Source organism: Notolabrus celidotus, chromosome 23 (assembly GCF_009762535.1).
Source record: "Notolabrus celidotus isolate fNotCel1 chromosome 23, fNotCel1.pri, whole genome shotgun sequence".
NCBI lineage: Eukaryota > Metazoa > Chordata > Actinopteri > Labriformes > Labridae > Notolabrus > Notolabrus celidotus.
Window position 1 is genome coordinate 23583154 of NC_048294.1, and position 70137 is coordinate 23653290.

The 70137-nt window shown below is 40.8% G+C and overlaps 6 protein-coding genes across 9 annotated transcripts; 4 read left to right on the plus strand and 2 right to left on the minus strand.

The window, feature by feature from the left end:
- Positions 1–485: 485 nt before the first annotated feature.
- On the plus strand, positions 486–15193 carry alpk1 (alpha-kinase 1). The gene is made up of 14 exons (XM_034676760.1): positions 486–541; positions 1811–2047; positions 3921–4075; positions 4335–4533; positions 5189–5248; positions 6434–6520; positions 6611–6687; positions 6800–6895; positions 6975–7079; positions 8470–10240; positions 12818–12965; positions 13852–14014; positions 14567–14753; positions 14833–15193. The coding sequence occupies exons 2-14, from the start codon at positions 1933–1935 to the stop codon at positions 15015–15017; spliced, it is 3348 nt and encodes a 1115-aa protein (XP_034532651.1). The 5' UTR covers positions 486–541; positions 1811–1932; the 3' UTR covers positions 15018–15193.
- Positions 15194–20148: 4955 nt separating this feature from the next.
- On the plus strand, positions 20149–40166 carry LOC117807304 (ependymin-like). Of its 4 annotated transcripts, none has more exons than XM_034676540.1 (6): positions 20149–20279; positions 20416–20450; positions 20565–20699; positions 21795–21981; positions 22070–22157; positions 22796–22993. In XM_034676540.1, exons 1-6 carry the CDS (start codon positions 20213–20215, stop codon positions 22923–22925), a joined length of 642 nt encoding a protein of 213 aa, XP_034532431.1. In that variant the 5' UTR covers positions 20149–20212; the 3' UTR covers positions 22926–22993. The 4 variants fall into 4 exon arrangements, with proteins under 4 accessions (XP_034532431.1, XP_034532430.1, XP_034532428.1 ...); XM_034676539.1 differs by lacking the exons at positions 20416–20450; positions 20565–20699; positions 21795–21981; positions 22070–22157; positions 22796–22993 and adding exons at positions 24626–24660; positions 24753–24887; positions 37187–37373; positions 37462–37549; positions 39579–40166 and having other exon boundaries at positions 20198–20279; XM_034676537.1 differs by lacking the exons at positions 20149–20279; positions 20416–20450; positions 20565–20699; ... (1 more) ...; positions 22070–22157; positions 22796–22993 and adding exons at positions 23191–23305; positions 24626–24660; positions 24753–24887; ... (1 more) ...; positions 37462–37549; positions 39579–40166.
- Positions 30847–34678, plus strand: LOC117807305 (ependymin-like). Its single transcript, XM_034676542.1, has 6 exons — positions 30847–30970; positions 31123–31157; positions 31280–31414; positions 32504–32690; positions 32779–32866; positions 34481–34678. The coding sequence occupies exons 1-6, from the start codon at positions 30904–30906 to the stop codon at positions 34608–34610; spliced, it is 642 nt and encodes a 213-aa protein (XP_034532433.1). The 5' UTR covers positions 30847–30903; the 3' UTR covers positions 34611–34678.
- A 1391-nt stretch (positions 40167–41557) lies between the features above and the next one.
- Positions 41558–47154, plus strand: LOC117807306 (ependymin-like). The gene is made up of 7 exons (XM_034676543.1): positions 41558–41656; positions 43300–43492; positions 43679–43713; positions 43870–44004; positions 44085–44277; positions 44442–44529; positions 46663–47154. Exons 2-7 carry the CDS (start codon positions 43426–43428, stop codon positions 46784–46786), a joined length of 642 nt encoding a protein of 213 aa, XP_034532434.1. The 5' UTR covers positions 41558–41656; positions 43300–43425; the 3' UTR covers positions 46787–47154.
- A 5063-nt stretch (positions 47155–52217) lies between these two features.
- Positions 52218–54360, minus strand: cskmt (citrate synthase lysine methyltransferase). Its single transcript, XM_034677270.1, has 2 exons — positions 54199–54360; positions 52218–52952 (listed from the first exon to the last, which is right to left on the minus strand). The coding sequence occupies exons 1-2, from the start codon at positions 54275–54277 to the stop codon at positions 52276–52278; spliced, it is 756 nt and encodes a 251-aa protein (XP_034533161.1). The 5' UTR covers positions 54278–54360; the 3' UTR covers positions 52218–52275.
- Positions 54361–55818: 1458 nt separating this feature from the next.
- On the minus strand, positions 55819–69119 carry otub1b (OTU deubiquitinase, ubiquitin aldehyde binding 1b). The gene is made up of 8 exons (XM_034676794.1): positions 68915–69119; positions 65443–65508; positions 65213–65274; positions 63298–63396; positions 62997–63115; positions 61213–61297; positions 60848–61042; positions 55819–56404 (listed from the first exon to the last, which is right to left on the minus strand). Exons 1-8 carry the CDS (start codon positions 68997–68999, stop codon positions 56207–56209), a joined length of 909 nt encoding a protein of 302 aa, XP_034532685.1. The 5' UTR covers positions 69000–69119; the 3' UTR covers positions 55819–56206.
- Positions 69120–70137: the final 1018 nt, after the last annotated feature.

Genomic DNA, 70137 nt, shown 5'->3' on the forward strand with positions numbered 1-70137 from the left:
GATTGGTCCATCATAACGGGAACAAGGGGGAATAATAACATTGCTTGATACAAAGACATTGGAAAATGCAGAGATTTCACAATAGTCTCAAATTACTCCACTTACCAATGAGTACCGATGGGTATTATGACCTTTTCTCCAAACCTTGCAGAAAAAAAGTAATGTTTTTTTACACCATTCCTACCAACAGCGGCTTTAAGCTCGAAAATCTGTGTTCCAACAAGAGTTCCAGTTCAAATAACTTTAACACTTTCATTTTTAAAAAAAAAACATGAAATAAAGCTAGATGTATTCATAACTTAACTTAACTTTTATTAATCACAAAAACGTGAAAGTGTTATTTCACAAAAATCATGTTAAGACGAATTTAAGTCACATAGTCTCTCTTCTGATTGGCTAATAACGAAAGTAGGCAATTAATGCTTGGATTCGTACCTCAACCTCTCCTCTCATGTTGGAATTGTACTTTTTCCGATTTTACATGAAGGCAGCACCGCATAGTCCTGCCCCACCAGGAAGACGAAGGGAAGTTAAGGACACGGTAGGTGCTTATTAATTACCGTGTATTCAAATAGTTCCATAAAACGAGCATTATTGACAAATTGACAGTTGTTTCGTGCAAATGTTGAATTATGGGTGAAGAAATATTCTTCATCTGTCGAACCGATTTACTCTCCTGATAATGTATGTCTCTGGTTTGTTTCTTTGTTGCCAAATAAGTTAAATTACACTTTTTGTTTGGTGTAACATCTGGAAATCTGTGGTACACTAACACCTTCTCCTGGTTTACAACATTATCTGACTCTTATGTGTGTTTGAACACCTCTTCACTTTGGTTGCCAGTTGTTCTGAAAGAGAAAGTCAATTCATATATCTTGAAATGGTAATCTATCTTTATCTATTTATATTTTTACTCATTTCATTTTACTAATTGAAACTTTTTCTTGATTGTACTTATGTCTGGGTTGCTGCAACAACTGAATTTCCCCCCGGGGATCAATAAAGTAATATCTTAACTTACTTTTTTACATGAAGGGCATTTAGGTATTGTCTAAATCAGGGGTTCCCAAAGTGTGGGTCAGGACCCCCTAGGGGGTCTCGAGGCACTAATGGGGCGGTCGTGAGATGTCTTCCAGATTTTTTTTTTTAACTAATCTAAATTTGCTTACTTCACGCATTGTTGTAAAAATATAGACAAAAATAGTAGTTACATTTGAAAAAAAAAAACTGCAAATAAGTACATTTCATTAGTCTCCTGCCTTTCTTTGTTGCCAGATGACTCCTTAAGTTAGGGTTAAGGTTAGCAAACAGCTATTAACAGAAGGATCAGTAGCAGCAGGTTAATTCACAGCAGCACAGGAAACAGCCACATGTACATGTAAGTAATCTAATTTTGAAGTATGAAGTATGAAGCAACATGTAACCACTTCGAGGGACAGTGGGGGTCACAAGTCTTTGGCACCAATATTTGGGGGCTGAAAAGTTTGGAAACCCTGGTCTAAATAAATGTCATGAAAAATATACAAATATTGTCTTCAGATTTGTGAAAGGGAAGGGAGCCATTAAATCATTGCCTTAAAGAGACATTATGAGTTTCTTAAAGGGTCATCCTGCTGTTTTAAACTAACTGGGACATTAGCTGTAGTTACAGACACATCAGCAAAGGTGTACTGTTAAGAGTTACAAATATTCACATCAATTCTTTTATTCAAATAACAAAGATTTTATAAATTTTAGTTTGACCATGTAAGAATTGTGTTGTTCTTTTTTTTGCGAAATCACCCCTAATGGTGCAATTCTTTCCCATCAGCAATCTGTGACTGGGATTCCCCATTTTGAACCTCTCCACTTCAAGACCAGGGAGGAAGAAGAGGCCAAAAAGGGAGGGAATCCATTCATCCACAGTGACAGGGACAACATCTGTTCACCAGAATGGACAGCCAGGAGGTGGGGGATTTACTGGAAGAGGGTCTCAGAGCAGCAGCAGGAGCTCAGCGGTCCAACCAGCCCACAGAGGACGAGAGGCTGGACTACTGTAGCTGCAGAGGTCAGACACAGGGGGGTGCTGTTGGGTCACTTTTCAGTCTGATTTGGACTGGAGTGAGGAGATTTCAGGGGGGGTAGAATTACCAGAAACTGAAATAATCTTCAGGGGAATGTATTTCCTGTTTTTAGTCTGTGCTTTTTAGTCACACAGGCTGGGAAAGTTATTTTCATGCAACCTTCTTAAATCACTTAAACACATCCGAATCAAACTGACTCTGCTGTTCTGCCACGATGTTGACTTCATATTAATCAAAATATCAAACCAGCGCAATCCTACAACATAAATCAATCAATCAAGATTTATTTATATATCAACTTTCATACAAATCAAATGCAATTCAAAGTGCTTTACAGCGACTGAAAACAAGAAGCAGAGATAAAATAATGGCCAGACATATTAAAAAACAAAAATGGATTTTAAAATAGAGACTAATGCCGACTGACAACAATAAAATATGTGTAATTAAAATAAGTTAAAACATCAAATTAATATTAAAATAAATAAATTTAAAAAGAGTGAGGATAAGAGATGAAAAGGAAAAATATCCCAGAAGAAAACAGACTCTGTGAGTTGTGTGATTTGAATGAAGGGGAAACAGAGTCCCATTTTATTTTGTACTGTGGAAATTAAGATGACCTCAGAGAGATATTATTTGAACAAATTGCCTGTTAAAAGCTTGAAATATTGTGGTGGACAGATGTGCAAAAACTAAATTGGTTGTTTAATTTTGACGTTTTTAAACTTGCTAAGTTTGTATCAAAAGCCTGGACAATAAGACAAGATAGTCTTTTTAAGTAGTGTGCATTTTAATTTGTATTATTTTCTTTTATTCTGATGTCATTTTCTCCCTCAGTTTCCTTACAATGAAGGATCATGCTGTGCGCTCTGACCCTGGACTGTACGAAAGTAGTGATGGGGAAATGAAGCTTCGCGAACCACCAGTTGTATTTTTTGACTCCTCTAGATGGCGCTCTTGGTTTAAAAATGAAGGCTCAATGAATGTCAATTCAGTGTGCTTTCAACCCTTTGTTGAACAGAGAGCGCCATCTAGAGGAGTCAAAAAATACAACTAGTGGTTCGCAAAGCCTCATTTCCCCATCACTACTTGTAAGCCCATGCAGGCTGGGCATACGATTGTATGCATGACACAATAATAAAATAAAAACTTCAAACTAAATTAAAGGCTAAAAATGTCAATAAAACTGAGTAGATTAATTAAGATAAACAAATAGTTAAAATTAATACAATCATGAAAAAACATTAAAATCAATATAAAAGTAAAAAGTAAAGTCATTGTTAAACCCTACATTAAAACCAGACTGAATAAATGTGTTTTCAGTATAATTTAAAAGTCTGAATATCTCTATCAGCTCCTCTCAGATCCTCTCAGGCTGTTCCATCGTCTCGGAGCGTCGTGGCTGAAAGTAGTGTCACCAAATGTTTCTGTTCTCCTCTGAGGAACAACTAAAAGAGAGGAACCGGAGAGGCCTTCCTGGTTCACACACTAAAAGCATCTCTGAGATGTAGTCTGGTGTGACGTCATGCAGCGCTTTAAAAACTAGTGACAGAATTTTAAAATGAACACGAAAAGAAACAGACGGCCATGTAAAGGTTTTGTAACAGGGGTGATATGTGCTCTCCTTCTGGTCTTCGTTAAAACTCTAGCTGCTGCGTTAAACTGTCGAAAACCTCAGTCATGCAGGGAGTTTGCATGTGGTAGTGTAGCTTTAAGATCAGTTCCCCTTTCCCTCCTGTCAGATAAAGTTTACAAGTTTATCAAACGTTCCCTACTATATTCAGACTCTGAGTATTACTATTACACCTCAACATGTACACCTCTTGTGTTTATGATGTTCCTCTCTGTTGTTTCTAGACTTGCTGTGTGAAGAGCTGGCCTCTCTCCTGCAGGATGCAATCGACATGAAGTGGCCCTTTGTGCCGGAGAAGTGGCAGTATAAGAAGTCTGTCCTTGCAAATGACAAGACAAACCTCAGTGACCTCATCAGCAAACACCTTTCTCAGCTGCTGGTAACAACCTGACGTTCGTTCATTCAACAGAGACAGTGCAATTTAACATTGTATTAGTAAAGAGGCTGAAACTGGGGACACAAGTACAGCATGATTGAATGAACACTACAGATATAAGGTATCACAAAATAGCAGACTGGATGTGTAGTGATGAAAGGTTTCTAAACCTTCTGCCCATGCTCAAGATAAGAGAGGAAGTTGTTGTTGTTTTGTTAAAGAGAAACTATGTGTTGTTTTACTCTGTTCTCTGTGCTGCCAGGCTGTTTTAAAGGCTTCCATCATGGCTCAGGAGGCATGCACCGCACTGGCAGTCATTTTCTTAGTTGACCGCTTCCTTTACTGGACTGACGAATCCAGCCGGCTGCTGAAGATCACCAGGATTCTCCATAAACGGCACCCTGACGCCCCTGTAGCCCCCCAGCTGGTCATACGACAGGCCAGAGTCTACCTGAACTCTGGTACAGTGTGACACAGGGACGGGTGTAGCGTATAGCAGGGGTTCCCAAATGGGGTGTTGTGAGATGTCCTCCAGAATGTTATTTTTTAGTCATCTAAATATAGTACATTTTATCCTTTAAAGTAAAAAATATTGACAAAAATAGTAGCTACACTTGAAATAAAACCTTGAACATAGAAAATGTAATGAGTGTTCTGACTTTTAATTCTTAATTATCAAAAGCATTAGTAGCAGTAGGTTAATTCATAACAGCACAGGAAACACAGACACATGTTCATATAGGTAGGATCATTTTCTGCAGACCAGCTAAATGAAGCCACATTAAATCACTTTGAGGGACAGTGGGGGTCGCGAGTCTTTGGGGGTCGCGGGCTGAAAAGTTTGGGAACCCCTGGCGTATGGAGCATGTGGTGATGATTGCATTTCTTGATTTGTGTGGATCCACAGACTCAGAATGAATGTGAATGAACGAGAAACACTCCAAGCATTACCTTAATCTTTCTTTGGGGAAATAAGTAGTGATGGATGTAGAATCATTAAATGGAAATTATACATAAAAACGCGATCATTACTCTGTCGGTATTACACATTTTAATCAGAGTGATATGAAGTTTTGCTGTATATAGCTGGATTAATGTTAAGCATGTTCTCTACAGGCAAACTGCAGAAGGCAGAATACATACTGAGCAGTCTTATTAACAACAGTGGAGCAACAGGTGGGTTCATTGATAAATCACTTTCACTGACTTTTGCAGACTTTTTTTTAAAGGTGACATATCACGCTTTTTTCATCAATATATATTGGTCTAAGAGGTCCCCAAAACATGTCTTTAAAGTTTATGCTCAAAAAAACACTTTGAAATCAGATTTTGGTCTGCCTGAAAAACCCTCTTCTTCAGTCCTCCTCAGAACACTCTGTTTTCTCTCTGACCACGCCCCCTCAGGAAGTGGATGTGCCTCGGCTGTCCAGCACGTTGATCTAATGTTTACATGTTGGCTGAATATACACAGCTGCTCAGAGATCACGTTACTTCAACCCTCTGAATCTGATCCAGAATCTGATCCTGATGGAGAGGCGCCTGTAGCAGGACCTTTCTGAAGGATTGGTCACAGATTTAGTGTTTCTTGTTGTTTTATTTATCAGTATGTAGACGTGTGTCTTGGTACACAGCTACGAACATGTAGCTATGTGGCTATGCTAACTAGCGCTAGCACTTATCCATGATAAATAAAAATCATCCACTAGATCTTCAAATCTGCAGACGTGGGGAGTAAAATGGACCTCTACCAGAAAGGCAGCAGGACCTTTTATGAAGGATTGGTCACAGATTTAGTGTTTCTTGTTGTTTTATTTGTCAGTATGTCGACGTGTGTCTTGGTACACAGCTACAGCTACAGCTACGAACATGTAGCTATGTGGCTATGCTAATTAGCGTTTGCACTTATCCATGATAAATAAAAATCATCCACTAGATCTTCAAATCTGCAGATGTGGGGAGTAAAACCGACCTTTGTGTTTATTAAGACAGCCTACAACTAGCATGCCTCCCTCCTAAGCTCCTTGTTAGCACACATGTGTGCAGGTAATGAAAAACGGAGGAGGGATTCAGTATTACTTTATACAGTCTATGGGCTGAACAAGCTCCGAGCTCTGACTCCGTGACAGACCGGATATTGTTGTTACGTAACAAAAACACTGAAGTCTGAAACGGCTGGTTTCAGCACACATTTACAGAAAGGTGGAGAAATCAGAACAGGGGCAGAATGGATTTTTTTCATTCTCGGGGGGTTTGTAGACATGCCAGGGAAACATATTTCAGGTAAAAAACCATTAAAAAGTCAATTTTGCATGATATGTCACCTTTAAAGCAAATGATAAACGTGTCTGTTTTGCCACACAGGTTGTTGGGCGTACCACTCTGAAAGCGACCGGGCTCTTGTGCAGGCCGTCAGTGTGCAAGTGCGGGGAATGATTTTGCAAAAGCTCGGTCAGTTTCATCCTGACTGAAAGAAACAGTTTCCCTTCCCTCTTTCCACTCGTTCATTAAAGTTAGGATGGTTTCTGTGCCCTGCTTTAGGCCTGTGGTTGGAGGCTGCAGAGCTCATGTGGGCGTCTCTAGTTGGATACTACGCTCTTCCTCAGCCCGATAAGAAGGTGCAGCAGCAGTATTGTACCCTCTATTGCCTCATGATAGGATTGTAAACATGCTCACCTTTGTTTCATCACAGCTATAAACCTTTGCTCTACATGGTGTTATATTTTCTAGGGCATCGGAACATCTCTTGGAATACTTGCCAACATATTGGTGTCAATGAATGATGAAGACTACAACACCTTCAGGCAAAACCCAGATATTGATTTGGTGGGTTCAGGTGTTACACTGTTATTTTGTATACGAGTGATTTAGTCTTTTTCTAATGTCTTCTTTCTTCTTCCAGCAGTCTTTACTTGGGGATGACAGTCACCGCCTTCTTTCAGCAGCCCAGGCAGCAAAGATGGCGGTCGTGTACAGCCAGTACACGTCACTCTATGTGTTGACAAATGTGGTAGGTTCACAGACGTCTGCGAGGACACTGCATCCCCCCAACGTCTGAGACAACTGGGCACACAAACACTAGCCCTTGGTTTAACAGTTGTGAAAGGAGTGTTTTCATAGTTATATAGTGGAGCTTTGTTTACATCTTGTCAAATAGACTTAATGCAGTCTGTCTAAACACTGTAACAGCACTATAGGATTTATAGGCAGTAGAGTCTATTAGTCATCCAGGTCAAGATACTTCTAAGTTTATTGCAAAGGAAACTGGACTTGTTTCAGGTCTTGCTAACATTTTACCTCAACCTTTGTCCAACATTTAATTTAGTACTAAGGTGAAATGTCTGTATAGTTTTCTTAGATTGATACGTCAGTTGCGTACGTTGGATGCGATAAATGTGCCGACAATTTAAGGTTAAAACTTAACCCCCAATTTACACAGCATGCACCACGTTGCATTACGGCTGCATTCATGACGCGTGTTTGGAGCGTAGCGCCAACTCAGAGCAGCCAGGATCAGCTGGATCCAGCATAGAGAATACTACATACAAACACCAGGTTACAGAGCCTCTCTGTTGTTGAATCATTTGGAGAGTATTCTGTTACTTTTGTGCTTTAGTCATCACTGAGTATGCTGCGTAACTATAAAGTTTAGTTTCTGCAGGTTTAGTTTTATATTGATAATTCTGCTCTACTTTGTTGTCCTGTTACCTTCTGACACAGTGATCATCTTAAAGTCCTGTTACCTTCAGTGATCATCTTAAAGTCCTGTTATCTTCTGACACAGTGATCATCTTAAAGTCCTGTTATCTTCTGACACAGTGATCATCTTAAAGTCCTGTTACCTTCTGACACAGAGATCATCTTAAAGTCCTGTTAGCTTCTGACACAGTGATCATCTTAAAGTCCTGTTACCTTCTGACACAGTGATCATCTTAAAGTCCTGTTACCTTCTGACACAGTGATCATCTTAAAGTCCTGTTACCTTCTGACACAGTGATCATCTTAAAGTCCTGTTACCTTCTGACACAGTGATCATCTTAAAGTCCTGTTACCTTCTGACACAGTGATCATCTTAAAGTCCTGTTACCTTCTGACACTGATCATCTTAAAGTCCTGTTACCTTCTGACACAGTGGTCATCTTAAAGTCCTGTTACCTTCTGACACAGTGATCATCTTAAAGTCCGCATCCTGTGTAAATTGGGGGTTAGAATTATACGTGGAGGATTTTGAGTGACAAGACACGTTTTTATTTGGTGTCTTGTGTATTAACTCATGAGAGTATTTATCATACTTCCACAAGGATAATTATCTAGAATGTGGAAGGAGCTCATGTGTGAAAGGGACTTCACCTGATCCTGATTTGAACTTCAACCTCACTTAGATCTCTTTGTTTCTCCAGACAACTCAAGGCACCTGCTTGTTATCACACAGTTTCTCAGTGCGGTGCCCTTCCCATCAAAGGCAGTCTTACCTCCAACAAGCCAAAGAGGCTTTTGAGATCGGCCTGCTCACCAAAGCAGAAGGCGAGCTTGTCTCAAGTAAGCAGGAACTCCACACTTTCATCAAGGCCGCCTATTCCCTCACTGTCACTCACAAGTGGCTCGGCACTCCTCTGGAGGTGATCGTGCAGGCAACTCAAGCTTGTCAGAAAGCTTTGGCAACCTTCTATGATTACTGCAAGGCTGATACTCAAGACAAAGATGACCTCTGGGAAGAAATCATGCATCTGCTCACCCGAGTCAAGCTTCTATTGAAGGTGGAGCCTTTCCTTAACTCAGACAAAGGCTTTTTTATCCCCGACAGCTACAGAAACATCACGGACACGTCAGTAAATTTTACTTTGGAAGGTTTCAAAAAGGTGATTCAGAGGTTCAGAAAGTATCATGCATCACTGTGTGAGACGACCAACTCCTGCTGTAGTGGGACTGGGGACAAGAGGGATGGGGCGAGGCTCTGTATCACCGCACTGGGGACGACTGTTGGTGCCCCAAAAACTGAAAGTAGCACTGAGTCCCACAGTGTGACAAAAGATGCACCCAATGGAGAAGAACCACAACACCTTCCGCTAAAGTCTAACTTGGGTACCACTCTGGAAAGCACGGACGACCTTGGATCTTCATGGCACAACATCTCCTTGAGTAGTTCAGGGTCTCTGAGGCTAAGCAATGACAACAACACAGGGAATGTTGCTGCTGATTGTGCTGCATATGCTCGTTTTCAAAGCTGTGTGACTACTGAGGTTGATGGGGATGACAACATGTCAGAGTCCGCAGAGAAAAACAGGAAGCAAGAGTTGCAGGATTGTAACTCTGGTTTTGGTTCCCCTACAGTCCCAATGTCTGTTACTTCCTCAAACAGCAGTAATCCAGAGAAGTCTGAAATGGCTCAAGCTGAGACTCTTGGGACTAAGGATTTGATGACTGGTGTTGTTGGTTTGCCGCTGAAACCATCAGTAGGTGAAGGAGCTGTAGAATCCCTATCTCAGCTAACCCTCAGAACCTCCTCCAGCTCCCTTGGTGACAGTTTTGGTTCAAAGTCATCATGGGAGAAAATCTCACTTGACCCGAACTCCCCCATAAGCAGAATACCTCAGGCACATAGCCTATCCCAAGCTGGAACCCGCCAAGTCTTCAAGACACCAGAGTCCCATGAGAGCATCTTCCTCTTGGAAACTCTTGATACTCAAAGCTCTGATTCAGCTGTTGGTCCAACACACAAAACCCACACATCTGAAGTGGAATCTGAAGCCTTGTCCAAGCCGAGACCTCTTAGGACAGACATGGACCCCAAAGTTGACAACATATCTTTTAAACCTGCTACCAAGGATTTCTTACCAAATCCAATCCCACGGCAATCCCAGTTTGTCCCAGAACAGTGTTTCTCCACTGACACTTCCACAGAGAGTTCATTTGAGATGCTGGAGGAGAATCACAGTGGACACCGAAGCAGTGGAGATGTTTCAGCAGAACATGTGAACCTGCCTCAGAGCAGGAACCCCTCTTGCTACAGCTGCCTGAAACGTAGCATCGGCGTGGTCCCTGAGAGCCAGTATGTGTTGTCACAGCAGGACTACCAAGCCCTACTGGCCGGAGTTTGCCATGGATGTCTGCTGAAGAGATTACAAAGTGACAAGACACGATTCCAACTCAAGAAGCACAGTGCGACCCATTGTAAGTTTGAATTTCCAATAGAGTTAAATGTGTTTCCTTTATAAGTACATCTTTGAAAGGATACTAGCAGCTCAGCTTTAGGGAGGGCAATGTCAGCCCGCCACCTGAGTCTGGACTCCAACATGCTAAACTAAGACAGTATACAAAGTTATTGAGCTACCTATTTGAGAGGGGGTTTCCATTCTCCCCCCGTTTTTGTATTAATACACAACAGTAATTGATTTAAGTAAAATACATGCACACATATCAGTCATAGGTCCAAACATTGTTTCATATGGCTGATTTAGTAAAAGTGAGTAAAATAAGTTCAATGTATTTATATAGCGCTTTTCACAGACAAAAGGCACAACATGCTTTACAAAGACAAGACATACAGAGAAATAAAATAAAACAAATAGGCAGCATAAAGAGTGCAGTGGTTACACGATCAATTAAAAGCATTAAAAGTTGTGTGACGATGAACCAAATGTCTTTTTGAACAGGTGTGTTTTTAATAATGGGATGTTGGCAGAGCCAAGAGTCGTGTAGGGATCTGTAAGTAAGTGTAAGAACTTTAATCTGGACTCTTTAAGTGACGGGAGCCAGTGAAGGGGTTTGAGTACGGGGGTGATGTGACAGTTTGTTTGACCGTGTTAGTACTCTGGCTGCTGCGTTCTGTACTGACTGCAGGCCATCGAGGGCGGACATGCTGAGAGATGAACAAAGACAATAGAAGTAGTCGATGCGTGATTAAATGAAAGAGTGTATTAAAGGTGACATATCACACTTTTTTCATCAATATATATTGGTCTAAGAGGTCCCCAAAACATGTCTTTAAAGTTTATGCTCAAAAAAACACTTTGAAATCAGATTTTGGTCTGCCTGAAAAACCCTCTTCTTCAGTCCTCCTCAGAACACTCTGTTTTCTCTCTGACCACGCCCCCTCAGGAAGTGGATGTGGTCTCGGCTCTCCAGCACGTTGATCTAATGTTTACATGTTGGCTGAATATACACGGCTGCTCAGAGATCACGTTACTTCAACCCTCTGAATCTGATCCAGAATCTGATCCTGACGGAGAGGCGCCTGTAGCAGGACCTTTCTGAACGATTGGTCACAGATTTAGTGTTTCTTGTTGTTTTATTTATCAGTATGTTGACGTGTGTCTTGGTACACAGCTACGAACATGTAGCTATGTGGCTATGCTAACAAGCGCTAGCACGTATCCATGATAAATAAAAAATCATCCACTAGATCTTCAAATCTGCAGACGTGGGGAGTAAAACCTACCTTTGCCAGAAAGGCAGCAGGACCTTTCTGAAGGATTGGTCACAGATTTAGTGTTTCTTGTTGGTTTATTTGTCAGTATGTCGACGTGTGTCTTGGTATACAGCTACAGCTACAGCTATGAACATGTAGCTATGTGGTTATGCTAATTAGCTCTAGCACTTATCCATGACAAATAAAAATCATCCACTAGATCTTCAAATCTGCAGACGTGGGGAGTAAAACCGACCTCTGCCAGTAAGGCAGCAGGACCTTTTATGAAGGATTGGTCACAGATTTAGTGTTTCTTGTTGTTGTATTTGTCAGTATGTCGACGTGTGTCTTGGTACACAGCTACAGCTATGAACATGTAGCTATGTAGCTATGCTAACTAGCACTAGCACTTTTCCATGATAAATAAAAATCATCCACTAGATCTTCAAATCTGCAGACGTGTGGAGTAAAACCGACCTTTGTGTTTATTAAGACAGCCTACAACTAGCATGCCTCCCTCCTAAGCTCCTTGTTAGCACACATGTGTGCAGGTAATGAAAAACGGAGGGGGGATTCAGTATTATTTTATACAGTCTATGGGCTGAACAAGCTCCGAGCTCTGACTCCGTGACAGACCGGATATTGTTGTGACGTAACAAAAACACAGAAGTCTGAAACGGCGCGTTTTAGACACATTTACAGAAAGGTGGAGAACTCAAAACAGGTACAGAATGGATTTTTTTCATTCTCGGGGGGTTTGTAGACATGCCAGGGAAACATATTTCAGGTAGAGAACCATTAAAAGTCCATTTTGCATGATATGTCACCTTTAACATCTCAAGGTCAGGGGTAGAAACAAAACATCTTCATTTCCTAATATTTCTTACATGAAAATAACATGACCAGGTGAGCTGTTTAACATGGCTATCAAAAGATGAAGATTGGTGTAATGTGACTCCTAGATTACATAGACTGGGTGTCCAAAATGGTACTATGAAGAGCTGTTTAGATGCAAGTAGAGCCAGCTTTCATTGCTGAGCTGAGCCAAATAATCTGCTTCACTAGGAAGAGATAGGGGCCTCACCTCTGTGCGTTATACATTACACATAAATAACCCGCCTTGAAGTAGTAGTATGCAAGAGCCAATTGACTTAACTTAGCTTAACAGAACTGGAAGCTGTATCTCCTCAGTCTTAGTCCACTAGCATGGCGGTGGCATCAGAACTGAACTAACATATTCAGATAGATGTGTTAGGATGTGAAACCCAAACTGTGTCCGCTGGTGTGAGTGAAATCCTGATTTCAGCTGTCCGCTAATGTCTGAATGTCATCTTTATCAGGTGCTCTTCATTTGAAGTTCTCCAAAGCCACAGGGCTGTGGACCGCCAGAGAGACCTGCGTTCACATCGGGGAGTCAATGGGGATGGAAGGCAACCAGAGAGCGGCAATATGGGTACAGTTCTTACACCAAGAGGAACGGTTGAGCAGGTATGGAGAAACATACTTCAGGCTCAACCTGAGCAAACATCTGCAATCATCATCAATCTTTATTTGTATAGCGCCAAATTACAAAAAACTTTATCTCAAGATGCGTTTACAAACAGAGCAGGTCTAGACCACTCTATGTCAAATTATGAACAGAGACCCAACACCAAGACAGGATAAGACTCAGTCTGACCCCACCTTAATCCACCATGAGCATTGCACCTCACAGTATTTAGCTAGTTACAGCGGAGAGGACAAACTTCCTTTAACAGGCAGAAACCTCGAGCAGAACCAGACTCATGTTAGACACACATCTGCTGAGACCGAGTTGTGTCTGGAAAGAGGGATAGAGGAGAATAAGAGAGAGGGAGCGGTGATAGTGATGAAACAAGTAGTAGTAGCTGTTGCCGCTGGAGTCCAGCACGTCCGTATCAGCTGGAGTCTGGAAGGTCCACAGCAGGAGGACGTCTACGGCAGCTCAGAGGAACCTACGAGACAAGGGAGCTCAGGGACTCCAGAAAGGTCTATGGTTAGTAACTTTAATGGGACAGGGAGAGTTAAAGTAAGTGATGGGGGGGTTGGGGGGAAGGGGGAGAGATAGGATCCCAGTGTGTCGGTGCCCCAGTTTCCCCGGCAGTCCAAGCCTATAGCAGCATAACTAAGAGCTGGTCCAAGCCTGATCCAGCTCTAACTATAAGCTTTATCAGAAAGGAAAGTTTGAAGCCTACTCTTAAAAGTAGAGAGGGTGTCTGCCTCCAGGACCCTTACTGGTAGTTGATTTCAAAGGAGAGGGGTCTGATAACTGAAGGTTCTACCTCCCATACTACTTTTAGAGACTTTAGGTACGACCTCTGCAAATCTTACTCTGTCTGTGCATTCATGTTCTTAGTTACGTGGGGAAAGATTACTTGAAGCCAAAGGAGATCCAGTTTCACCTGAAGGATGTGGAGCGCCAGATGACAGCCCAGTACTACGTGACTGAATTCAATAAGAGTCTTTACGACAAGGAAGTCATGGCTCAGATCTTCTTCATTCCCTCGGAGGCACTACTGGTGAGAACAAGTCCAAGAGCTGAAATGAGCACGGCTCTGAGGTTTACACGAGTCGGGGAAAGTAAAGATAGCAGTTTCAGATTTAAACTTACACACGTTGACACTTTAATAGACCCCATACACATAGTCTATAAATACCACAAGACGGCAGAGCGCTTGATTTCCTGCAGGGGCCTCAGAGCACTTTTGAAGAAATTCAGATATAATTCCTCATCACACCCTCCAGCTGTCAGCTTACAGCAAGAAACACACTCTCACATACACTCTCACAGTCAGGCTGGGTGTTGTTGGTTATTACTCTCAAAGTACTGTGGGTTGTTAAAAAAGGAGAAGTGAAAGTGATTTAAATAACTGTGTGGTGAACCTTTTCTTCACACCGTGTGGGTAAAAGTAATACCTGCATTAGTGAGTTTTTAGAGAGCTCTGTATCATCACATCTAACGCCTTTACACCGTATTTATAGAGACATATCAATGATTAGTGTGCACAAACAGGCTTATAGAATATAATGCTGAGTCATGACTTTCTTCCTCTTTCTGTACTTGTTCACAGATTTTGGACAGAGATGAGATAGTGGGTTGTGTAACAGTGGAGCCCTACATGCTCGGAGATTTCGTCAAACTGACCAACAACACGAGAAAGAAGGAGGAGAGGTTCCAGGCTACAGAATACGGCCTCGCCTTCGGACACTTCACCTACCTGTTTTCAGAATGTCAGGAAGTGGTTGTAGACTTGCAAGGTGTGTGTGCATCACTGATACACACATCACTCAAAGTGAATGTTTCATCTTTGCATCATCTGTCTGCTTTATTTTCCAGGGTGGGTGACAGCCAACGGCAAAGGGCTGACCTACCTCACTGACCCCCAGATTCACTCCACCAAGACCCCTAAAGGCCCCTCTAACTTTGCTGCCAGAGGCCTCAGGTACTTCCTGGAGGAGCAACATGGACCAGAGTGCAACGACATCTGTGAGCTGCTGAAATTACCTCCAGTGGTCATATAGCCGCATGTTCTGCTTTAGAGACTTTGGAAGAGTAATCTATTTAACTTCTGAACAGTAGATACATGGTGTTTAAGATTCTGAGACGGTGTTTTCATAGCTTGTTGTTTTTATTCACAACTAAAACAAAGAAATATATTCTAACGGCCAAATTCCACCAGATCTGTGTCTGTCTCCGATCCGTCACAGCACCGGATCTGATAGATTTCTATTCTAGTCAATGTGTTAACTTCCACTGGATCCGCTCCGTTGCGTTCCGGCAGGTTTTCAGAGGACCAGAAAGACAATATGGATGAGGAGAGGAGGAGGAGAATCCTTGATTCAGTAATTACCGCGTGAAAACCTCGGTTACATGACTCCAACTGTCCGACGGTCCTGCTCCGTGCTGCATTCTGAAAACGCAACCGGTGGGTGTTGACGGACGACAGAGCTGGACCGCAGCGGTTCGGAGACGGATCGGACACAGATATGGTGGAAGTCCTGTGTTACCTGTCTAATGTACCAGTCCCTCCAGGATTTCGCGGGATTTTTTTGTGATTGTTGCGGCCCAAAAAGCCTGATTTTGCGACAGCTTTTTGAAAAAATTGCGGTGAAAGTTGCGATTATTTTTTTTTGCTTTTTTCCCCCAATAACATCTCAGGGGCAAGTAAATACGCTAAATTACAGATGTTTTTACAAAACAGTCTTGATGTGGCCACTGACTGTATTTTGATTCTCTTGATTCACAGAAAAATGCCATGAAAGGACTGTATTGCACATTTACGACGGTCCCTGAATGCACCTCGCAGCGACTGATGCACAGTCAGTTCACGGCACTCTGAAATTAATCTGCATCTTTGATGACAAGGAGTTGATCAAAACTTACTGAATGTGTCTGATGTATCACCAAACTGGATTAAATCAAGCTGTAGATGCTGAGCTTTTTACGGTAACCACGGCAACAACGTCAAACATCAAATAGTAAACAGACATCCCCCGGTTGTGTCTTTGTCACTAACACACACCGGGGGTAAAAATCATCAATGAAGATGAGACAGATGCATGGAGGTGAGGAGAGCTGGTTCATAAAGCACACCTGCTGCAGGTAGAGACCAAGCTAACACTGAGCCCCTCAATTTATAAATAACAACGTTGTCATGGTCACTTGTCCTGCCTGCTGTCCCCTCTTTTCACCCGTTCTCTGTGCGTGTTTTATTGTTGAAAAGTGCCGATCAAGGGAGGACTTACGTTTATGTTCCAAGGAAGTCAAATTGATGACAAAACCGATGACGTGCAGGGGCTGAGATTGAGGTAATTGGTCAAATTTGCGTGAAAGTTGCGGTGATTGTAAAAAATTGCAGGGCCACGAAAAAATCGCGCTGATTGGTTGAATTTGCGTTGATAGTTGCGAACGCAAAATCGCAACTTCCTGGAGGGACTGATGTATGTAATAAAAGAGCTACTAAATCAAGATATATAGGTTTCTCTGGAGTGGTGTTACCATTTTTGTTGGAGTATAAGTCATGACTGAGACATGTCAGGATGAGGAGTGGGACACAGCTGAAGACTGGGGGTGTCTTAAAGGTTTTCCCAAAGTGATAAACAGAAAAAGCACAAGCAAGCTCTCTCTAGAAAACACTGCTTAGATAAAAGGAAACTAACCCAGAAACTAAACTCCCAGAGAGACCAAGTAAACACTCCTGAACCCAAACACAATGGCTGCCAGGGACGCCTTAAAAGACAAACACGAAAGACCTTCCCGGCACTGACAAACTCTTAGACTAGAAGTGGAGAGCAAATCATGCAGACAGGCACACTCTCCTACACAACAAGAGAAAGCATTGAATCAAGCTCTCACTACCTCTGATGGTGAGAGCACAGAACACTGACACCCCCAAGGGTACAGATAAACTTCACACACCTGGTATTAATCAGGGACACACACATGCTGAAGTGAGGCAACATTACTTTTATTTTGAATGTGTTTAAATATTTGTTTTAAACTGGATGAGTTTTGTTGTCTATCCTCAGAGTTTCATGATCTTTAGTTTGTATGCTCTTAAAGAGGAAACAACCTCAATATCATTTAAATCATCAGCATGAGTAGCATAAGAAAGTTTTAGAAAGTGCCTTTAGGAGCTCAATGAACACTCGATGTGTTGTTTTTTTTTTTTTTATAACTTTTATTTTTATAGCATTTTCAATACAATAAACACATATAGAAGAGAAACACAAAGTGAGGTCAGTTAACATCAAGTATATACGTATACACAGGCACATGGATCAGAGCAATATCGGGTAGCGTCTAAAAGAAAAAAAATTGAAAGGAAAATAAGATAAAATAAAGAATCCCTTAATCTGTGTCCTTTTCCTGTAGGTAAGAGTCCCATTTCATCCAGTATCTTTCCCCCCTGTCTTTTTGTAGACGGAGGGTGTAAGTCATCTTTTCCATGGAGCGTAGATAATTGACCGTGCCCAGGAAGAGTTCTATGGTGGGGGGGTTTCTCTGAAGCCAGCATTTGGTAATACATTTTTTACTCGCGGCCATGAAGATCTTCAACAGGTAGAGGTCACTTTTACACAGACATTCAGGAGTAATTCCAAAATACAAAGACATAAATGACACATCAATATCAAAGCCCATTATCTCTGATATTAAATGTCCCACCCTCTCCCAGAAAGGTTGAACCTGTGGACAATACCAAAATATGTGGGCATGGTCTACTTGTTCTGATCCACACTCCCTCCAGCAGGAGCATTGAGTCCCAGTCAATTTAGATTTCTGTTTAGGAGTTATAAAGAACCGAATCAAATTTTTCCAACAAAAGTCCCTCCAGGTTAATGAATTAGTGGAGGTGCATTGAGTCTCCCAGATACGTTGCCACACCTCCACAGGTATCTCCATCCCCGTCTCTTTTTCCCAACGTTGCCTTACATAATTTGTTGAGTTTTTGCTCATTGAGGTGATGCTCTTATATAATTTGCCAATGGTGCCTTTGGTATTTTCACCTTTATACGCGCCTATAAATATCCGTATAATTTCTGAGGGGTTTTCAAGGTTAGGACCTTCGATCTCCTTCAGGAAGAAATGTCTAATTTGTAGATACCTATAGAAATCGTGTCTGTTCAAGTCAAATAGCTTACATAGATTCTGAAAGCTATCAAGCTTCCAGTTAGATAACATTTTGCAGAGGGCGGTGATACCTTGTTGGATCCATTGTCTGTATCTGTGATCAAATAGTGCTGGTGTGAAGTGTGGATCATATGCCGGCCACGTCAAAACCTTCACCTCTCTGTGGAGCTGGAATCGTTTAATAACCTCCAGCCATACCTTTATAGAGAAACCAACCCACTCATTCTGTGATTCTGTCATTTTTTTTGCCCTATCCATACATCCCAACACTGATTGTATTGGAGTGTCAGTTATGGAAAATAGTGTGTTGTTTTTAATGGAAAAGAAATGAAAACATTTTTAATTCTTTGCAAGTCAAGTTGTATTTCTGTAAGTCTGTGCTATAATAAATAAAATACTTGATGAAGCCTTTGTTTGTTTTTCTAGAATGTGTTTGTGTTTTATATCTCTGCCTTTCGAGGTGTGACTGGATTGATGTTTAACTGGATATAGTATCACATGAATCACCTGACAGGAGGACAAATAAAGTTAAGTATCAAGGTTGTCTTCCATCATGAGGAGAGCTCACAGCGGAGCTTTCCTTGGCCTAGTTTTTATGTAACTCTAACTTAAGTCTTTTTTACTTTTATTCTTTAAAGAATGATTTTTGCAGCTGTGGGTTAAACAAAATAATGTTGATGCCAAAAAATCAAATCATCTTTTGAACCAGTTTTTTTTTTTCTTTTTTTAAGTTGTATTTTTGGGCATTTTTAGCTTCAAAGAATAAGACAGCTGAAGAGAGACAGGAAATGTGGGGAGTAGAGAGTGGGGGAGGACATGCAGTAAATGGTCAAGGCTGGAATCAAGCCTGCAACCACTGCAATGAGGGCTGTAGCCTTTGTATATGGGGCGTGCAAAAATAAATAAACAATAAGACCCATCATCCAACAATCCATATACAAGGTCAATAAAACACGTCAGGAGCTGACGAATGCTATCATGAGATCTAAATGAGGAAACACTGGACGTGAAATGAAATGTTAAAACTCCAGATAGATAAATAAAATAACCAAGATAGAGGTCATAAATCCTCCTGTATACATGTAAGGTCATCCACAACCTCGCCCCCTGTATCTGTCTGATCTCCTCCGCATTGCCACCCCCTCTCGCTCCCTCAGGTCTTCCTCTTCCCTCCACCTTTCTGTGCCCTCTGCCCGTCTCAGCACCATGGGGAGCAGAGCTTTCAGTCGCTCTGCTCCCAAACTCTGGAACTCACTCCCACCAGACATCACAAACTCACTGCTCACTACCCCTCTTCAAATCAAGACTCAAAACCCATCTGTTCCAATCTGCATTCTCTGTATAATTCCACTGCTTCATTATAACTTGGTGTTACTTCTGCTTGTTATTTTTATTTATTTTATTGTATTATTTTATGTACTATGTTGTTAATCTCTGTAAAGTGTCCTTTAGTGCTGAGAAAGGCGCTTTTAAATCAAATGTATTATTATTATTATTATTATTATTATTATTATTATTATTAAATAAGACAATAAAATGCCACGAGATAATCAATACAAGTCAATTAAAGTAAGGTACAAAAATTCTCTTTTATGAATAGAAATGTTAAAAAGGGTAAATAAAAATAGAGTTACAGACAATACGATAAAATCTAATTTTGAGACTTTGAAAAACAATTTTTGTTACCACAGACAAGGAAAAAGTATCTTTCTGTATAAAGGCAAATCACATGACACTCATCATGTGACACAGCATGAACTGAAACTCCTATCAATAGAAACATAACCACTGATTAACTTAGTGGTGACAATAGAAAGGACACTTCTTCAAACCCTGTAGTGTGAAAACTGAACCACAGAAGACATAAAAGTGCTTACATAGTACAAAGTTGCATTTCTCTGAAAAGTTACAGCTCTTATTACCTTTGTCATATAGGCCTCGATAGCAGAACATTGACTTTTCTGACACTCACAGGATTAGAAATTAAACCAGGAGGAAGAGCTTTCCCCTGGCGGCGGAAGGCCCGTATATAAGAAGGGGTTCCACTTCACAGCAGCAGTGTGTGTTACTGTCCGAGAACACAAATATGAAACTCTTTGTTGTGTTAGCGGCACTCCTGGCAGGCTGCCTGGCCCAGAAGCCTCACCCATGCAGTAAGTAAATAATTATTTTGATTTCAGTCTAATGTAATTGTATGACTTCTCAGTACTAGCACAATGTTTTCCTTTGCTGAGTGATGTTGTTTTACTGTGTCACATGTTTTAATTCCACACATCTTCCAAATCACAGAAGGTCCTCCTCTGCTGAGCGGGGGTCTCTATGTGGTGAGTGTTCAACGTGTCTTTAGGGGCATGATGATGCAGTATCAGAGCACAATGACAAAGCCCTGAGAGAGTAATAAACAGAGATTTAAACTCACCCTGATCTTCTTTCTGCAGACCACACAGAATGAAAGGGCGTTCGTCTTGGCCGGATACCTGTATGATGCACTGGGAGAGCGGTTAAGGGTCTATGAGACGGGCACCCTGGATAATCAGACCTTCACATACGACTATCTTCTGTACTACAGAGAGGTGAACATCATTAAGATTTATTTACACTGATGGAAAACACTGACAAAATAATTTGACTGATGAATAAATGATGCTCTTATTCTCATATTAGAAAGAACCCTGAGTGGTTAGGGTTAGGGTTAGGGTTGGGTGAGGTGCGTTGGGAAGAGGCCCGAAGGTTCGGCTTAGGCGTGAAGGTCACTGACAAATACTGTGGGCTAGGGTTAGGCAAGAACCCAGAGTAGTTAGGGTTAGGACTTTACATTTAAATTGTATTTCACAGAATGTTGTTCTCTGTAATTTCAATGACAGCTTCTCTTTATGCATGGGCACCAAAAAGGTCAAACTAGAGCAATAATAAAAGTTGCCTTTTGCAAAGGTGCTTTCAGTGTTATTCATTTATCATTCTGTCATTGTGCACAAATCCAAAAGTATCCCACAGTAATGTGCATATACATTTTAAACTGTAATCTTTAATAGGACAGAGAATGCACATTATCTGTAGAGTATTACTCAGATCCAGTCTGAAGGACGCATGGGATCACTTTCAAATATTATAAATATACACTACTGGTCAAAAGTTTGTAAACACCTTCTCATTCAAGGGTTTGTATTTATTGTAATTATTATAAACACTGTAGATTAATACTGAAGACATCAAAACTCTGAAAGAACATATATGGAATTATTGAATGAACAAAAAAGTGTTAAACAAAGCAGAATCTGTTTTATATTTTAGATTCTGTAAAGTAGCCCCCTTTTTCCTTCATGACAGCTTTGCACACTCTTGGTATTCTCTCAGTCTGCTTCATGAAGTGGTCTCCTGGAATGGTTTCTAATGAACATGAGCCTTGTCAAGAGTTCATTTGTAGAATGACTTGCCTTCTTAATGTGTTTGAGACCATCAGTTGTGTTGTTCAGAGGTAGGGTTAGTACACAATGGATAGCCCTATTTGACTACTGTTGTAATCCAGATTACTGCAAAACCAGATTGTTTCATCGTTTTGATGTCTTCAGTATTAATCTACAGTTTTTCTGCACTTGGTGTTCATGGTGCATCATGATTTTCAAGCATCATAAACATCCTGAACTGATCCCACCATTTTAATCCAACAGCAAGTTGTGTATCAGATCGACGACAAAGGCCAAACCTGCACTAAAAGCCCTCTGAAGGCGGACTTCCCTTTCTTGCATATCCCAGGAGATGCATCCTTCGTGGCCCAGACTGTCCTGGGTGACTCATCTAGACCTGGGGAGGGACTGTTGGTCAACACTTGGACAGGAAATGTGACTGAGCAAGAAGGTCAGAGAGCACTTAGATATTAAGACTGTTTTAATCAATCCTTCTTTATTCCTATGAAGTTCATTTCTTCTCATCTCTGGTCCCACAGAAAGGTACGTGGCCACAGTGACCGAGTTTGGATGCATTCCTGTCACGGTTGCGAGGCAGACCAAAGAGTATGGATGGGTGACAACGAGGTCAGTTTACATTTAGACATCTTTCATTACCCTATAAAACCAAGCATAGCATATTTGATGCATCAGTTTATGAGACCTCTGCATCATCAGTGTGATATATTTTATCTGATAAAACCTGATGTAGACAATCAGATACATGCAGTGCACGGATAATCCACCAGGTGTGAGTAACTCATGAACCAGAAGGACGTCACTTGATCCAAAATGTCAGCTGTGACAATTATTTGATGGTTCAGGCTTTACAGGGTTAAAACTACATCTCTATGGGGCAGAAAGCATAGTGTAGTAGTGCAGGCTATCAGACTGTATAAAAGACTTGGACGCAGCATAACCTGATTTATAGTTACATCAACACAAACAATAATGAACACCATGCTACACTCACACATTTCAAACCAGAAACTGAGATCAGGAACTGAAGCCAAATGTTTGATGAGGTGATAAATGAAGGAAAAGAAAGCTCATTTTCCAATCTGGTTTATACAAACAGAAATCTGTTTGCTGCTTGTGAAGTGTCCCCCTGCTGGCCATTAAAACAGTGCACGTTTCACGCATTTAAGCAAATCTTTGACTTCAGGTTTGACTGTAAGACTTCTGATTTGAAGCAGATGATTGATTCTTTGTCTTTCTTTCTCCAGCTACTTTGACAACGTCATCGGGATTACAAACCCCGATCTGCTCAACCCTCCATCCTTCTGCCCGGACGCAGACACGAAGACTGACGAGGAGCCACTTGACTTCTTCAAAATATTGTTTAGAAAGAATTGAGATGCCTCTTTCAACCAGCGTGTCCAACCTGTTTCAAGATATTTAATAAATCAAACTGAGCCACTGAACTAAAGCTTTGTCATCATTTTTAAAACTTTATTCCTACACTGTAAAAATGAAAACTTCCATTTTGTTTCAAACTCCATCAAAGTAGTGATCTCAACTACCTGTATGAGATTTGTTGTGTAAAGTTGGTCTCATTTCATAAGCTAGGTTGGCAAAACTTGAAATTATGGGTTTGAGTCTAGGCCAAACTATTTGAGTCTGCTTCAGACAAAGAATGGGGTCTCCAACTCAAATCTACAGGGGTCTTCCACACTTTCAGTTTCCCACATGTGGCTCCATCTCTCCTGTCCTGTGTGGATTTGATCGCCCTAAAGGTGAGTATTTTGTTTGAGTATTGTATTGAAACTCTATCTTTACAGTTGGTCAGTTGATGGTGAGTTGATTACCGGTTACTGTCACTTTAATTTGTTTAGTAAGTTTAATAAGGCATGGTCATTACCAATAGTTAGCCGCCTTGAACATTAGCTAGCTACCTTGCAGGTGTGAAAACGGTGCAGTAACGTGCAGTAACAAAGTAACATTTTCTGAACAAACAATAATAAGTTGACACAACTTTCACTTCTTAGTATGTAGAACTCAACACTTTAAGTTACACTACATATGAATGATAAGTGATCTCAACAAAAACTCATCAGTTGGCTCAAATGTAAGATTTCTAGTTAGCCTCAAAACTCAAAAATCTAGTGCAGAAAGGTGACTTGAAATTTTGAGTTTTCACAACTTTTTTTTTTTAACAGTGTACTGCAAATTTTTGAAAGTCAAAGCATCACTTGTTGAGATTCCTTGACAAAATGCATTCTTTCACTTTAAAATTCTTAAACTTAAAGCTGGACACACACATATCAAAAACTGTGCAATGAGACAGGGATGAATGAACTTATTGGGAGTTTTCAGGGTCTTCAAACACATCAGTATTTTATCCCCAGACTCCATTGTTCAGTTACATCTGCTCGGTGTGCAAATACTTTGTATGACTTCATCTTTCTTTCAGGAATAAACAATTAAGTTTGTTAAAAAACATTTCTCCTGGTTCTCTGTCCCTCCTCCATCCAAAGGGGAATCCTCAACACTGATTAGGAGGATCAGATCCTTTACTGTGATGGAGTGTAACGAAGGTCTAACGTCTGACTTTATGCACTTCTGGATGTTCTTCTGACTAATGGACTGTTTGCTTTTGTAGCTCATGAAGACATCAGTATTAATTCTAGGCTGTCACATAACCGCACAAAGACTCATCACAGGAGCTTAAAGGAATGACCACAATAGTCCTGTTCTGCTTATTGTTTAGATTAGACAAGTCACATGACGCAGGAACATGGTGTCTACAGTTTGTGTGGGTTTATCAGGTGCTCTGATAACACACCTTAGCATCCTGTTACAGAGATGTCCCTCATGGGAGTATGCACTCAGGTGAGCCTTCTCACTGGTCCACCAAAAGTAAGTAAACAGCAGCAGAGAAGGAAATTGCGTTATTGGAATATTTTTGTGATTGTCTGATTTCTTAGTTCTGGGACAAGTGTATCAGCAATGTCTTCCTTTGTTGTTTATTCTGTCATCAGGTGCATTAAATGCTCCTTTTCTGTATCACACATCAAATGTCATGTTTTAATTCCACTCATCTTCCAAACTCACAGAAAGTCCTCCTCTGATGACCGGAGCGCTGACTGTGGTGAGTGTTTATGCTTCAAAGTGTCTTTAGAAAGCTGGATTAGGGTATGTGATAGAGGGATACTTTAACTCTCCATGTTCTTCTTTCTCCAGAGCACACAGAACGAAAGGCTGTGGGTCTACGCCAAATACATGTACGATGCACTGGGACAACGTCTGAGGCTCTATGAGTTTGTCTCCTCTGATAACAAGACCTTCACCTATGACCTCCTGATGCTCTACAGAGAGGTGACTAAAACAATGACATTAACATTCAATATTTATCAGTCTGAGAGAGTGACAACATTTCAAGGATTTATTGTAACTGAATCATTATTATTATTATTATTATTATTATTATTATTATTACGTGTAGTAGAAACAATAGTAGTATTAGTAGTAGTTGTAGTAGCAATAGTAGTTGTATTAGTAGTAGGAGTAGTAGGAGTAGGAGTAGTAGTAGTCAAAGTAGTGACAGGAGTAGTAATAGCAGTAATAGTAAAAGTAGCAGGAAAGTACTAGTTGTAGTAGTAATAATAGTAGTAGTAGTAATATTAGTAGTTGTAATAGTAGAAGTAGCAGTAGTAATAGTAGCAGTAGGAGTAGTATTAATAGTAGTAGGAGTAGTAATAGTAGTAGTAATAGTAGAAGTAGTAATATTTGTAGTTGTAATAGTAGTAGTAGTAATAGTAGCAGCAATAGTAGTAAGAGTAGTTGTAGTAGCAATAGTAGTAGTAGTAGTCATGATAGTAATAGTTGTAGTAGTAGGAGTAGTATTAGAAGTAATGGTAGAAGTAGTAATAGTAGTAGTAGTTGTAGTAGATATAGTAATAGTCCATCCATCCATCCATTTTCTTCCGCTTATCCGGGGTCGGGTCGTGGGGGTAGCAGTCCAAGCAAATTGACCCAGACATCCCTCTCCCCGGCGACACTTTCCAGATCCTCCTGGGGAATCCCGAGACGTTCCCAGACCAGGCGGAAGATATAATCCCTCCACCGCGTTCTGGGTCTACCCCGGGGCCTTCTCCCAGTTGGACGTGCCCGGAACACCTCTAAAGGGAGGCGTCCGGGAGGCATCCTTGTCAGATGCCGGAACAACCTCAGCTGACTCCTTTCGACGCGGAGGAGCAGCGGCTCTACTCCGAGCTCCCTCCGGATGTCCGAGCTCCTGACCCTCTCTCTAAGGCTGAGCCCAGACACCCTTCGCAGACGCTTGTATCCGCGCAACCCTGGCGGAGTCCAACACGCACCGAGAACGCGTCCGACTTTCTGCCAAGTATGCGGACACAACTCTCACTTTGGTCGTACAGGGACCGGATAGCTCGCAGTAGCGGCCCCCGAACCCCATACTCCCGCAGTACCCCCCACAAGAGCCCCCATGGTACACGATCGTAGGCTTTCTCCAAGTCCACAAAACACATGTAGACTGGATGGGCAAACTCCCATGCCCCCTCCAGGAGCCTCGCAAGGGTAAAGAGCTGGTCCACTGTCCCACAGCCAGGACGAAAACCACATTTTTCCTCCTGTATCCGAGGTTCGACCTCCGGTCGGAGCCTCCTTTCCAGCACCCTAGAGTACACTTTTCCCGGGAGGCTGAGAAGTGTGATACCCCTATAATTGGAGCACACTCTCCGGTCCCCCTTTTTGAAAATGGGAACCACCATCCCGGTCTGCCACTCCACAGGCACCGTCCCAGACCTCCACGCGACACTGAAGAGGCATGTCAGCCAAGACAGCCCAACAATGTCCAGAGCCTTCAGCATCTCAGGGCGAATCTCATCCACCCCCGGCGCCTTGCCACTGGAGAGCTTTTTGACTACCTCAGTGACCTCTGCCAAGGAAATGGACGAGTCCTCCGCTGGGTCTTCAGACTCTGCCTCCTCCTCGAAGGACGTGTTGGCTGGATTTAGGAGATCCTCAAAGTGCTCCTTCCACCGCATGACGATATCCCCAGTCTGGGTCAGCAGTTCCCCATCCCTGCTGAAAACAGCCTGGGTCCAGCCCTGCTTTTCCTTCCTGAGCCACCAGACGGTTTGCCAGAACCTCCTTGGGGCCAACCGAAAGTCCTTCTCCATAGCCTCCCCGAACTCCTCCCACTCTGCATCTGGAGTTCTTCCTCTGTAAACTCTAGTTCATAGAGGTATCCAAAGTCAAGTCAAAGTCAAGAGCTGCAATTTTTTTCTTGTAGAGCATGCAATTGCACCGTGATGAGTGCCTGGACGGGAGGGGACACCAAGAGGCGTCCCCGTCTGCAGAAAATTTTAGCCTAGCTTGTCTGCCGGTCATCTGTGAATTTTCTCATTAAAGAGGAAGAGCTCACCGGTACTCATTGTGGCTAGCAGGAGCAATAGTGCAATGTAACTCATACGACCCCACTTCAAATAAACTGAAATATCCCTTTAAGTATTATTAGGTTTAAATCCTGGCAGGCAGGCTGCCATGTTCACAGCCCATCAGTCACACTGACCGTGCCTTAAAGCTTGACCTGTCTATATCAGGATGCATGGGGCTTTGATACATACAGTATTTGCCAGCCTGTGCGTTTGAATGGTCTAAGTTGTTGCTGTGTGAGCGACAGACTCCCTTCTCAGTTCCACACACCCAGGTTTCCCATAAGTTGTTGTTGCTTGCCAAAAAAGGTGATGTTCATCTTCCCCCAACTCAACAAACTACAATATATCCAGAACTCTGCCGCCTGCCTGCTCACCCGCACCCGCTCCGTGACCACATCACCCCTGTCCTCCAAAACCTCCACCTCCTCCCTATCAAACAGTGCATACATTTTGAAATCCTCCTCCTCACCCACAAAGCCCTCCATAACCAGGCCCCCTCTTACCTCACCGACCTGCTCCACCACCACACCCCCTCCCGTAACCTCCGATCCTCCAACGCCCTCCTCCTCTCCCTACCTCCTGACACCAAGCACCGAACCTGGGAGGACAGAGCTTTCTCTGTCGCCGCCCCCACCCTCTGGAACGCCTTACCACTAAACATTAGAAACTACCCCAACCTGTCCACCTTCAAAACACTCACCAAAACCCTCCTATTAGAACTGCTTTTAACGTATGATTGCTTTTAAATGTACTTTATTCATGTTTTTATTTTTCTGTTGTTTTATATGATGTTTTATCCTTTGTGCAGCGTCTTTGAGTTTTTAGAAAAGCGCTTTATAAATAAAATGTATCATAATTATTATTATTATCATTTGTTATGTTTGAGGTTGGACTGAGCCAGCACGACTTCTGAACTCCTGGGAAGTTTTATCATTTCTAACTCTCATAACTTCATACAGTTACACAATGGTAACAGCTCCACAATACCTGAATGCTCCAGCTTATGGCCTTATACGAGTCTGATACCAAACCTCCCTACAATATTTAATCTCCCAATACTCTCTCTCTCTCTCTCTCTCTCTCTCTCTCTCTCTCTCTCTCTCTCTCTCTCTCTCTCTCTCTCTCTCTCTCTCTCTCTCTTGCATGCTGAAACCAGCCTAAAGGTTGACCTTTGATTTTGGGTGTGATGAATTTAATCTTTTAACATTTTATATTTTTCTGTTCTCCAGCTACTTCAACAACGTGATCGGGCTTTCAGACCCCGGTCTGCTCAACCCTCCATCCTTCTGTCCTTGCAAACACACAGCAGCTGACAGTGACAAGGAGCCGGTCGACTTCTTTAAGCTTGTTCCAGAAGCATTGAGGGCCACTTCAAACTAATGTGTCGAACCCTCTGAGGGATTTTAATAAATCAAACTGAGCCACTGATTCAAAGCTTTATGTACTAACACAACGTTATTTCAGCTGAAATATTTCCATGTGCCTTTAACTTGAGCATTCTTCAAATTTGAGGATTTCACACATAATGAATTTAACTTTTATACATGGATGAAAGTTGCTTAAGCTTGAGGCTTGTCATAAGAATGTTTCCTTCTGTCAAATAAACTGGACACCTCCAACTCTGCAGCAGGGAGTGTTCAGTGATGGTGAGAGCACAGAACACTGGAACCCCTAAGGGTACAGATGAACTTCACACACCTGGTATTAATCAGGGACACACACATGCTGAAGTGAGGCAACATTACTTTTATTTTGAATGTGTTTAAATATTTGTTTTAAACTGGATGAGTTTTGTTGTCTATTCACAGAGTTTCATGATCTTTAGTTTGTATGCTCTTAAAGAGGAAACAACCTCAATATCATTTAAATCATCAGCATGAGTAGCACAAGAAAGTTTTATAAAGTGCCTTTAGGAGCTCAATGAACACTCAGTGTGTTGTTTTTAATGGAAAAGAAATGAAAACATTTTTAATTCTTTGCAAGTCAAGTTGTATTTCTGTAAGTCTGTGTTATAATAAATAAAATACTTGATGAAGCCTTTGTTTGTTTTTCTAGAATGTGTTTGTGTTTTATATCTCTGCCTTTCGAGGTGTGACTGGATTGATGTTTAACTGGATCTAGTATCACATGAATCACCTGACAGGAGGACAAATAAAGTTAAGTATCAAGGTTGTCTTCCATCATGAGGAGAGCTCACAGCGGAGCTTTCCTTGGCCTAGTTTTTATGTAACTCTAACTTAAGTCTTTTTTACTTTTATTCTTTAAAGAATGATTTTTGCAACTGTGGGTTAAACAAAATAATGTTGATGCCAAAAAATCAAATCATCTTTTGAGCCAGTTTTTTTTTTCTTTTTTTAAGTTGTATTTTTGGGCATTTTTAGCTTCAAAGAATAGGACAGCTGAAGAGAGACAGGAAATGTGGGGAGTAGAGAGTGGGGGAGGACATGCAGTAAATGGTCAAGGCTGGAATCAAGCCTGCAACCACTGCAATGAGGGCTGTAGCCTTTGTATATGGGGCATGCAAAAATAAATAAACAATAAGACCCATCATCCAACAATCCATATACAAGGTCAATAAAACACGTCAGGAGCTGACGAATGCTATCATGAGATCTAAATGAGGAAACACTGGACGTGAAATTAAATGTTAAAACTCCAGATAGATAAATAAAATAACCAAGATAGAGGTCATAAATCCTCCTGTATACATGTAAGGTCATCCACAACCTCGCCCCCTGTATCTGTCTGATCTCCTCCGCATTGCCACCCCCTCTCGCTCCCTCAGGTCTTCCTCTTCCCTCCACCTTTCTGTGCCCTCTGCCCGTCTCAGCACCATGGGGAGCAGAGCTTTCAGTCGCTCTGCTCCCCAACTCTGGAACTCACTCCCACCAGACATCACAAACTCACTGCTCACTACCCCTCTTCAAATCAAGACTCAAAACCCATCTGTTCCAAGCTGCATTCTCTGTATAATTCCACTCTTTCATTATAACTTGGTGTTACTTCTGCTTGTTATTTCTATTTATTTTATTGTATTATTTTATGTACTATGTTGTTAATCTCTGTAAAGTGTCCTTTAGTGCTGAGAAAGGCGCTTTTAAATCAAATGTATTATTATTATTATTATTATTATGAAATAAGACAGTAAAATGCCACGAGATAATCAATACAAGTCAATTAAAGTAAGGTACAAAAATTAGATAGAGTTACAGACAATACGATAAAATCAAATTTTGAGACTTTGAAAAACAATTTTTGTTACCACAGACAAGGAAAAAGTATCTTTCTGTATAAAGGCAAATCACATGGCACTCATCATGTGACACAGCATGAACTGAAACTCCTATCAAAGGCAATGTAACCACTGATTAACTTAGTGGTGACAATAGAAAGGACACTTGTTCAAACCCTGTAGTGTGAAAACTGAACCACAGAAGACAAAAAAGTGTTTACATAGTGAGCGCATGAGTGTTCAAAGTTTGACAGTCAGGTGCTCTGATGAGCTCAGTTCCTCACCTGCTCATCATGTGACAGTTATGTCATTCATGGAAATATGAGACCATGTGAGCCTCCTCTCCAGTTTGCATAAATACACTTCTGGGTTTATTAGCCTCCATCTTCTGTGAACACAAACACCTGACGCACTGCAGGAATAATTACTCTACTCTATGCAGACGTAGTTCAACTGAAGAAATCTTCACTCTGATTTTGTGCACGATTAGAAGAAATAAAAGTTGCATTTCTCTGAAAAGTTACAGCTCTTATTACCTTTGTCATATAGGCCTCGATAGCAGAACATTGACTTTTATGACACTCACAGGATTAGAAATTAAACCAGGAGGAAGAGCTTTCCCCTGGCGACGGAAGGCCCGTATATAAGAAGGGGTTCCACTTCACAGCTGCAGTGTGTGTTGCTGTCCGAGAACACAAATATGAAACTCTTTGTTGTGTTAGCGGCACTCCTGGCAGGCTGCCTGGCCCAGAAGCCTCACCCATGCAGTAAGTAAATAATGACACAGTTAGGAACAGATTTTGATTTCACTCTAATGTAATTGTATGACTTCTCAGTACTAGCACAATGTTTTCCTTTGCCTATTGATGTTGTTTTACTGTGTCACATGTTTTAATTCCACACATCTTCCAAATCACAGAAAGTCCTCCACTGCTGAGCGGGGGTCTCTATGTGGTGAGTGTTCAACGTGTCTTTAGGGGCATGATGATGCAGTATCAGAGCACAATGACAAAGTCCTAAGAGAGAGAGAGAGTAATAAACAGAGATCTAAACTCACCCTGATCTTCTTTCTGCAGACCACACAGAATGAAAGGGCGTTCGTCTTGGCCGGATACCTGTATGATGCACTGGGAGAGCGGTTCCGGATCTATGAGACGGGCACCCTGGATAATCAGACCTTCACATACGACTATCTTCTGTACTACAGAGAGGTGACGTGAACATCATTAAGATTTATTTACACTGATGGAAAACACTGACAAAATAATTTGACTGATGAATAAATGATGCTCTTATTCTCATATTAAAAAGAACCCCGAGTGGTTAGGGTTAGGGTTGGGTGAGGTGCGTTGGGAAGAGGCCCGAAGTTTCGGCTTAGGCGTGAAGGTCACTGACAAATACTGTGGGCTAGGGTTAGGCAAGAACCCAGAGTAGTTAGGGTTAGGACTTTACATTTAAATTGTATTTCACAGAATGTTGTTCTCTGTAATTTCAATGACAGCTTCTCTTTATGCATGGGCACCAAAAAGGTCAAACTAGAGCAATAATAAAAGTTGCCTTTTGCAAAGGTGCTTTCAGTGTTATTCATTTATCATTCTGTCATTGTGCACAAATCCAAAAGTATCCCACAGTAATGTGCATATACATTTTAAACTGTAATCTTTAATAGGACAGAGACTGCACATTATCTGTAGAGTATTACTGAGATCCAGTCTGAAGGACGCATGGGATCACTTTCAAATATTATAAATATACACTACCAGTCAAAAGTTTGTAAACACCTTCTCATTCAAGGGTTTGTATTTATTGTAATTATTGTAAACACTGTAGATTAATACTGAAGACATCAAAACTCTGAAAGAACATATATGGAATTATTGAATGAACAAAAAAGTGTTCAACAAAGCAGAATCTGTTTTATATTTTAGATTCTGTAAAGTAGCCCCCTTTTTCCTTCATGACAACTTTGCACACTCTTGGTATTCTCTCAGTCTGCTTCATGAAGTGGTCTCCTGGAATGGTTTCTAATGAACATGAGCCTTGTCAAGAGTTCATTTGTAGAATGACTTGCCTTCTTAATGTGTTTGAGACCATCAGTTGTGTTGTTCAGAGGTAGGGTTAGTACACAATGGATAGCCCTATTTGACTACTGTTGTAATCCAGATTATGGCAAAACCAGTTTCATAGTTTTGATGTCTTCAGTATTAATCTACAGTTTTTCTGCACTTGGTGTTCATGGTGCATCATGATTTTCAAGCATCATAAACATCCTGAACTGATCCCACCATTTAATCCAACAGCAAGTTGTGTATCAGATCGACGACAAAGGCCAAACCTGCACTAAAAGCCCTCTGAAGGCGGACTTCCCTTTCTTGGGTATCCCAGGAGATGCATCCTTCGTGGCCCAGACTGTCCTGGGTGACTCATCTAGACCTGGGGAGGGACTCCTGGTCAACACTTGGACAGGAAATGCGGCTAAGCAAGAAGGTCAGAGAGCACTTAGATATTAAGACTGTTTTAACAAAACCTTCTTTATTCCTATGAAGTTCATTTCTTCTGATCTCTGGTCCCACAGAAAGGTACATGGCCACAGTGACCGAGTTTGGATGCATTCCTGTCACAATTGCAGAGCAGACCAAAGAGTATGGATGGGTGACAACGAGGTCAGTTTACATTTAGACGTCTTTCATAACCCTATAAAACCAAGCATAGCATATTTGATGCATCAGTTTTTGAGACCTCTGCATCATCAGTGTGATATATTTTATCTGATAAAACCTGATGTAGACAATCAGATACATGCAGTGCACGGATAATCCACCAGGTGTGAGTAATTCATGCACCAGAAGGACCTCACTTGATCCAAAATGTCAGCTGTGGATCAGAGACCCACTCAAGGTTTTTCAAGGATATTTTTACTAATTTTGAAACAGTTTGGATGAAAAAAACGTTCAAATTGTTCCTGAAACTTCAAGAGGAATAGTTACTGGATTGATGCAATGTAAACTAATTAATATTTCATAACTTAATTTATAGTCAAACAGTGTTGAAAATGTGTGTATCTAAATAGATACAGCAGGTATATCAGGACATTTATTTGGAGATCTGTCAATCATCATTTTATTAAATTTTATACATTATGCATTCCATAAAGCAACATACAGTCTTTTTATTATTTAAGAACATGTTTAAATGACATAATGAGGTATATTTAGAGTTGAAGTTGAGATATTTATGATGTATATTGTATTTCTATATATTCAACCTGCTGTATCATGATGATTGAGGACTGGTTGAATGTTGCCATGGCTCCCTAGTAAATAATGTCCTTTTTCTCATTGAATTCAACTAAAAACTGAACAATTCAGAGAAGAAATATACAATAAATACGTTTTTTTAATGTGTAGCAGATACAAAATATGTATGACGTTGTCATGCAATATGGAAAAAAATAGTTTCTAGGTTTGAAATTACTTTGGGAAAAACTTGAAGGAAACTCAAAGTGTAATAGGCTAAAAATGTTGGTTTTATGTGTTTTAGTTTGTTTAAAAAATAAGAAACTTTGAGCAAAAAAATTGCACCAAAATGCCTGATGTATCAAATATGATACAAATTAAAACTCATATATATAAATTGCTATTTTATTTCTTCTTTTTTTTAACTGTCAGAAGGTCCAATAAACACTCAATTTTCAAATAATTACAATTTTCTGGCAATTATTTGATGGTCCAGGCTTTACAGGGTTAAAACTACATCTCTATGGGGCAGAAAGCATAGTGTAGTAGTGCAGGCTATCAGACTGCATAAAAGACTTGCATCAATCACCTCTTTGAAGCCTCGACTTCGGCCTTCCTGCCACCAGCATCTTCGTTCATTGGAACAACAAGTCCCCGTCGTTGGACTGAGTGTGAATATGCATTGTTAGGGCTGGTGGTGACTTGTCAATCACATGTAGCCACAAACTAAAGCATAACCTGATTTAAAGTTACATTAAACGAAAGAATGAACACCATGCTACACTCACACATTTCAAACCAGAAACTGAGATCAGGAACTGAAGTCAAATGTTTGATGAGGTGATAAATGAAGGAAAAGAAAGCTCATTTTCCAATCTGGTTTATACAAACAGAAATCTGTTTGCTGCTTGTGAAGTGTCCCCCTGCTGGCCATTAAAACAGTGCACGTTTCACGCATTTAAGCAAATCTTCGACTTCATGTTTGACTTTAAGACTTCAGATCTGAAGCAGATGATTGATTCTTTGTCTTTCTTTCTCCAGCTACTTTGACAACGTCATCGGGATTACAAACCCCGATCTGCTCAACCCTCCATCCTTCTGCCCGGACGCAGACACGAAGACTGACGAGGAGCCACTTGACTTCTTCAAAATATTGTTTCGAAAGAATTGAGATGCCTCTTTCAACCAGCGTGTCCAACCTGTTTCAAGATATTTAATAAATCAAACTGAGCCACTGAATCAAAGCTGTTTCATGTTTTTGTAACATTATTCCTACTGAAAGTATTTGAAGGTCAGAGCATCACTAGTGGAGATTCCTTGACAAAATGCATTCTTTCACTTTAAAATTCTTAAACTTAAAGCTGGACACACACATATCAAAAACTGTGCAATATGACAGGGATGAATGAACTTATTGGGAGTTTTCAGGGTCTTCAAACACATCAGTATTTTATCCCCAGACTCCATTGTTCAGTTACATCTGCTCGGTGTGCAAATACTTTGTATGACTTCATCTTTCTTTCAGGAATAAACAATTAAGTTTGGTAAAAAACATTTCTCCTGGCTCTCTGTCCCTCCTCCATCCAAAGGGGAATCCTCAACACTGATTAGGAGGATCAGATCCTTTACTGTGATGGAGTGTAACGAAGGTCTAACGTCTGACTGTATGCACTTCTGGATGTTCTTCTGACTAATGGACTGTTTGCTTTTGTAGCTCATGAAGACATCAGTATTAATTCTAGGCTGTCACATAACCGCACAAAGACTCATCACAGGAGCTTAAAGGAATGACCACAATAGTCCTGTTCTGCTTATTGTTTAGATTAGACAAGTCACATGACACAGGAACATGGTGTCTACAGTTTGTGTGGGTTTATCAGGTGCTCTGATAACACACCTGAGCATCCTGTTACAGAGATGTCCCTCATGGGAGTATGCACTCAGGTGAGCCTTCTCACTGGTCCACCAAAATCCACTTCAGGGTTTGTCTTCCTCCGTCTTCTGCGAACACAAACAACATTCTTTACCCCTCACCCACTCTGCATGATTAATTGCACAACTTTCTGTAAGCTTGGTGGAAATACTTTGACCTGGATTTGGTGCACCGGGAGTAGTAAAGGAGTTGTATTGCTAATGGGTGAAACTCTAATGGTCTTGTTTATCTCGGCCTGATAGCAGAACAGTCTTTGTGACACATGACACACACAGGGTGAAACATAAAACCAGGAAGCAGGACCTCCTATCAGAGCAACAGGGTCCTTATATAAAGAAGTGTTTCCCCCTAGCAGCAGCAGAGAGTGTGTTGGTGCTTGAGAACGCTCACTTGGAAACAGACAATATGAGACTGCTTGTGGCTGTAGTGCTCTTACTGGCAGGCTGCCTGGCACAGAAACCTCACCCATGCAGTAAGTAAACAGCAGCAGAGAGGGAAATTGCGTTATTGGAATACTTTTGTGATTGTATGATTTCTTAGTTCTGGGACAAGTGTATCAGCAATGTCTTCCTTTGTTGTTTATTCTGTCATCAGGTGCATTAAATGCTCCTTTTCTGTATCACACGTCAAATGTCATGTTTTAATCTCCACTCATCATCTTCCAAACTCACAGAAAGTCCTCCTCTGATGACCGGAGCACTGACTGTGGTGAGTGTTTATGCTTCAAAGTGTCTTTAGAAAGCTGAATTAGGGTATGTGATAGAGGGATACTTTAACTCTCCATGTTCTTCTTTCTCCAGAGCACACAGAACGAAAGGCTGTGGGTCTACGCCAAATACATGTACGATGCACTAGGACAACGTCTGAGGCTCTATGAGTTTGTCTCCTCTGATAACAAGACCTTCACCTATGACTTTCTCATGCTCTACAGAGAGGTGACTAAAACAATGACATTAACATTCAATATTGATTAGTCTGAGAGAGTGACAACATTTCAAGGATTTATTGTAACTGAATCATTATTATTATTATTATTATTATTATTATTATTATTATTATTATTATTATTATTATTATGTGTAGTAGAAACAATAGTAGTATTAGTAGTAGTTGTTGTAGTAGTAGTAGTTGTAGTAGCAATAGTAGTTGTATTAGTAGTAGTTGTAGTAGCAATAGTAGTTGTATTAGTAGTAGGAGTAGGAGTAATAGTAGTCAAAGTAGTGATAGGAGTAGTAATAGCAGTAATAGTAAAAGTAGCAGGAAAGTACTAGTTGTAGTAGTAATAATAGTAGTAGTAGTAGTAGTATTAGTAGTTGTAATAGTAGAAGTAGCAGTAAAAATAGTAGCAGTAGGAGTAGTATTAATAGTAGTAGGAGTAGTAATAGTAGTAGTAATAATATTAGTAGTTGTAATAGTAGTAGTAGTAATAATAGTAGCAGCAATAGTAGTAGGAGTAGTATTAATAGTAGTAAGAGTAGTTTTAATAGTAGTTGTATTAGCAATAGTAGTGGTAGTAGTCGTAATGGTAACAGTTGTAGTAGTAGGAGTAGTATTAGAAGTAATGGTAGAAGTAGTAATAGAAGTAGTACTTGTAGTAGCAATAGTAGTTAGTGCAGGATTATTCTGAATTACAAGGTCACCTATGAGTCCACCACTGAATCTTTGTATTAGTTTGTAGGATCTTAAAAGTAGGCTTTGGGATCATCCAACCAGTGTATGCATGTTTTACCACTGAGGGTTGGTAATCTATTGACTTCCTATAATATAAGGAACTAAGTAATAGTTGTTCTAACCTCACAACTTCAATCCATCAGCACATCATGTATCAGATCTTCGACAATAACAGCACCTGCACACTAAGCCCTCTGGCAGGGGACTTCGTGCCCATATCCATCCCAAAAGGTGCCTCTCTGCTGGGTCAGGTTGTCCTCGGAAGCTCATCAGGACCTGGACAAGGACTCCTGGTCAACACGTGGACGGGAGATTATCCCGGCATAGAAGGTCAGGGAGCGTACGATGATTAAAACTGTCTTAACTATTTATTATTCTATCGTTGATTATTATAACCCTTCTGTCTCTGACCCTGCAGGAAAGTTCATGATGACAATGACAGAGTTCGGATGCATTCCTGTCAGCTTGGCGGTCCACACCAAGGAGTATGGATGGATGGTAGTAAGGTGAGTTTACATTCACACCAACAACAAAGTAAAAATACATTTCTACCTAGCAGAAAGGTCTCTGGACTCGAGACAGACAGATAGAAGGACTGGAAGTGTTTTAAAGTTTAGAATTCAGCATGTGTGCTGTCACCATCTTGTTTCTGTCCTGACCTTTGGAAAAAGAAGGTACTATAAAAATCCTGATACCTAAGTTACTCTCTTTTACCCCAGCCTTTAAAGGGATATTTCAGTTTTTTATTGAAGTGGGGTCATATGAGTTTCATTACACTAGTACTCATGCTAGCCACAATGAGTGCCGGTGATCTCTTCCCCTTTAATGAGAAAATTCCCAGATGACCGGCAGGCAAGCTAGGCCACAATTCTCTGTGGATGGGTTCACCTGTTTCACGTAATTTCGCTAAAGTTGAGGAAAGGCACTCATCACGGTGCAAATGCATGCACCACTAGAAATAATTACAGCTCTTGACTTTGCTGTCAGAAACCCTCTTTGTTTTGGCACTATTTTCGGACGCACCTCACAGACCGGTGTTCTTCCGCTGCATGAGCACGGATACACACCGATCAGCTGTTTGGATCAACAAGCACGTAGCAGGATCAAGTAGCAGTTTGGTCTTTACAGTGAATTAAACTCACTTTTCTGCTAATTTAAAAGATAATTTATACAAGCAAACCTCCTGTAAGCCAGGGAACTCTGGATGATGAGTGATGCAGACTGGAGCCGTATGTGAGCCGCTGGTATCCTCTGATTCAGAAAGGTCCTGAAGTATTGTTGTCACTAAGTCCCTCTCCTGACAGCAGAAGCTCTCTGGGTTCATTGGCATGGGCTCACAGTTTACACACCGGCACCACCAGGTAACGTGAGATCTCTCCTGCTCACTCGTTAGCACAGAACTTTCTCCCCTCTCTTCTTCAGTATGTTGGGTCTGCATCTGGAGTTCTTCCTCTGTAAACTCTGGTTCATAGAGAAATCCTCTTGTGTCCACAGTAAACGGTATGCCATCGTCGCTGTCAGAATCACTCATTTTAGCAGTTTGTAGTTTTTGTTTCTAAAAGGGCAGGCAGATCCAGGCGTGTATCCGTGCTCATGCAGCGGAAGAACACCGGTCCGCGAGGTGCGTGCCAAAACAAAGGAGGTTTCTGACGGCAAAGTCAAAGGCTGCAATTTTTCCTAGTAGTGCATGCAATTGCACTATGATGAGTGCCTGGACAGGAGGGGACACCAAGAGGTGTCCCCGTCTGCAGAGATTTGTAGCCTAGCTTGCCTGCCGGTCCTCTGGGAATTTTCTCATTAAAGAGGAAGAGCTCACCGGTACTCATTGTGGCTAGCAGGAGCACTAGTACAATGTAACTCATACGACCCCACTTCAAATAAACTGAAATATCCCTTTAAGCATTATTAGGTTTAAAACCTGGCAGGTAGGCTGCCATGTTCACAGCCCATCAGTCACATTGACCTTAAAGCTTGACCTGTCTATATCAGGATGCATGGGGCTTTGATACATACAGTATTTGCCAGCCTGTGCGTTTGAATGGTCTAAGTTGTTGCTGTGTGAGCACTGTGGTGTGACCGACAGACTCCCTTCTCAGTTCCACACACCCAGGTTTCCCATAAGTTGTTGTTGCTTGCCAAAAAAGATGTTCATCTTCCCCCAACTCATGTTATGTTCGAGGTCAGAGTAAGCCAGCACGACTTCTGAACTCCTTAGAAGTTCTATCATTTCTAACTCTCATAACTTCATACAGTTACGCAATGGTAACAGCTGCTCAATGCCTGAATGCCCCAGCTTATGGCCTTATACGGGTCTGATACCAAAAAAAACCCTACAATATTGAGTCTACCAATACTACTCTCTCTCTCTCTCTCTCTCTCTCTCTCTCTCTCTCTCTCTCTCTCTCTCTCTCTCTCTCTCTCTCTCTCTCTCTCTCTCTCTCTATCTTGCATGCTGAAACCAGCCTAAAGGTTGACCTTTGATTTTGGGTGTAATGAATTTCATCTTTTAACATTTTATATTTTTCTGTTCTCCAGCTACTTCAACAACGTGATCGGGCTTTCAGACCCCAGTCTGCTCAACCCTCCATCCTTCTGTCCTGGCAAACACACAGCAGCTGACAGTGACAAGGAGCCGGTCGACTTCTTTAAGCTTGTTCCAGAAGCATTGAGGGCCACTTCAAACTAATGTGTCGAACCCTCTGAGGGATTTTAATAAATCAAACTGAGCCACTGATTCAAAGCTTTATGTACTAACACAACGTTATTTCAGCTGAAATATTTCCATGTGCCTTTAACTTGAGCATTCTTCAAATTTGAGGATTTCACACATAATGAATTTCACTTTTATACATATGATGAAAGTTGCCCAAGCTTGAGGCTTGTCATAAGAATGTTTCCTTCTGTCAAATAAACTGGACACCTCCAACTCTGCAGCAGGGAGTGTTCAGTGCAGAAACACCTTCAGTCAGTCGCCCTGTACAGCATGGCTCAAATCATCATGACTGTACCTCATTACCAGTAAAACAACATATGCATGGTGTCGGGATCTGCTCACATACTTTGTCTAAGAATTCACTGTGACCTCATCATTTTAATAATAAAAATTAAAGAATACTCAAGAAATGTATTTCATCTTCTTTTTACACAAACCTGACAGCACACTACTATCCGTCTCACCACTATCATCTCTGTCTCTCTTCATCTCCCTCTATCCCTCTCTCCAACACGGTCTCAGCAGATGTGTGTCTAACATGAGTCTGGTCCTGCTGGAGGTTTCTGCCTGTTAAAGGAAGTTTGTCCTTGCCACTGTAACTTGCTAAATGCTGCAAAGTGCTCTGCTCATGGTGGATTAAGATGAGATCAGACTGAGTCCTGTCTGTAAGATGGGACTGGATCTGATCCGGTCTTGAGGTTGGGTCTTTGGTAATTTATAGAACATAGAGTATGGTCTAGACCTGCTCTGTTTGTAAAAGCGTGATTTGGTGCTATACAAATAAAGATTGATTGATTGATTGATTGATACACTGTGCAGGATTACAGTGTACAAAATTCTACCTCTAGTGAACATCAACACAGACAGTGGAGACTAGTAAATACGATAAAACCTGGTCCGACGTTTAGTTTTTGGTGATCGCTGAGAATGGTCCACTACTCTCACGAGTCGATGTTTTGTTCAGTTTCTTCCTTGTGTTTCATGCCTTGGTTCCTTCCCGTGTTTTTTCTGTGTTAGTTATCCTTTGTCTCCCTTGAGTGTTTAGTGATCCATGTCTCTTGTTGTACTTTCTTGTGTTTCTTGTCTTTTGTTCTCTGTTTTGTAGTTCTGATCCCTGTGTTTCCAGTTTAGTTACTTGCTGTTCTTGTGTGTTTCCCTCCTTTTTGATTCCCTTTATTAGTTTCACCTGTGTCCTGTCTCCACACCTGTGTTAATTACTCTGTGTATTTAGTTTTTCTGTTTCCCCTGTCCTGTGTTGGATCATTGTTCATCTTCCCTGTGTCCGTCTCTCCTGACTTATGTGTCCATTTGTTTCCCCAGTGTTTCCATTTGTGTATAGACTTTATTTGTGTTTTTACTCAATTGAGTGGTCATGGAATAATTGGACCCCCCCCCCCCCTCCCTAGTCGCTGCCCCCCCATCAGGATGTAAAGTCAGGGTTCACGATATATCACTGAAATCAAAAACAACAGTACCAACCGATCACAACCATTGAAAAGAAAAAAGAAAAGAATGCATAGCTGATCATGACCTCATCTAGAAATAAGTACTTCATTATCTATACCAACCAAGCGGCAAACTCCGGTCTCAAACGATGAACGCATAAGTGCATACATATACATACCCGTAGAAATACATAAGCATACATACATCTACACGGGTGCATACATGGACCCACATGTCAAAATATACACTAATAATACAAAATTGATTAAATACAATTGGAGAGGAGGCCGCTATACACAAACTTTTGCAGAGTGTTTCCTTTAGGGTGCAGTTTTTGGACATTTAAGTGAGTTTTGTTTGTACCTTTTGTTTAATTAAAACCTCTTTTATTTTAAAATCTGCACTTGGGTCCTCCTTCAACTTTTCCCCGTCGTGACAACTACAGGTACTGCAGGTATTTGCCCGAGATGAAATGCATCTCAAACACCATCATTTTTGTTTCAAATTTAGCTCAGGTGTAGGTTTCCCTTGCTGAATAACTTCAATAACAAGTTTGTTAAAGGTTTATCTTGAAAACTTTGTAGATTATACATGATCTATCTCACTGTCAGTCACGTTACTTACAGCTTCTATCATCTAAAAGACTACCTAGCTGATTTGTTTCAATATCAGGTAGCTTAAATTTGTGTGCTGTCCAGCCGGCCGACCTTGTCATACACTCAGTGGTAACCACAGGTGAAAACACAGCCCACCTTCTTAGAGGGACGATGTGATTGGTCAATTTTACTGTCATTCAAAATGTGTATTTAATGGAATTACTATTACAAGGCCATCTTTAAAGCTAGACCTCCAAGCACACAGCAGGAAAAAAGTTACAATTGTCTGCCTAGCAACAGCAGAAGTGTTAAAATCTGATTGGCTTCTTTCATTCAACCCTGAACATTGTAAAACTGAAGTGGAGGGTTTAACTGATTCATTTTGTAATAAACATTTTGTTTTATGTTGATTGTCAATTTATGAAATGAACTAATAAACACAGAACTGATTACTTTAAAAAATATATTTTTAAAACACTTATAAATAAATATAGCCTCATGCATATGTTATGTATGACCTGGGAACTTGCTGTGGATTGATAGCCTATACAGAGGCTTTTTGCAGACACTGAATTTATTAAGACGCTCTAAAGTTCACAATAACTTTGGTGATCTGTCAACCTTCATTAAACCATCAGTTAGACACCTTGGATTCATTTCCAATTCAACCCTCACTTTTGATTCACAGGTAAAATCAGAGGTGAAGAATAGTTTCTTTCAGCTCAGAACCATCTCAAGCCATCCTTAAAACCAGTTCTTTCTTGAAATAGTCATCCATTCTTTCGTTCGTCTCGCCTCGCCTGGAGTTTGAGCCTCCTAGCCAACAGCTACAGTTTTCCCGCCTGTCAATCAAGTCAGCTATGACTCTTAATGGAACACTCGTAATCTAAATATCGCCGCATTAGAAAACAATTAACCCCCCGTACAGTTTGTGCCGATTGAGAAATGAGCTATCCAGACTACACTTGTTGTTTTTTGTACCAGGCTGTAAACATGTTTATTTCTGCTGTAAAGATCGTCTTCTTTGAATTGGTGTGTATGTGGTTTCCGGTACTTCCAGAGCCAGCCTCAAGCAGATCCTCGATGAACTGCAGTTTTTAGCACTTCAACATTGGCCTCATATTTTTAGACTGGAGGAAGCTGCTTGATTGCACGCCTTCATCTATTCTCATTTTACAAAAGTGAAGCCAACATTCTGCCTTAATGGGCACCTGGCATGGTGATGCAGTGACGTATTTTGGAGCTGAGGCATACCAAAGCAAGAAATCTTGTCTGTAGAGCCACTGATTTAATGCCCGCTTGCCAAAGCACACACTTAATGTTAAATGGCAAAGATCTCTCAGGTGGACACGGTCCTCAGAAGGATGTCACTCCCTCTCATGTGACATTTCTTAAATACAAAGAGATATCTTGAAAAAAACATCTGATGCCAAAGGACAAAGGGCATATACAAATTATCTAATGGTGTGTGTGTTTTTTAAATCCTTGTGTTGCCTCTGAGGACTCTAAGAAAACCTGGCAGTGGAAGCCGACTGGGAGCCTCCCCAGCTTGTTTATAAGGAAGTGAGCTCGCCTGCACAACAGCATACTTCCCTGTGTGTGTGTGCAGGCGAGAGTGTGAGCCAGAATGAGAGCCTTCGTCCTGTTGGTGTGCCTGTCAGCGGGCTGCCTGGCTGAGAGGCCGCAGCAATGCAGTGAGTACAAAACAGGCTGTTTATTCAGATGTATTCCTCTGCTCTTCACTGTCAATGACCCTTCTGATTCTTTTATCATAAACATGTGTGTGTTCATATTTTGTAGGAAGGCTAAGGCTGCTGTGATGAACATTGTATATGCTTCATTTGTAATGAATCAATAAAACCTATGACTTATTTTGCCAGCATCCCCGGATCTGATGACTGGAATGCTCTCTGTGGTAAGATTTTAACTCTCCATACAAGCAGAAATGCAGCTATATAAACATTTCCTCACTCTGTATTACAATGATTACATTTAATTTTCTAGTTGTGAGACATTTGGTCAGAGCTTGCTTTGTGAGGAAAACTCTCAGTTCAGTTTTTCTTTTTCAAAGTCGAGCCAAAGTGAGAAGCTGACGGCATTTGCCAAGTTCACATACGATGCTCTGGGTAAGCGCATCCGCCTCAGAGAGTGTGGGGAGTACAACAATAAGACCTTCCACCTGGATGTGCTCCTGCTCTTCAATCAGGTAACACACGTAGCAGGGCATCCACATAAGGCGATGTCATGTTCATCTTAGTTTGTATATAATGCCGTTCTGTCTTCCAGGGTGTTATGTATAAGATCAACAACAAGGACCGCACATGTTGCAAAAAGCAACTGAGTGCGGAGTTCCATCCGCTGCAGATCCCAAAGAACTCCACCCTGCTGGCACAGGTGGTGTTAGGAAGCTCATCCGGTCCAGGACAGGGTGTACTGGTCAACACCTGGGCGGGGGAGATGCAGCTAAAGAGGGGACGAGGTAAAGCTGCAGGAGAGGAGATAATGCAGAGTCATGAGGTGTCCTGAAGCACATGACTCTCTGTGATTCCTGCGTCTAATCGCTGCCTTTGTTTTTCACGAAACCTGCTCATCCAGTTGTGTGGCTTCGTCTAACTTGTGATCCACTTCTTGTTTTTCTTTTAGCAAAGTACATGAGCACTGTCACCGAGTTTGGATGCGTTCCAGTCAGCACTCTGTTTCATACAGACAGAACAGGATGGATTGTGACCAGGTCGGTGGAAGCACATGACAAACCACAAACAGGAAGTTTAACACTTCAGGGTTTTTAGAAGCTTATTTGAAAACTTCATGTTCTAATGCAATTTCTCACTTCCTGTGTTGTTAAATGAAGCCAAGGCGGAAGAAGGCAAGGCAAGGCAGCTTTATTTGTATAGCGCATTTCATACACGAGGGCAACTCAATGTGCTTTACATTGAAACATTAAAAGCATTGGAGACATTCAGACAAGCATAAAAGAACACAATTAAAATGACAAATATGATAAAACAGAAAAGAAAAGGAAAATTAGAAGTATATTAAAAATTACATTAAAATTTTAATTTAAAGTGGGTTAAAATGAGCTAAGATAGGAAGGCAGTGTCAAATAAAAAAGTCTTAGTCTTTGATTTAAAAGAGGTGAGAGTTGGAGCAGACCTACAGCTTTCAGGGAGTGTGTTCCAGATTTGTGGTGCATAGTGACTAAACGCTGCTTCACCATGTTTCGTTCTGACTCTAGGGACTGAAAGCAGACCAGTACCTGATGACCTCAGAGGTCGAGGTGGTTCATAAAGTAGTAGCAGATCAGCAATGTATTTCGGGCCTAAACCATTCAGTGCTTTATAAACCATCAGCAGGATTTTAAAGTCTATTCTCTGACACACAGGAAGCCAGTGTAGAGATCTAAGAACTGGAGTGATGTGGTCTACTTTGTTGGTCCTTGTTAGGACTCGAGCAGCAGCATTCTGTATGAGCTGCAGTCGTCTGATGGACTTTTTAGGGAGTCCTGTAAAGAACCCGTTACAGTAGTCTAGTCTGCTAAAGATAAATGCATGGATGAGTTTTTCTGCATCCTGCTGAGACACTAGTCCTTTAATCCTTGATATATTCTTAAAGTGATAGTAGGCGGACTTTGTAATTGTCTTAATGTGGCTGCTGAATTTAAGGTCTGAGTCTATGATTACACCAAGGTTTCTGGCTTGGTTTGAACATTTCATCTGTGCAGATTGGAGCTGAGCAGTAACCTAAGAACAGAAAACTGTAGTTCTCATTTCTTTTCAGGACTTGCTTTATTTTATTTTTTTATCTTCCATACTGATGTTCACATAATGAGCCATAATTTGGGTCGTGACTGATTTGACTAACTTTGCACACAGTCAAAATGCGCCCACATATACGTATGTGGGCGCATTTTGACTGTGTGCAAAGTGTCAAAACTACGGCCTCAACTCTAACTCTTTACTGGTTTGATTAGCCAAAAGTTAGTTGGAGTCAAATGAATAATGAATATCTCTATTAGCTGATCAAAGGTTGTATTAAAATTGAAGCACAGCCACCCTCCACTAGCCAGGGCTGGGGATTCAGTTATTAGCTACTGCCTTAATGCAATAATGCTCTACTACTCAGATCACTATTCTGATCGAGAAAATGGAGATAAAGTTGTATGCAGGCTGTTTCTGGTTAAACTGGCATAATAACACTTGACAGGAGCAATGCATAACCAGCAATGGCATGTGGGCGTTAACCAAGCGGCAACCTCCCTGGCTGCGAGAATTGAAGCCAATACGGAAGTGTTAAAAACTGCAGTTCATCGAGTGTCCACTTGAGGCTGGCTCCAGAAGTACCGGGAACCACATAAAACTCGTAATCTTAATATCTTCTGAACTGCGCTTTAGAAAAGAATTCAACCCCGTACAGTGTGTGCAGACAAACGAGCTATGTAAACCGAAGCCGTTTTTTGAACCAGGCAGTAAACATGTTTGTTTCTGCTGTAAAGATGGTCTTCTTTGAATGGGTGTGTATGTGGTTTATGATGTTTCTGCAGCCAGCCTCTAGTGGACGCTCAATGAATTGCAATTTATAACACTTCCACATGGGCTTCATATTTTGAGACCGTAGGTTGACGCTTGTTCAAAACCCGTCTTCAGAAACCAATGAGTGATGTCACTTAGACTACGTCCATGTTTCATACAGTCTATGAAACACTTGCTTTGTACCTTTAAAGAAGACTGATCCATTAAAGGTGTTCCAATATCATGAGAAGCAACTACCATAAAAACCTTTAATCCTTAAAGTTAATTAATCTGGATATCATATGTTAAAAAAACTATATTTGCATGGTTTCTGATTTTTTGTTTTTTACTCTTAGCTTCTTCAACAACGTCATCGGGATCACAGACCCTCAGATTCTCATCCCTCCAGCCTTCTGTCGGGGAGCTCGGCTGGAGAAAGAGGATGGAGAGGAGCCAGAAAACTTCTTCAGCTTGTTTTAAAATGTCAGCACAGTGCACTATGATGACGACAGTATATGACTCATTGCACTTCTGTTATTTTCATTAGTCTTTTTCTTTGTTTTCATATAAGCAGGCATTAGTACAGAGCCAATAGTGATCAAGCTGTCTGTGAGTCAAAGACTTGTCATCTTGTAATCAATACATTTGTTGGGGGTGTCATATTCTTTGTATTTGTGTTTCTATAATAAAGTAAGAATTTGACAAGTTAATTCTTACCGGTTCATGTGAAGTGAGAGATGATATGCACTTTATAACTGCACTTGAAATCCAACACTAGGAAACAGTTCACTACAGCTGAATGTTGAATCTTTTGTTTATTTCTATCATTAAAATGATTTCCCTGTTTTCATCTGTGTAAAGTGACGTTATTGTAAAGACATGATGAGGATACTAGTGTTAAAACCTGCTCACAGAATGACCAGCTTTAATTTCCTGGTGGGTCTGCCAACATCTTAACTAGCATGTTAGCATGCTAACATTGCTCTATATGGCTGATTACATTAAGTGTAAGACTTAGACCATATTAGGCCAAGTTATTGAGGTATTTGAAATGTCAGCTCAATAAGTTTTTAATAACCTTAATAACAAAACTCAACAAGATTATGGTGACGTAATGTATGGACATGCTGCAGCTTCAACATCAAAACCCTTAGACTCTGTTCACGACTCTGCTCTCAGATTCATAATCGGTCATTATTTATTTATGTAGCACCAAATCACAACGAACGTCTAGACCACTCTATCTCATATTATGAACAGAGACCCAACACCAAGACAGGATAAGACTCAGTCTGACCCCACCTTAATCCACCATCAGCATTGCACCTCGCAGTATTTAGCTAGTTACAGTGGTGAGGAAAAACTTCCTTTAACAGGCAGAAACCTCCTCATGTCAGACAGACATCTGCCTTGACCGAGTTGGGTCTGGAAAGAGGGATAGAGGAGAATAAGAGAGAGAGGGAGCGGTGATAGTGATGAGACGAGTAGTAGTACCTGTTGCCTCTGGAGTCCAGTACGTCCCTATCAGCTGGAGTCTGGAACGCCCACAGCAGGAGGACATCTACGGCAGCTCAGAGGAACCTACGAGACAAGGGAGCTCAGGGACTCCAGAAAGGACTATGGATAGTACCTTGTGATAGATATTACACCCATCACTGTGTCCTTTATGAGAAGGTTGGTTGGCCCTCTCTTGAGCAGAAGAGAAAAAAAATGGCTTTTGTATGTTTTCAAAGCTCTTGCTGGAAAGCTTCCCACCTACATTGCAAACTTGTTGGAGTGGAATTATGCATCCTCCATGACTCGCTCTTCTGATTGGCTCGTTCTGAAAGCACCTCAAGTTAACACTGAACTTGGTAGATCAGCATTTTCCATTTGTAACTCTTACCAAGGGGTTTATAAGAAAAGTCTTGAGTAAGATCGCTGGTGGGCTAGTAGGTTCGACTACTAGAGCTAGGTGGAGTGTTTAAATGGGACTCCATTTAAACACTCCACCTAGCTCTAGAGGCAGTGTACTAAATTTTGCCGGCTTTAGTGTAAACAGGAAAAAATACTTTACCACGCAGTAACAATAGTGTATTGTATCAAATTAATTACTTGCACAATGTTGCCTAGACGGTATAAGTTATGTAAAAAGGTAGGTAGGATAAGCCTTGGCTTCAGTCTTCACCTTTTTTGGTCAGCATGTGATCGACTAAAATATATGTGGATGTGTATGTATGTTTATATGTATGCATGAATGTACTGGTGTATGTGTGTATGTGTGCATGTGTACGTATGCATGTGCATATTGATATGTGTGTGTATGTATATGTGTCTGTATATATTTTCTTGATGAATCCCTCAGTGATTGTTTTGTTTTTGCTTGTATTTGTGATTTTTACATGGCTCCTATGTTGTGGAGGGGAGTGTTGGTTGTTGATGTGGACCAAAATAAACCTAATCTAATTTAATCTAATCTGTATACAATAAGAAAACAGTTATCAATATCACATTGGCCAATTATAAATTTGTCTCTAGGATGCACCCTTTAAACCTGAGTTTTATATATCATTCTCTGCTCAATATCAAAGTTCAACATACAAATGACAGTTTGAATAACAAATAATTATTTTAAAGGAAATGTCCTTTGCAGCAGCCACCATTACACATTTCCAAGGAAGGTTGATGGAATATGTTGAATTAGTCAAAAATGCAGTAGGGGAGAATGGGGTTGGTTGTTACAATGTCATTTTACAATGTTACAATGTCATTTAGCAGACGCTTTTATCCAAAGCGACGTACATACGAGAACAAGAACAACACAATCAAAGATCTAAGAGGAAACAAGATCAGTAAGAGTAACAAAGTGCTTCAAGTCAATTTGGGTGCAGGTACTGCCAAGCAGTGTAAAGGCAATGCACAAAAGTAAATAAGGATTTTTTTGTTTGTTTTTTTGTAAAATAAGGAACATCTACAATGAAGCAACCAAACAATTTAAGACTTTCCGTTATCATCATCAACAATTAACATCACCACAATAATGACCAAAGTACCAAGTGCTGGGTCACTCCAGACCTGAACACAGATTCCCAGAGTAGAGCAGGACAGAGTGAGTCAATCGTAGCTGGACGACATGGTCTGCCACTGGGGACAACAGTGGAGAACAGTCTAGCTAAGTGCATAGTGCTTCCTAAAGAGCTGGGTCTTTAGCTGTCTTTTGAAAGTAGAGAGGGACTCTGCAGATTGAATGGAGTTGACCCATTCATTCCACCATTTAGGGGTAACGTTGTAACTCAGGTTGGTTGGCACACTGGTTATATCTCGCCACCAGAGGGCACTGTCTCTTAAATTGGGGTATGGACATTTCCAGAATTAGGATCAGATCTCACCTACATAGTCTTCTCTGGAGTAAGACAGCTGAACTTGAGGTGAGAGGACTTTTTGTGTTTTTCATGTCAAATTGTGAATATTCAGCTCCTCAGTATTTTTCTTCTAGGCTTTTAAACGATGGGTTTATAACAAAACAAGTGTTACCCTTACAAAGTGTGAGGGGAAAGCTATAGTTTAGATTTGTATTAGCTAGCTAAGTAGCTGTTAGATGGTCGTTAGCCTCGATGCTAGCAAAAAATTCCAGTTGGGGTTCGTCGCACATTTTCTTTGGGGTTGGTTGTCACGTGTAACAACCAACCCCTATGTTGGAAAAACATGCATGGTGAAATGAGTTGGAGTGTGCAGACCCTACATTTGCCATCACTGTAACTCAGACAGTGACTGCATGTAGTGCCTAGGTGAGTAGGCCATTATTGTACGGCCTATTTGTTTTGTTCTGTATGTTGTTATATAGGCTGGCCTGCTCCATGTTCCTTGCTCATTTTATGTTAAATGCATTAAGTTATGTAGGCCTATCACTTGTCAGAGCAATTAAACTTTCAAATTTAGTTCTGCCTTCTTGCCGTTTTTAAAAGATTTTTACCGTTAAAATACCATTGTGACAACCAACCCCATAGTGTGTGACAACCAACCCCATAGTGTGTGACAACCAACCCCATAGTGTGTGACAACCAACCCCATAGTGTGTGACAACCAACCCCATAGTGTGTGACAACCATCCCAATACTGTGTGACAACCAACCCCATAGTGTGTGACAACCAACCCCATACTGTGTGACAACCATCCCCATAGTGTGTGACAACCAACCCCATACTGTGTGACAACCAACCCCATACTGTGTGACAACCAACCCCATAGTGTGTGACAACCAACCCCATAGTGTGTGACAACCATCCCCATAGTGTGTGACAACCAACCCCATACTGTGTGACAACCAACCCCATACTGTGTGACAACCAACCCCATAGTGTGTGACAACCAACCCCATACTGTGTGACAACCAACCCCTTAGTGTGACAACCAACCCCATAGTGTGTGACAACCAACCCCATAGTGTGTGACAACCAACCCCATAGTGAGTGACAACCAACCCCATAGTGAGTGACAACCAACCCCATAGTGTGTGACAACCAACCCCATAGTGAGTGACAACCAACCCCATAGTGAGTGACAACCAACCCCATAGTGTGTGACAACCAACCCCATAGTGAGTGACAACCAACCCCATAGTGAGTGACAACCAACCCCATAGTGTGTGACAACCAACCCCATACTGTGTGACAACCAACCCCATAGTGTGTGACAACCAACCCCATCCTGTGTGACAACCAACCCCTTAGTGTGTGACAACCAACCCCATAGTGTGTGACAACCAACCCCATAGTGAGTGACAACCATCCCCATAGTGTGTGACAACCAACCCCATAGTGTGTGACAACCAACCCCATAGTGTGTGACAACCAACCCCATAGTGAGTGACAACCATCCCCGTGATGGCCACAATGTGTCAGAGTGTCTTTGATAGTTAATTGCCTCTTTGTTACAATGAGTCAGAAAATGAGAGGGATACACATTTCAAGCCAACACTTTAAGCTTCAATTCAATGTAGGAATGACTATTAAAAGATGTGTTGATGATGAGCAATCATCAAAACAGTAAAAAGTGTGACAACCAACCCCGTTCTCCCCTAAGTCAAAAAGAAGGGTCCAAAGTTCCTGGGATGAAAACAATAAAAGGTAAGTCCGTCGTATGCCCCTAAATCATGGAATACCCTCCAACAAACTTTAAAGTTGATATCCTTTCCCTTTTTTGCAGAATTTAAGACTTTGATCTCAGACCACTGTCTCAAACTGTATCTGTTTTAATGAATCTATTGTTTTGTGAATGATTGTGTGTGTTTGTTTGTTGTTTCTAATGTGCCTGTGATCTTGACGAATGTCTTCTCGAGAATAAATAAAGGTTTTGAATTGAATTGAATAGAATTGAAGACTCAGGGATAAAAGTTTACACATGGTGTTTTAGTCCAAACAAAATATTTCCACAAAATTCCAAAATAAAAGTGTCTAAATTCAGCAAACCCTTCCCCTAACATTCAGTTGTATGTGTCTACAACACATGCCATCTAAAAAAGAGCAGGCATGAAGTTAAATACAAGTAGAACATCTGCAGATTTTAATTCTGTTCTCCTGAACTCTTGTCCTCTTACAATAAAATAAAGTTAAGATGTGCTCAAAGTATTGTCCGTCTGCTGAGGGACATTACTCTGCTATGTAAAATACAGAAACAAGTTACCAAGTGTAAACGTCACAAAATGAATGTGTGTGGTATGTGGTATGTGTGGTGTATGTGGTATGCTGGACGGCCACTAGATGGCAGTAGAAGACAGGTGATGAGACAAAGATGAACTCCCAGTTCTTTAAACTCTTCACTCTTAAGATAAATCTGCAGTTAATGGATGTGGATGACGACTGAACTTTAAGTTTGTCATAGATATGAAAACATAATGACTGCACAGTGTTATGAAGTAGATCAAACCAATAATCATGTTTTTAAAGCCATGTTCAATCATTTATTAATGGGTTACAGTCCAAAGTTATAGCTATATATTTGATCGAGGGGTCACTTGGTAGCAGTAATAACAAACCCCCCTGAGCTCCCCAACCTCATGCACCCCAACATCTGCTGCCTTCAACCCCTGCTCCTGTGCCTCAGTCTCCAGCCACAGCAGCCTGGCATCAGGGTCCTCATCAGAGAACTGGAGCAGACTCCCTGAACCCTGCAGCACCTTCAAACACTGCTTCAGCACCAGACCTGCCTTCCCTTTGCCTTCTTTGGACCTCAACAAGGCGTCTGTGGTGCCCTTGTCGACAATGAGATCCACACTGCGGGAACCAAAGTGTTTGTGAAGCCGTGTGCAGTCCAGCTCTACAAACTCAAGCTGAGAGGAGAGATTGAGAGGTTGGATGGCTTTGGATTGGACGTGTTCCTGCATTAGTCGCACAGCTATAGGGGAAATATCAGCACACGTGACCCGGACTGGTACAGGAGAGTGTCTGTAGATACAGGGCCCCACAGCAGAGGTGCCACAGCCCATATCCAGGATTTGGAGCAGAGCATCTGGGTTGGACTTGGTCTGCAAAAGGGGCATAATGAAGTCTCTGATGGCATCGAACCCGAAGAACCACTCAAAGTTTTTGAAGTTTGTGGTCTTGCTGTTGCTTTCAGTGTAGAAGCGGTCCCAGGTGGCCTTCTTATCCATGTTTTCTATCAGTTCAGCTGAGCACAAACACAGACAGGTTACATCACAAGAGCTAGTGAGTGAGACAGATACAACTAACGTCAGCATGCAGTGATCTGTATACAAACTTTAACATGAATATGATCGACTAAACTGAAACTTTAAATGTACATTTCAGGTTTGTGAGATGGTTCTTATTCTTATTGGGAACAAATAATACTAACACAGGAGTTTCAAGTGTATCAAGATACATCTAGTTAATATCTTTTAGAATTGATTTTAAAGTCCTTTTACTTGTTTTTAAAGCTCTTAACAGCCTCGCTCCTCCATACATCACTGATCTCCTGTCATTTATGTTCCACCACGATCACGAGAATGCTTTCTGTTTTTATGCTCCTAAACTGTGGAACTCTGCCTCTGGACATTAAAACGGCGAGCTCTCTGGGTGCTTTTAAAAGTAAACTTGAGATTGAACCTTTTTCATCTGGCTTTAACTTGGAGTAACTTCCTTTTAGCCCTGGACTACATTATTACTTTTATGACCATTGTTTTAGCATCATTTTTATCTATTTAATTTGTATTATTTCTTCTTCTTTTTAAATTATTTTATTTTATTGATTTATTTATTTTAATCTATTGGTTTTATTTTTAATTGATTGTATTTAATTGATTGATTTTATTTTAAATGATTGTATTACATAGGTTGATTTCATTTCAATTGATTTAATGTTATTTATTTATTTGTTTTAATTGACTTTATGTAATATATTGATTTCATTTAATTTCAATTGATTTTATTTACCTTTTATTTTAAAGTATTTCATGTCACGTTCCTCTATCTTGTTTTATTCTTGTATCATTTTATCTGCTGCTGTTGTTTTCCGTCTCTGTTGTTTTGTGAAGCAGTCTGGGCTGCATGCTTGGATGTATGAGAGGTGAGATACAAAAAAAATGAGTTGAGTTAATACACATGCAGAACAATTCAACGTTCAATCTTAAAACTAAATGTTAATGGGTTTTCTACACTTAGCCAAATCCTCTCATAGGTTACCTCTTGTCAATGAAGACAAACTAAACAGACTCCAGCTGAACTGCGCATGTCCTTTATAAGCCACTGAACTGAGGTCAATAATGGATGTGACCCTATGGATGTGACTGAAGTTAGCTAGCAGCTAGCTCAGAGCAGTCCCACTGCCATGTGTTAGCAGTCACAACATCAGTGCAGACAATTCCAAGTCAAAACAGCTCTCTAAAATCAAATGATGAATCTCTGATGAAACATACTTGTGAGAGAGGAGTGTTGTCGCACACATGCTGCAGCTACACGCTGAGAAAACCTCAGCGACTTTGAAAACGGAGACATTTTCCTTCACCTGCTGCAGTGTTAACCCGAAGTAAGACCTCTCACTCTGAGTATTATTTGAAAACGGAGACATTTTCCTTCACCTGCTGCAGTGTTAACCCGAAGTAAGACCTCTCACTCTGAGTATTATTTAAAAACGGAGACATGTTCCTTCACCTACTGCAGTATTAACCCGAAGTAAGACCTCTCACTCTGAGTATTATTTGAAAACGGAGACATGTTCCTTCACCTGCTGCAGTGTTAACCCGAAGTAAGACCTCTCACTCTGAGTATTATTTAAAAACGGAGACATGTTCCTTCACCTACTGCAGTATTAACCCGAAGTAAGACCTCTCACTCTGAGTATTATTTGAAAACGGAGACATGTTCCTTCACCTGCTGCAGTGTTAACTGGAAGTAAGACCTCTCACTCTGAGTATTATTTGGGATCCCTGTAGGGAACTCTGAGAGTGGATAAACGGCAGTGATAAGGCAAGCGTCTGTCTGTATAGAAGATCTTTGATTGTGTCAGTCGCCTTTGCGCAGGAGTCACAGCAGGTGTAAATAAAGTGGGAACATAATTACCGTAATTACCTTAACAAAGAGCATAGAGCACAACATGTACTTCAATATGCGTTATGCACGTACTGGAAACAAGGCATGTAACTGAGTGTCTCATAGTTCTTATGAAGCAGCATACTATATCTTTCAGTATGGACGTAAGCAACAAAACAAGCAACCTGATCTATAGGGCCAGTATGGGCACGTGCCCAGGGGCCCCTGAGCACTTCCCTGCGTGAAGTTCTCTTTATGTTCACAAACAACTTACTCTAAAAACATTCAGTAATCTGTGACCAAAAGAATGTTATCAAAACATCTTTTGAATGTTAAAGATAAAACATTCTATCTTTGTTCTAATGAAATATCACCAGAATATTCTTTAATAGAACATTTTGTGATTTGAGGTGTCAGAAACATCCTGAAAACATTTTTACATGTTGCTCTGGGACAGTTGCCTCTTTGTTATTAAGTAACATTATGGGAACATTTTATGGAAGAAGAATATTACCAAAACATCCTCCGCATGTTAAAGACAAAATGTTCTTCTGTCATTCATACTAAAACAAATTAGATGCTGAACAGAAGCAGATTGCTTTCAAGCTCTTTGGGTTGCCTTTGATTTGTATGAAAGGTGTTATAGAAATAAGATTTGATTGATTGATTTAAATGTCTTAGGAATGGTTGGACCGAAGACCGAACTTCCCAGCTCCAGTGTTTATTTATTTTAGGATTTTTTTCATTAATGATTCCCTAATTTTAGAGCCTTTTAACAGGGTCTCCCCATAATAGCTTGTTTCGTTTTCTGAGACATTGTATAGTGGGAAATAGAAGAAGAGTACTTCAATTTGCCATGTATTGTTATACTTTAATATATTCTGATGAGAACTGTTTTTAATTGGGTATATTATATTAACTGGACGTTAGTGATGGTGTTACTGAATGTGACGTTAGTGTTCTAGGGTTAAGCTACAGTGCTGTCTGTAACAAAACATGACAATACATAAGATGTAAATCCCTTTAATAAAACTCAATGAAACGCAGTGTAACAAAGGAAAAGAATCCAACATAAAGCAAGTAGATAACATTTACAACCACAAAAGAAAAAAAAACCTGTACAACTCTAAATGCCTGGAGTCACTTCTATGTTCCAAAGATTTTTTTAATTAACCATTTTGTGATGACTGAGGGAGGAGTTGGGGGAGAGGGGGGGAGGGAGGGAGGCATGTAATGTGATTTAACTTTTATTTTCATTTTTTTCAAATACATGAGTGTAATCTCATACACAGACGTACGTTTCATCCACGTGTCTGCTGAAGTTATTTTTTTTTTTAAATCCGCCGCGGTCGCGTTCAGCAGGAAGAGGATGAGGCGGGCCGTGGGCCGGGAGTGTTATTTGTACAAGATGTCGTAATGGCCGGGTCTATAGAGGAGAAAGATGCGTGGGTCTCCGCCTTCGGGAAAGACGTGGTGATTGACGGTTCCCCCCTCTCCTCTGTCCATGTACTCCACCAGGATGGATACGTTGAGGGCCTGGGCTAAGGCGATGATGTGAATGTGGTCACTTTCTTTAGACATGGGCTCTACCTCCTTGAGAAGAGAGAAAAAACAAGCACGAGGAAGAATTAGAAATTGAACATTTTGATCGTTTCATTCAAATTTAATGACAACAAATATCAAATACAGTCAAAAATAAGCTTTTCCTCTGTCTGTAGAGCTGCTGTGTGAGGCTCTGTGAACATTTAACATCTGAAGATTAAATTAGAAGCTACATGGACTCCAGAGTAAAAGACACAGAAGCTGGTGACATGATATTCTATTTGAGTAAAGATGTTTCCAAAGAGTGAAGGCACTGGTCAGCGATTGAATGAGAGCTCTAGTTGCACAGATCAGACCTAACACGGGACTTCCACCAGAGTCTGGTCCGTCTCCGATCCACTGTGGTCTTGCTCTGTGCTCTCTTGTCCGTCAACACCCACTGGTTGCGTTTTCAGAACACAGCACAGAGCAGGACCACCAGACAGCTGGAGTCATGTTACCGAGGTTTTCCTGCAATAATCACTGAATCAAGGATTCTCCTCCTCCTCTCCTCATCCATGTTGTCTTTCTGGTCCTCTAAAAACCTCTGACCTGTTGACTCCAGGCCTGGCTCCGCTCATCATGACGGTTTGTTGTTGTAGTTAAGTGAAATAGGATCTGGTGATAACACAGAGTGTTTTATTCTGAAAATTAACCGGATGTTTTCATTTTGTTTTGGTGAAACCTGACTTCCTGTCCCGCGTCGTGCTCCGGCATCCGGCAAAAATAGAAGTCTTGTGTATCTGATCCAGAAGACTCCGACTTGCCAGGATCAGAGACACAGCTGAATCACAACAGAGCAGGATCCAGTGGAAGTTAACACATTGACTAGAATAGAAACCTATCAGATCTGGTGCTGTGACGGATCAGAGACGGACCAGACACAGATCTGGTGGAATTTGGCCTTAAGAGTGAGGAACGTGTGATTCATTTCACAATTTAACATAATGTGGTGGTGAACAGTTTCCTGCTGCTTACTCTTGATGCAGATAAGAGTGAGAAAGGTTGAGACAAAGAGTTGTTTTCTTTAGTTTGGACATTTGTGACGCAATGAAACATCCTGCGTCCGTGAAGAGTGTGAACATTAACAGAAGTCTGAGAAAAGTAAAACATTCCCTCGTCTTCTGGTGTTTGAAACCTTTTCCAGAGGACTTAGTTCAGCGTCAGTATTCCTCTGTGTATCGGCTGCATTGTATCAAACAGGGCTTCCACTTTGAGGTCTTGATCCCAGTGTCAGCATTTGTTTTGTCAGGATCAGCTGGAGGTTGCTCTTGATAACAATAGGTTGCTCAACGTTTGTAACTATCACACGGCCTGCTGCAGTGTGTAGTTGTTTATTCACACGTTACATAAAGTTCAGTTTAACCAAACACTAGGATATAATCCAGAAATGAGAGCTCACAGATCGTTTGGAGAGACGGGCTGACTGGTTCAAACATATACTCTACATCTACCATGTGAGACAGATGCAGTTTGTGTTCAAAGCTGCTCTGCTAAAAGAATATGGACAGCAGATGGTGTTTGTTTGCATTATTTAATGTCTAATGTGGTGGGTCACACAGATACAGGCACTGTGTTAATGAAAACTCTGACAAACGTATGTTTTGCTTTTGTTGACAAGATGAAAACGTTAGTGGAGGACCGCCGGACATTCAGAATCCATGTTTCCCCCGCTGTGCCTCTAATCTTTAAAGATAAAAGTGATGACTTCCTGTGACAGGCTGAGTTATTACTTGAGTTAGTTTGGTCTCTACCTGCAGCAGGTGTGCTTTATGAACCAGCTCTCCTCACCTCCATGCATCTGTCTCATCTTCATTGATGATTTTACCCCCTGGTGTGTGTTAGTGACAAAGACACAACCGGGGGACGTCTGTTTACTACTTGCCGTTTTTGCCGCTATCACCGTAAAAAGCTCCCGTCTTCAGCTTGATTTAATCCAGTTTGGTGAAACATCAGACACATTTAGTAAGTTTTGATCAACTCCTAGTCATCAAAGATGCAGATGCATTTCAGAGTGCCGTGAACTGACTGACTGACCACTGCAGGTGCATTCAGGGACCGTCGTAAATGTGCAATACAGCCTTGTATTTTGCGTTCATGGTATTTTTATTAGAATCAAGAGAATCAAAATACAGTGGTCACATCAAGAATTTTTCCTTTTGACTTTTTATCAGAGACAGGCTGAATTATTTCACTTAAAGGTGACATATCCCGCTTTTTTCATCAATATATATTGGTCTAAGAGGTTCCCAAAACATGTCTTTAAAGTTTATGCTCAAAAAAACACTTTGAAATCAGATTTTGGCATGCCTGAAAAGTCCTCTTCTTCAGCCCTCCTCAGAACACTCTGTTTTCTCTCTGACCACGCCCCCTCAGGAAGTGGATGTGCCCTCGACTCTCCAGCACGTTGGTCTAATGTTTACATGTTGGCTGAATATACACGGCTGCTCAGAGATCACGTTACTTCAACCCTCTGAATCTGATCCCGAATCTGATCCTGACGGAGAGGAGCCTGTCGACGTGTGTCTTGGTACACAGCTAAGAACATGTAGCTATGTGGCTATGCTAACTAGCGCTAGCACTTATCCATGATAAATAAAAATCATCCACTAGATCTTCAAATCTGCAGACGTGGGGAGTAAAACCGACCTCTACCAGAAAGGCAGCAGGACCTTTCTGAAGGATTGGTCACAGATTCTGTTTCTTGTTGTTCTATTTGTTAGTATGTCGACGTGTGTCTTGGTACACAGCTACAGCTACAGCTACAGCTACGAACATGTAGCTATGTGGCTATGCTAACTAGCGCTAGCACTTTTCCATGGAAAATAAAGATCATCCACTAGATCTTCAAATCTGCAGACGTGGGGAGTAAAACTGACCTTTGTGTTTATTAAGACAGCCTACAACTAGCATGCCTCCCTCCTAAGCTCCTTGTTAGCACACATGTGTGCAGGTAATGAAAAACGGAGGAGGGATTCAGTATTATTTTATACAGTCTATGGGCTGAACAAGCTCCGAGCTCTGACTCCGTGACAGACCGGATATTGTTGTGACGTAACAAAAACACAGAAGTCTGAAACGGCTCGTTTCACACACATTTACAGAAAGGTGTAGAAATCAGAACAGGGGCAGAATGGATTTTTTTCATTCTCGGGGGGTTTGTAGACATGCCAGGGTAACATATTTCAGGTAGAGAACCATTAAAAAGTCCATTTTGCATGATATGTCACCTTTAAGAAATTACACAAAGTGTTAAAGGAGTGAAATAGTGCTGACTTAAACACTTGGTACAACCCTGTTACCAATATCTGATCGACTACATTAGTTATTATAGGGGTGTGGACTTAGCCTCAAGGTTAAGTTGTGTGTCCATGTAGCGGGTGGCCCGGGTTCGAATACAGCCTGCGGCCTCCTTCCCGCCTGTCATTCCCCCACTCTCTCCCAGTTTCCTACACTATCCACTGTCCTCTCCTCTATAAATAAAAGATGTAAAAGCCCCAAAAATATAACTTAAAAAAAAGAAGAATTCTTTTAGAGAGACAATGTTTCGGCAAAAATCAAGACTAAAATGTTTCGAGTTATTGTCGGCTAAATCTATAAAGGGCTGAACAGACTAAAATGTGAACCTTTCTTCTTCTTTTGTTCTTAATCAGCAGTTTGCAAACAGCTTTCAGATGAGCTACAGCCACTGTGTGTCGGGTGTACTGCATTACAGCCAGGCATGGAGTTAATAAAGGAAAACCTATTTCTAAGATGAGGTAATGTGGCATTAATTCATCCCTCATTATAATCTAATCTAATCTTAAATTTATATGGGATATGTAATAGTTTTTAGACATAACACAAAATACTTTCATGACTCATTACAAATTGTGTTTTTCTCACTAACCGTTGAAACATGAATTGGTCTGCTTGGAGTAATCACTAAATCATTTTCAAAGCCTACCCGGGCAAACTTCCAACACATTCTCTTCTCTCCTAATCTGGGAGGATAAATCCTGAATGATTTTCTTTGGACATATTTATTTTTTTATTGAGTCCAAACTTTCTCTGAGTTAATATTTAACTCATCATTTTTATACGACTGTAACCTTTGGATTAGCTTGGCGTGGTCTTTGATGTCTCACCAAGTTAAGTGAAGGTTAAAATTATAAGTCAACTCAAATAATTGTACATATTCAATCTGATTCTGGTGCCCTCTCAGCAGAAACCGATAGTGAGAATGACTTGTGGACCTGTTTCATATCTTTCCAAATAAAAACCTCTGTTCAGACTACCCCTCAACGTTTTAACACCCCATCAACATTTACTACCCAGCCCATATAAGGCGAGACAATCACAGAAGAAATGACCAAATTAAGAAGATATTGGGCAGGAAATTAAACTTGATTGCAGACACTTTAAAGTCTGACAGTTTATTAAAAATCCATCAAAGTGTAGATTTAATGAACCCACCTGCTGACAGAATTCCTTGACCGAGCGCCCTCCCTCTATGAAGTGCTGAAAGAAGCCGTGCTCTCGCTGCAGGTAGCCTGAGGTGAGCAGCCGCAGGTACACGACCACGTAGTCCGACACGTTCTGGTCGTTGAAGGAGTTCAACACCTCCTGCAGGGTCGGCTGTTTCTCACACAGTTCGATCAGGTCCATGAACTTGGAGGAAAGACATTATTTACATCGTTAGATTGATTTGGACATGAACAGCTTGCCAACTTGCTGCACATGTAGCGTCTGAGGATGCTGGAGCTGAGCAGATACAGTGTTTTTGGCGGATGAGCGGTCAAGGTTGGCATTAACAGTTTCTTTCCATGCAGGAAACTCACAGTGTTGTGAAAGTCCTCAATGGTAAACTCGGTGAAGCCCTCGTTGACCAAGTCCAGTTTACTTTTGGATGCGACCGCTTTGAACCTGAAAAAAAAAATGACTATGAGAAAAGTACAAACAGCATGTTGTTGGTTAGTCCAATAAAAAAACATTGGTGATAGAGGACAGACAGCAGAAACATCTTGAGGCACTCAACTTGACCGACAGTTTTAAATATAAGAGACTTTACAGTTTGCTTTTTATACAATATTAATTATTCAACTTTTACATTTTTAATTTTTTTAAAAACGTAGTTACATTTAACCTCTTTTCTTCTTCTTCTCCTTTTTAGACTGGCAATTTTTTATCCTGCATTTCTGGATTAAACACACTGAACAGCCATAACACTGTGACCACTGGCAGGCGGACTGAAATCACTGATCCTCATGGGAGGATGTGAGAGACTTTGACAGTGATGGCTAGACGACCAATGGCCTCTCCCAACTTCTCCTAGGTGAGATGAAGATCAGCACCTCCAAGTCTGAGTATCCCCAAGTGTCTCGGGGTCTTGTTCACGAGAGATTGACAGACGAATCGGGGCAGCATCAGCAGTGATGTACTGGTGTGTCGTGGTGAAGAGAGAGCTGAGCCAGAAGGCAAAGCTCTCGATTTACTGGTCAATCTACGTTCCAACCCTCACCTCTGGTCACGAGCTGTGGGTAGTGACCGAAAGAACCAGTTTGCGAATACAAGCAGCCAAAATGAGCTTTCTCTGCAGGGTGTCTGGGCTCAACCTTAAGGCCAAATTCCACCAGATCCTTCTCTGATCCGTCACAGCACCGGATCTGATAGGTTTCTATTCTAGTCAATGTGTTAACTTCCACTGGATCCGCCCCGTTGCGTTCCAGCTGCGTCTCTGATCTGGCAGGTCGGAGCCCTCTGGATCAGATACACAAGACTTCTATTTTTGCCGGATGCCGGAGCGCGACGCATCAATCTCAACAGAGCAGATTGAGTGGGACAGGAAGTCAGGCTGAAAGTCTCCAGTTAACAGGGTCGCTGTTTAAACCAAAACACCTGCCGATCTCTGCCACAGCTTTTTGAGTTCAAAAGGATTTTAAAGCCATGTTGAAACATCTTTGCTACTCGCGCTTATCTCCTCTCACGTGTTGATTCAGTGAATCCATCTGTGATGAAATATAGCACCATCTAAAACAGACCAGCTGAGTCTCTTCATGCTAACAGGCTAACTGTTGTGTTGCTCATAACGATACCTGCCTGTCCGTCTGCTTCTATGGTGTCGCTCTGATGAATGGCATTCGTCTTTGTTTTACTGCCCTCTATTGGTCTGGTGGTGTAGTTCATTCACTTTTTTTTTCTCCATACGTCACTGGCCTGATTTGCACAAACTACCCGGGACTTCAGCCCACGGTCAAAACGCAAACAACAATGGGGGCACAGGAACCTTTTAGTTCAGGGTAAAAGACCCCAGAACTCTTGGTCGAAATGCACCTCATGTCTCATCAGGTCAGGACAGTTTTGAACCTGGCCTGGTGAGAGGGGGACCTTGACAGTAGGTGGTCATAATGTTATGGCTGATCAGTGTACACAGACATTGTAAGGACTCTAAACTCACACTTCCTGAAAAGACAAACACCTGTTGGATGATACCGAACATTTGTACAGTCAAGGTATAAACTCTGCAAAGGTTAGACATGTCAATAAAACCTAAGTACTGCGGACGAAGCCTTTAACAGCCCAGAACAACGTGTGCTAACTCGGGTCTACAAACAGTGTCACCCACTTCTGAAGTTCTTTGCTGTCATCTAGCAGAGATTCGAGATGTGCGAAGCCAAAGGCTCTGTAGAAACAGTTCCCATCTGGTCGTGTCTTGCGAATGTACGAATATTTTTTGTATAGGTCCTGCAACGACACAAGAGACATTCACAGTGAAAAATAAAACCAAATGCACAACCTGTATCTGAACATGTGACAAACAGACTCTTCTGTTTGTGGTTTGAACAGCATGAAGCTGTGAAGTGTGGAGGAAATGCACCCTGATGTGGTTGCAGAAATGTGATAGCAGGTAGTGTGGTGTGACGGACCTTGATCTTGAGCTGATAAACCGTGTCATCATCAGCGTACTCCCTCTGCAGCACCGACAGGTCCTGTCTGTCCGACACTAAAGGGTTACTGTTGGCTATCTGGACGCCCACACACACAAAAGTTAAAATTAGTTCATGCAGCAGAAGCAGCTTAACTCTTTGGTGACTGCCCCTGAGGTGTGGGGGCTGTGTTTGAGGTCTCCACAGGGGTTACAATTTCAACCAACAAGAGTATCTGAGCACGTTTCATGAAACAAAACCTCCACCGTCATCTTAAACTGTTGGATTTGTTATGTTTGTTTTATAGAATAACTTATTTCATGAATATGTCACTGATGAGAAACTACTTTCAGATTTATCTTAACAAGCCACAGTGAATGTGTCTGATTACTGAAGTAGGTTGTTAACATTTTATATTTCATATTATAAAACAGGCCAAGAGGTCATGAAAAAACATCAAATGTGAGATTGATGGGACCATGTGCAGCCAAAGAAGTTGGTAAAAATATTTAATGTTTCAGGCTCCTTCTGACTGGAATCATTTAACTTTAAATATTCTTTGTCTTCCTTCCACTTTTTTAAAAATAATTTGTTTTCCATCTCAACAGAAACTGTTTCTGTTTTCAGTAAAGCCCTCACTCTTCCTCTTCTTCCTTTACTTATTTCTTTATTTATTTTTAGGACTATTTTTATTATTTTGTGTTTAATCATTGCTCCTTTAGTTTATTGAATTTTATTCTATGTTTCCCTTGTTGATTGTACCTTGTTTAAGGTTGTACCAACCCTCCTTTTGTTTTTGTTTCATTTTTGTTTGTTTTGTTATACACTACCAGTCAAAAGTTTGGACACACCTTCTCATTCAATGGTTTTTATTTATTTTAATTATTTTCAACATCGTAGATTAATACTGAAGACATCAAAACTATGAAATAATCTGGTTTTGCCATAATCTGGATTACAACAGTAGTCAAATAGGGCTATCCATTGTGTACTAACCCTACCTCTGAACGACACAACTGATGGTCTCAAACACATTAAGAAGGCAAGTCATTCTACAAATGATCTCTTGACAAGGCTCATGTTCATTAGAAACCATTCCAGGAGACCACTTCATGAAGCAGACTGAGAGAATACCAAGAGTGTGCAAAGCTGTCATGAAGGAAAAAGGGGGCTACTTTACAGAATCTAAAATATAAAACATATTCTGCTTTGTTTAACACTTTTTTGTTCATTCAATAACTCCATATATGTTCTTTCATAGTTGTGATGTCTTCAGTATTCATCTACAGTGTTTACAATCATTACAATAAATACAAACCCCTTGAATGAGAAGGTGTTTCCATACTTTTGACTGCTAGTGTACATGTGAACACATGTATTTATGTGTAATAATTCATTTGTTTTAGTTGTTTTGTATTGTTGTTATTGTGGCAATATTTAGGTATAATTACTGTTGTAATTGTAATAATTATTGTTATCATTAAGTTTCTGTTTGTTGGTTTGTTTGTTTTTGTATTTATTATCTATCATTATCATTATTTTTTGGATTCATTCATTTATTTAATTTTATTGTTGTCATTTAAGAATTGTATTGTCTTTTATTGTTATCTGACATTGTCAATTACAAGTGTTCAACACAACTGTCAAATTATGTCAAAAAAAGTTCTAATAAACAAATAATAAAAAAACAAGCATCATGTCTGATGTTTATTCCAATAAACACATTTCTTTGTCTCAAGTTCGACTCCCGTTTGCGACCATTTCCTGCATGTCTTCCCCCACTCTCTACTCCCCACATTGCATGTCGCTCTTTGGCTGTCCTATACATTAAACGACTCTTTGAAACTCTTTGATTAACCTTTGTTTACCTTCCCAAAAAGACAACAGCCCTCGTCAACAATAAGCGATTTCTTACCTCTTGCTGAATTCTGTCCTGCTGAGCAATTATGGCCTCATCATATGCAAGGCAGTTCACTCCTGGAAGATAAAGGAGAGGATTCATTTCGATATGCATCAAGTCAACACAGAAGCATTCTAATAAATGAAATATTTCAGAGGCCAGACTGTGAAATCTGGGAAGATACTGAATGTTTGAAACAACAATATGACTGACAGTGACGTCTCATACTGATATTTCTTGCTTACTTTGTTGTAACTCTTCTTTCTGATTTTGAGATGAGCTATGAGATGTGATGCTGGTAGTCCCTCCTCCTAAAATGTCACAGGAACAGGTCTTTAGGCTTGGGTGTCAGGAACCAGTTCCAACCTGGAACTGGTTCAACATTTCTGAGATTCATGGATTATTGTTATTATTTTCTCAAAGATCTGTTTGTTTTTTTTACACATGAAATACAGAAGATCAATGTAAACAATTAAAGCAAGTGATGTTTTTCTTGTATAAGAAAACAAAATAAGTGACAGAATGAAAAAAATAATAATAATAATAATTTAAAATAAAAGATAAATACATAAGAAAATAAATAATAGCAGAAAAACAATAATAATAAATAATAATTTAAAATAAAAGATCAATAAATAAGAAAATATATAATAGGAAAAATACAAGAAAATAAATAGGTTAATATTTAAAAACTGAATGAGTGCAAAAGGTAAAAAAACAACAATAATAACAATAAAAATAAACAATGATAATAACAATATAAAATACAAACTAGGAAATAAAAAGATTAAACACCACATATAATAATCTACATCTATAGGACTCATGGATTTCATTGTTTAGGATTGAACCTCAGTGAGAGTTTTACAGTCCACAGACGCTGTACTTAGGACCAGGATCTGCTGTGCAGACATAACATGACATCATGTGTGACGCAGTGTGTCACCAAAGTAATGAGAAGGGGATCAAAAGTCTGACTACGCTTCACTGAAGAAGTTAATGACACATTAAAGTGCAGCTCGTGTGGTGAAGACACTTCATGGAAGGGAGGGAGCAGGTCCAATATGATGAGGTGTTTACTTCAACACAGGGGGAACTTGAGGGACTGCACTGTGTTCAATGTGCTGCAGTCCTCTGTTCACAACAATGCCCCAACCATAGCTGCAGCAACTTCTCAACCAATTCAGGTAAAAGACAGTTTAGCTCACATTACCATTAACATTGAGGTAAATGATTCCCATTTACAGATATTTCAATGAAATTTAGTTTGAAGAGCACTCTTCCACCTCTGGTTCCTATGAAGAATAACTGAAGTGCAAAGTTTGTCAATCTTCTTGTTGATCTATCCTTTAAGACAGGGTAAACAATCAAACAGTTGACTTTTAAGAGCCTTATCATCCCAACAATGAAAGCCGGCTGATCTTTGTTCTGGTAATATTTGATATTCTTCGACTCTCCAAAATTACAGGAATTTAAATTAATAATCGAAAAGAACCAGAATCAATAAGCTGATCACTATTGGAATCAGAAAATTGAAATGGTACCAAAACATCACTGTCTGTCTCAAGACCTGGTGTAATACTCCCACACTGCTCACATTTGATTTCACATTTGAACCACAGACTGTATAAATAATGGACGTAGTCTCCCTGATGTCACCCATCTGTGTCTGTGTGGAAGCCAATCGTCAGTGGGAGCCATATTGGTAATGCTGAACTCAACCTAATGTCTGTTGAGCTAGTGGGACGTAAAGAGGCGGGCTTTGAGCCTCCTCGCTGACAGCTACAGTCCATATGTGCTTATTTGGGCAAAACTCATAACCTTAATATCTTCTGAATTGTAGCGTTAGAAAATAATTCACCCCCCCATACAGTGTGTGCCGATAGAGAAATGAGCTATCCAGACGCCACTCGTATTTTTGTACCAGGCAAGCAGTAACCTCCGCTCAAAAAATATGAGTTCAGTGCAGAAGTGTTAAAAACTGCAGTTCATCGAGGATCCACTAGAGGCTGGCTCCAGAAGTACCGGAAACCACATACACACAAATTCAAAGAAGTTGATGTTTACAGCAGAAATAAACATGTTTACAGTCTGGTACCATAAACTGTATAAAATATGGACATAGTGTCCCTGGCGTCACCCATCTGTTTCTGAAGCGCTGTTTTGAGGCTAATTGTTAATAAGATGGGCTTTTGGATCCAGTTGTTTTGGTGGTGGAGAGTTTATCAGTCTGATAAACTGGGGTTTCCCAAATTTTTTAGCCCATGACCCCCACTGTCCCTCTAAGTGATTTAATGTGTCTTCATTTAGCTGGTCTGCAGAAAATGTCCCTACCTATATGAGCATGTGTCTGTGTTTCCTGTGCTGTTATGAATTAACCTGCTACTACTGATGCTTTTGATAATTAACTGTTCACTAACCCTAAACTTAGGAGTCATCTGGGAACAAAGAAAGACAGAAAACTCATTAAATTTTCTATTTCCAAGGTTTTATTTTAGGTTTAGCTACTATCTTTGTCGATATTTTTTTTACTTTAATGGGTAGAATGAACTATTTTTAGATAATTAAGAAAAAAAAACATTTTGGGAGACATCTCACGACCCCCATTTGTGTCCCGACCCATACTTTGGGAACCCCTGTGATAGACAGCAAAATCATATAATATATAATAATCCCTCCTAATTTAAATGCATAATAAGAACCTACACTATTTACTATTTACTTTAAGTTACATAAGTACACAGAGAGAGAGTGGATCAAATATAACTGGCTGCATGTAAAATGTAAATGTTCAAAGTGTTTGCTGTGTGTTTTTGTTGATTGTTCCTGTCCTGGTTTTTGTTTTTAACTCTGTAAAGCACTTTGAATTGCTCTTTGTATGAATGGTGCTTTATAAATAATCTTGCCTTGCCATTCATGGTGCAAATAATCTGATGTTATTCTGGCTCACTGACTGGGGAAGAAGGGACCCCGTGCTGTGACTGAACACTGTCTGCTTTGATTCACCTGCACAAACCACGAGGGTGAACAACAAGAGATCCCAGTCTAATGATTTTAGCTACATTTAAGAAGCATGTGTTGAACTGTGTGTATGCATCTTTTAGTTCAGTTAAAAAAAAGATTGCACATTAAGGTGTCCTGTCTGGTGAAGCGATCGCACCAGCGTTGTGACAGAGAGGTTAGGGTTAAATTGTAATAAATTGAAGCATCGAGTCAGACATCTGCATCTTATTTTTGTTTGTTAACTCTGACACCACGTGCAGCCACAAAATCACTAAACTCAGAGTGAAGGTTTCCATAAAAACACGTTAATCCACACAGCAGCTAACGACAGTCTGCTAAAGTAAGCTAGCTCGACCTGAGCGAAAACAAAACAAATACTGCTCACGACGAATAAGGTCGTTTTCACTTTAAAATAGGCGGTCCTGTCGAAAGTAACAAGCCAATGCGTTCACTATCTCCTTATATTAAAAGTCCCGGGACTGTCACTCACTGTTTCCCTTTGATTTACTAAAGAACCTTTTTTTTCTTTGTGTAGCAGCAACGTTGAGCTAGCTAGCGTTAGCAAACAAGCTGTGGCCTCTGTCCCCCTCACCGCTGAGTCTGCCCCCCTAAACACGGACAGGACCCCGGGTAACACAGGGACAGGACGAGGGGTCTGTTTCAGAGGAAAAGACACACTGTTAGTTTGATTTGTGTTGTAACGGTATCTCTCACCCTCCATCTCTCCCTGTGATGATTCCTGCTGCTCCTCCGCCATCTTAGCTGTCGAAGTCTGTTTCCTCCTTCTGCCTGACCTCATTCATTACACAGTTCCGGGCGGAGTCACAGTAGTTTAGGTGCTGATTAATATACTTTTACTTTGAGTGTTACTGTACCAACACGGTGCACTTACATATCAGAAAAACTTACACAAAATAGTACAGTTCACTAAACTGCTGAAACAGTCTTTTCAGTGGAGATTGGAATAGCATGGTAACTCAGGATGTGATACTACAGGGCCTACATCACATTAAGGCCTATGCTGCCCCCCTCCCTGGTGCCCTCATGACCAAAAGAAACCCTTTTGGATTCTACTGTAGTAGATAAAACATTAAAAATTGTCATCTGAGGGGCCTTTCCAGAGGAAAGTGCATGAAAAGGTGCCCTCTGGATGCCCCTTAGATGTAAAAAGGTGCCCTCTAGTTGCCCCTAAATGTATGAAGCTTAAAAAAAAGTGCCCTCCAGAGGGCCCTAAAATGTATCGAACATTCAAAAAAAAAAGTGCCCTCTGGATGCCCCAACCAATGTGTCCGACGAATAGACGTTCCCTGCATGCTAATCAAATGTATAAAGCTTAAAAAGGTGCTGTCTGGATACCCCTTAAACGTATAAAACATAAAAAAAAATGCCCTCTGGATGCCCCTAACATATATATAAAGCTTAAAAAAGTGCCCTCTGGATGCCTCTAAAAAGTGCACTCTGGATGCCCCTAAAAAAGTGCACTCTGGATGCCTCTAAAAAAGTGCACTCTGGATGCCCCTAAAAAGTGCACTCTGGATGCCCCTAAAAAGTGCACTCTGGATGCCCCTAAAAAAGTGCACTCTGGATGCCTCTAAAAAAGTGCACTCTGGATGCCTCTAAAAAAGTGCACTCTGGATGCCCCTAAAAAGTGCACTCTGGATGCCTCTAAAAAAGTGCACTCTGGATGCCCCTAAAAAGTGCACTCTGGATGCCCCCTAAAATAGTGCACTCTGGATGCCCAAACGTAAAAAAGTGCACTCTGGATGCCCCTAAAATGTGAAAAAGTGCCCTCTGGCTGCCACTAAGATGTAAAAAATTGCCCTCTAGTTGCCCCTATATGTATGAAGCTTAAAAAAAAAAGTGCCCTTCAGACGGCCCTTAATTGATCAAACATTCAAAAAAAAAGTGCCCTCTGGATGCCCCTAAAAGAGTGCACT

Coding starts and splice junctions, on each gene's coding strand:
- alpk1 (XM_034676760.1), top strand. CDS start 1,933: ATGGACAGCCAGGAGGTGGGGGATTTACTGGAAGAGGGTCTCAGAGCA. Junction 6,521..6,610: donor AATGATTTTGCAAAAGCTCG/GTCAGTTTCATC, acceptor GCCCTGCTTTAG/GCCTGTGGTTGGAGGCTGCA. Junction 14,015..14,566: donor TTCCCTCGGAGGCACTACTG/GTGAGAACAAGT, acceptor ACTTGTTCACAG/ATTTTGGACAGAGATGAGAT.
- LOC117807304 (XM_034676537.1), top strand. CDS start 23,206: ATGGGGTCTCCAACTCAAATCTACAGGGGTCTTCCACACTTTCAGTTT. Junction 23,306..24,625: donor TGGATTTGATCGCCCTAAAG/GTGAGTATTTTG, acceptor CCAAACTCACAG/AAAGTCCTCCTCTGATGACC. Junction 37,550..39,578: donor TATGGATGGATGGTAGTAAG/GTGAGTTTACAT, acceptor TCTGTTCTCCAG/CTACTTCAACAACGTGATCG.
- LOC117807305 (XM_034676542.1), top strand. CDS start 30,904: ATGAAACTCTTTGTTGTGTTAGCGGCACTCCTGGCAGGCTGCCTGGCC. Junction 30,971..31,122: donor CCAGAAGCCTCACCCATGCA/GTAAGTAAATAA, acceptor TCCAAATCACAG/AAAGTCCTCCACTGCTGAGC. Junction 31,158..31,279: donor TGAGCGGGGGTCTCTATGTG/GTGAGTGTTCAA, acceptor TTCTTTCTGCAG/ACCACACAGAATGAAAGGGC.
- LOC117807306 (XM_034676543.1), top strand. CDS start 43,426: ATGAGAGCCTTCGTCCTGTTGGTGTGCCTGTCAGCGGGCTGCCTGGCT. Junction 44,005..44,084: donor TGCTCCTGCTCTTCAATCAG/GTAACACACGTA, acceptor TCTGTCTTCCAG/GGTGTTATGTATAAGATCAA. Junction 44,278..44,441: donor GCAGCTAAAGAGGGGACGAG/GTAAAGCTGCAG, acceptor TTTTTCTTTTAG/CAAAGTACATGAGCACTGTC.
- cskmt (XM_034677270.1), bottom strand. CDS start 54,277: ATGTCTCCGTTTTCAAAGTCGCTGAGGTTTTCTCAGCGTGTAGCTGCA. Junction 52,953..54,198: donor ACAACACTCCTCTCTCACAA/GTATGTTTCATC, acceptor GTTTGTGCTCAG/CTGAACTGATAGAAAACATG.
- otub1b (XM_034676794.1), bottom strand. CDS start 68,999: ATGAGGTCAGGCAGAAGGAGGAAACAGACTTCGACAGCTAAGATGGCG. Junction 65,509..68,914: donor ATCACAGGGAGAGATGGAGG/GTGAGAGATACC, acceptor GTGACATTTTAG/GAGGAGGGACTACCAGCATC. Junction 65,275..65,442: donor GAAAGAAGAGTTACAACAAA/GTAAGCAAGAAA, acceptor TTTATCTTCCAG/GAGTGAACTGCCTTGCATAT.